Consider the following 72,089-nt stretch of genomic DNA (forward strand, 5'->3'; position numbering starts at 1 on the left):
TCACTTTCTGCAACCGATCTCAGAGGTCCTCATACTGCGCAGCCTGAAACATGGACCCACTTTTCTCTGCCCTGTATCAACAGTGACTCTGGATCTCAGGCCAAAAATCTTGCTCCAGATCACATTTTTCAACTCCACTAAGCTTTCAGTGTAAAGGGTTGTCCTTAGAGCCCTGGAAAGGTCACTGAGGTTTCAATCGGTGTAATCCTATATCTCCAGGGCACCATAGCATCCACCCACCTGTGGCTCCTCCAATGCTCAAGTCAGCCAGTCAATCTGGGTCTGCCCTGTTACCCGTTGGACAGGAGGTTAACTCATCTTCCCAAAGTCCCCAGAGAGACGATAACTACTTGTCCCTATTCCCTAGCAACCCAGCAGCCCCTTCCTTGTGTGCCAAAAGTAGAAAGCAGCAGATCTTGCTCTGCTGAGAGATCCCCAGGAGTCCAGAGACATTTAAGTTCAGCTGTGCTAGGAGACAAATGACAATCGTGCCTTTCTGCTTTTAGTTGTCACCACAGCCAGACATGGGGTCACCCTGAGAGACTAGAATCTACCAAAGATATGGCCAAAGGTGAAAGAGAAAACACGAACAAGTAAAAACAACGTTTAAATAGACGTTTCCAACAGTCAGCAGGTTGTGAAGACTTCTCAGGCCTCTGAAACCCTTTCCTTTTTCCTACGTCTATTTGTGCAATGAAACAAGTGTGAATCAAGTCAAGCCTCCTGGCTCCTAGGTAGGTACAGCCCAGTTCTTAGCTCCTAGAAGGATTCTGGGCTAAGGCTCCACTCTACTTGGACTGTACTATCAGGCCCCCAAAACGGGGGGAGCTGCCTGGGAAGGACTGATTTCCATTTCAAACTGCATTCTGGTACTTTGTACTCCAGCACCATTGGCCGATCAATATTTAATGCTTGGAGATTCTGACTCTGCGGGAGTCATGTCAGGGGACCTTGGGAGCCAATCTGCTTGAGCTTCTGAGTGATAATTATTCATGGGCTCCTGCCTCTTGCTCTTTCTCTCGCACGGTCCCACTCTGCAGACTCAGTGCCTTATTCAGTCTTCTCTCTCGCTCTCTGCGCTGCTGTAGTCGGACCCTCCGCCTTCGCCACCGCTCAGCATCTGCACATCCCTACAATGGCTAAAACAGCAATGGGTAAGGCATCGCGCCTCGTTCTTTCTCGGCTCCACCTGAAGCCCACCTCTTACCTTTTCTCTTAGAGCTTGGTAGGCATTCGGAGATATTTTCTAGAAGAAAAGACATTATTGGTAACATAGGAATCGGGAAGGATGGAGGCAGCTCCGGGGTATGAGGGAGGGCAAAGAGGGGATCTTTGAAAATCTAAAGCTAAGGATTTTTTTTTTTTTAAGGTGGAAGCAGGTAAGTTGCCGTCCCATGGGGAGCCAATTTATTGTTTCCATATTTAAAATTAAGGCTTAGCCATGGGGGGAGGGGGTTACCTTAACTATATGCCTCAAATGGGTTTAAGGGACATTTTGGAAAGTGCTTTGTAACGTCCTTTATTTCTTCTCTAGTTAAAGATTAAGAAAGTAGGAAAATAGGGAAGAGGAAAGAGGATGGGAGAAAGGAAAAAGAAAAATGTAAAGTCAAAGTGGTCCCATCTAGGCTGTTCGGAAGATGGGTGGAGACGAGGAGAGGCGGGTGAAGAACCGGGCAAATTTTATGGTATTGTCTGGTGGCAAAAACCGCTAGTCCTGGGGCGCGGTGTGGGGAGGCAAGGGCGCGGGGCGGGGTTGCAGGGAGACCTACACTCCTTTGTTTTAGGGAGAGGGAGGGGATGGAGAAAGGAAGTCGGGAGGGCACAGAGGGCGCGGGTGGGCAGCTGCAGGGGCGGGGAAGCGCGCGGTTAGGGAGGGACAGCGGTTTCGCAGGCGCTGGGGTGGGGTTTCTTTGTGTGAAGACGAGCCGTCCCGGGGTGGGGGGGCGGGTGGAAGGCACCTGCAGCGCGGGGCACACAATGCGGACTGCCCCACCCTGTGCGAGCCGCGCCGGCGCCCTCCCCCCACCGCCCCCCCACCCGGTGCAGCATCTCCCGCGTAAAGGGGGGCACGGGTGCGGAGCGCAGCGCGAAGCCTGGAGCCCGGCCCTGGGTAGACAGCGACGCCACGCCCCGCGCCTCGCGCTCCAGACTCCCAGCCTCGGCTTCCAAGTGAGACCTGACCATTACCCCCGCCTTCCCCACCCTGGCCTCATTGTTCTGTCTATAGAGAGAAGAGGAGAAAAGTGGGTTAAACATTTTTCTTTTCAAAACCACATCACCTAGGGTGATTAGACTTAAACGCGATAAATTCTTCCTTCACTCATTTGATCGGTGCGGGGAAAAGCTTTTGGAAGCTAGATATGAGTACACATAATAATTCAGATACAAAAGAGGTCAAGGTCTTTAACTGAGCCAAGTGATATAACAGTTTTGTAGGTCAAACAGTGCCAAATATCCGCAATTTTCATAGGCTCAGCCGGTATCAAGAGACAGATACCAAACGAGGTTCCGGATCCAAGGCCTCCAACCCCAACCCCTGGGTCTTGCGCCTCCAGGGCCCCTCGGCGGCCCCCGGGGACAGGCAGGGAGGGGCTGGAGCTCGGGCGGCGGCTGGAAGCACCCCTCCCCCGGAGCGGGATGCGTAGAAGGGAAAAGAGGCGAAAGAGGTTTGCTCTGGACCACTCCGCCCTGCCCCACCCTCCCAGGCGGAGCCGGGGAGACCTCCGGCTCAGATTCTTGGGCAAAGGGAAGGGGGCTGGGGAGGGGGGCCCTAGAGCGATCTGCAGTCCTAGTGCCCTCTTTTCCAGCCCCGCGGTCTAGAACAGACAGGACGCCCCTCGATGTGCCCAGACCCCGGACGTTGCTCAAATACGGGCTCGGAGCCGCTCCCAGCCCACCGAGTGGCTCTGCAGAGAGGCCGGCCCGAGCCCTGCCCGGCCACACAAAGGCGCGGCCCCACCCCTGCCGGCCGCCGGGCCGCAGAGGTGACCCCTTCCCAGGAGTGCGAGGGGCGCTTCTCTTGCCCTCCCACAGTCCTGGGAGCCTGGGATTGCTTCCCCCAGCCGAAGCACACGACTCACGCCCTGTTCAGGTGGAGACCCCTTGGGTGGTCTTGGTGCGAGAGACCCTCGCTCCTCGAGCGAGGGCTCGGCCCCACCCTTCCCAGCTGGGGCGCAGACCCGACAGCGGCTGGCCGGATGGGGGCGCACTTGGCGAGCAGGCGCGTGGATCGCAGCCAGCCCTGCAGAGCCCCGCGCCGCGCCCTGCGCGCCCCTCCCCGGAGCTGGGCGCTCGCCCCCCGCGGGTGCAACCCAGGAGACCGGTTTCTACGCAGTGTCCTGAACTACCCCAACTCCCCACAGTCGTGGTTCACCCTCAAGTCGGGAAAGTGTCTGAGAATGGGGGATGGGGGCGATCTGGCTCTGCGCTCTGCACCCCCACCGAGAGGTTTCTGCTGCAGGAGGACTTCTGCAAACTCATCACCATCATCAGTATTACTGCTGTTATTTCAAATTATTATTGTTTGATGACTCAGGTGCCATATTTGTTCAAACGGTTTGAATGATCGCATTTCAATGAGGATTAACCCTTGCTGCGCTAGCTTTTCTTCCTTCTATTCCCAACTCCCCTCTCCCAGAAAAGAATGCATTTCTTCTTTAATTATACTTTATAAAACAAGTATATGTTTGGTTGTTGTAGGGATTTTGTATGTTCATAAGTGAAGGTGCTTGCTAAGGGCAGGGCTTGTGTGCCAAAGATTGCTGGAATATTCTCCGCAGAGAATTGTTTGTGGCTGCAATATGCATATATATATATAATTGAAATATTATGATCTTAGCACTTGTATTCCATAGGCCATATCTATAAACATATCAACGTACTTTATGCACAAAATTTTAATTGTTTCTTTTTTATTTTCGAAACTCAATTTTGCACAGAAATGTGGGTCGTGAAACAGTAGCCATCGTTCCATTAATAAAAATTCCACCCCAAATATGATAAATGCAAGGGCCCTTTCTGCCATGAGTAAGCAAATCAGGAAAAGAAGTACAACCTCTGCATTATTAAAATAATGGATTTTGAAATCATTCCAGTTGCAACGCATAATCAATTAATCACCAGGGCGGATGCTTTCTCCTGATTCATTAAACAATTATTGTATTCAGCATGATTGTACTAGATGCGTATAATACTCTCTGTTATCGTCTCTAATGAAGTGGACACCGTCTAAATGGATATATAAATAACTAGAAGTCGAAAGAGGAGGATTTGGTCAAAATTTCAGGATAAGATGGAAAGAGAAATAGCAGTAGCTTATCATTTAATCTTATATGTATAGTTCATACCAGGTGAGTAAGCTGAGCCTACAGTAAGCATTACTGACCCAGTGTAGCCAAAGGCAAGTAACTGTTTTAATGATATAAATTAATACATTTGCTGGTGGTTGTCTTACCTGAAAGAAAATAATTTTTTCAGTGGTGATTAAGATTGGATGGTTTGTCATATTAAAATCTACAACTTTTAAATTAAAGTTAATTAAAATTAATCATGCCTTTGTGGTGTGACTTACAGATTTGTACTAAATTATTCTAAGGAGAAAAGGAGTGTTTTTATTGTCAGAGGAATTGTCTCTGCCCTTAATCATTAACATTTTTAGCCGAGTTGTATAGTTACATTCAAAATGCATTTGCTTACTTTCCTATTTTTTCATTATTAATGGATAGAACACGGAATAAGCATTTGACACATTGTGTCTTCCATCAAATAATTGGTTCTCAGTGGTGAAATGCTGCAAGAGGTTACATTTTCCTCAGATTCAAGAAATGTCCTCTCCCAGTGTCATAAAGCCGGTTCATGCAATGAAATAGTCTTCCTCCCTGTAATTTAGGATCAAAATAATTACTCAATTCTGTGATTATCTAGTTGTAGCTATCAAGCAGAATTTTTAAGCTAAATTTGTAAAATTAAAAATGAAATGGAAGATAAATCAATTGCATAATGAGGATTTTTGTCATTGATAAAGCCAAACCATTTTTAAGAAAATGCCTGATTTATCAATAACTCTGTTTTTTATTCCAGCCAACTATATATCCACCCCACCCCAGCCCCACTCCCACCAGCTCATTGCTCACATAGGCCACCAGCTCATTGCTCACATAGGCTGGAGGAAGCTGATCTCAGAGCCGAGGGCTACCTTTTTTGGGTGTGGTCACCCCAGGCTGCTGATATTTAACTCCAATTCACTCTAGTTTCCCCTGTGGTCTTAGACAAATACACATTATTCTGTTGTCACACAATCTGTGACCTTGTATAAAAAAAACGCAAGAAATTTTCGGAAAAAAAAAAATTTAATTAGCCAGCGACCCAGATGTTTCCAGAACCAAGGCTCTTTGCTGGTTCTTCGAACTGTGAAACCTTAGTGCCTGCATTAACTTTTCACACCACTAGAGGGCAATCATGTTCTCAAAAAAGTAGATTTGCCTTTTTAAGCAAATTTTACTTGCTTATTTAAGCCCTGTTTCAAATAAGCCCTGTTTCAAATACTTGCTATTTATTATAATAACTTCTTTTGCCTGAAGCATTCACTTGCTTATTGGATAAGTTAATGTCATGCTTAACCTAGTGAATGAAAAGGGTTTGTGCACTTTTTCAAGGAGACATGAAATGAGCCATCTTAACAATCTGAGAGTAGGTGTTCAGTTCAGGAAGTAGGTGTACCTCCTGGTTAATTCTCTGATGATTTTACTTTTCTGGTATCATTACATTGTTATTGTAATGTCATTTATATTATTTGGGGAGTGGATACATAGTAGACAGTGGTCAGTAGTAATATCAAGATTATATAGGTACAGAATGTTTCAACGTTTAAATAAATTAATTAAACAAAAACATTGTTTACTTATTCATTTATTTAAAATGTGCTCATTGTTGTGGACGCATCTGAATGCCACTCTCCACCTTCAGGGATCTTGCAAGTTAGTGGCTAAAGCAGACAGATACAATGTGATACTGAGAGGGCTCCCCCACCCCCCAATTGGCTGTTACTGTTTCCTACTTTTTCAGCTTTTTTCCATTTAAAGGATATCTCTTTTAAATTAAATCCAGTGTGATTTCAGCTCGAATATTTAAATCTAATGTTTTGTCAGCTTTCAATAATTATTGAGTATCCCCTTGTAGTAGTTTTATTAGTTTAGTAGAAAATTGATGTTAATTTTAATGAAATAAGAAGAAACAGATAAGCATAAGCCAATTTTTAGGATTATCGAAATTGGATTTTTTAAATGTTTGCATTGGTAGGGAATTCTTTTTCTCTTATATTTCATGTAACTATAATCCAACCGTAAAATATTTAATCAGTTCATATTACTATGTTCCCCAGATATAATATGCATGTGAATTACCCCCGACTTTCATTAAAATGCAAATTTTAATACTGTAGGTCTGGTTGAAGCCAGATATGCTGCATTCCTAACAAGTTCCCAGAAGATGCTGATTCTAACCACCAAATACATTGATTTAAGAAATATAAAACTGTAATATATACGTACCTTCCACAGTAAGCTCTGACATTATGTCTTAACATTTTCAAGGCTATGGCAATCTTTACAAAATATTTCACCTCCAATCTCATACACTTAGGGATTTTATTCCTCTGGGAGTTATGTGTTCTGTGCCATCCATTCTCTTTTAAATGGACTTTTAAAATATATTCGTATTGCAGGACTCAGCAGAAGACCTTCAGGAGAATGTGGAAATAAGAATTTGTGCATGTGTATGTGCCTGTGTGTGTATGAGAACAGAATGTAACCTGTGGTACAGCTGAGAAGGATCACAGTAATGCTCGTTCCTGTCATTCGCAAAACAACATGCAGAACAAAAAGTTCAATTCAGAACCTTTACTTGTGGAATGTTGTGCAAAAGTCTGTAACCCCATTTACCACATTGACTAATTCATTGCCAGTATTCCACACACTAAAGAAATTAACAAGGAGGATCTAGCAGCACTAAAATTTTCTCTCAATACATCCTGCATTTATCACTTACCAAATTATCTAAGAGCATTTCTTCCTGGATACCATATTAGCAAATTATTAATAATCTACTGAGTATGGATGGATATTTGAAAACAAATTATGTGTGTGTTATCTGCTTATGTAAACTAATAAGGGACTTCTGTTATTCAATGCAGACTTTCTAAAAAGGTGACCTAGAGGTAAAGAAATGTGCCGTCAAGGAATATCATCAAAGATATCCTATGTCAATCCTTCCATGCAGTGGGTTGCTGACCATCCAAACATTACCACATCTCTGGAAATGCTATCCTGATACTATGCATAGAAAAGATACTATGCATGAAATATCTCAAATTATAAATTTACTATTTCCCAAATAGGGCATTAAAAACATGGTCCCAAAATAGAGCTGACCAGAGACAGTACAATACACTGTTTTTCTCCATGAAATTAGAGTAAGCCTCAAGGTTATCCATTTTTTTGTTCCTCCTGTCCATTTCAGGGTCTCTCAAAAGCTAGGAAACTTTCCATTTTTGCAACTCCTAGTACATTTCAAAAGGAAGAAGACAGCATTATTAAAGTAATACATGTTTTTGAACATTTAATCCTAGCAGTCTTGATAGCTGGATGTGTACTTCATCAGGACATAACAAAAAAATCTAAACTAGTGGTCCTTGAAGACTGAGCCAAAAAAACTTGCTGATTGGTCCTTCAATCAATAGTTTTCCTATGATGCTGGTTGTTTTCAAGAGTCATTCTTCTGGCACAGAAGTAAATTTCAGAGTGTCTATAAGAAATTCCTTTATTGATTTCATCCTTACATAGCATATATAACATGCTAGACACTAAACACTTCACACATTTCATTATCCAGGCCTCCTCAACAGTCAGTACCATTATAGATGAGGAAACTGAGGCCCAGAGAAGAGGAATGGCTTTCCCAAGGTCACATAGTTCCTCAGACCCAGAATTTGAACCCACGTGTCCTGGCTCCAGAATCTTCATCTTTAATGGGTAACCTTACATGTCAGAGGTTTTCTCAGTGGAGTTTGAGCCAGTGATACTGCCATTTTGTTTAACAGGCCCAATGGGCTCATCCTTTCTGAGCACAGATGCACCTTGAAGATGAAACACCTTCAAATTAATGACTCACTATAATAGCTAACCTGGGGCTTATTACAGTAATTGCCATGATTCAGGCTTTTGGAGAAAGAGAGCTATGAGACCTTGGGGGCTGTAATACATGGCACCACCTGGCTTGCTGAAGGCTCAGCTGAGAGCACAGCAGGGACTTCTTATGTGGACACAATGATTTTCTTTCTGGAAAAAAAAAATCTTATCAGTATCATCCCAGTTGACATATTTCAAATGGACTCTCAGCTGTCTCCATAGGCCCTAGATGTATAATTTTAATATTTTGTTTTATAAAATATATCTAGGGCTAAAAGAGATACAGCAGTGGTACCCACATTGAGTATAACCGTTAGACATTACTTGAAGATTTCTCCATCACATTGTCTCAAAAGCAGGCAGGCAGGCAAGATTGATCTGTGAGAAGGTTCTGAATCACCTGTGAAACATTTTAAATTATCTTTTAATAAAGGAATCAGGTCCTGTCATTTGTCAAGGAGACATTTGCAGTAGTAAAATCTGTGTTTATATAGCCCATTTTTATTAGTGGTGATTAAAGATAACAATTTGTGTTCATTTGTTCTTGCAAAACACTTTTATGTGAATATAAAGGTTAATTAATGCATCTCAGCAATCATTTTGCTAGTCATCTGGAAATATAGCTTCTCGAGGAATTGTACTTAAGAAAAGAAGCCACATACTCTACCATAAAACCATAACCAAAATTTTAAGGTTTTTCTCATTTGTAATTTTGTTGACCTCCAGATTAAAATATTTAATACTTTGAAAAATTATAAGATTCCAAAAATTTGTTTTTGTGACCAAACATAGATAATTATAGTTCTTGTATAGTACATTAAATGTAATGCTTTCTGGAATTGATTTTTTAAATTATAAAGTGGTGGCTATAAGAACTCTTATTTAGCAGTTATTCTTCTGGAATAATTGTACTTTAGGTGTCTGATTGTTTATCATTCATTAGCACAAGTACTTAGTATAACAATAAATCCTCAGTGATATGAATCTGTCAATCTCTTGGTTATATGTCTATATCAGTATAAAAAGAAATTGATGACATTCATCTAGACATAGTTCCACAAATACTTGTACAAGAAAATATTTTGAAGTTTAGATTTTCCTTCTACTCCCTATCTTGGAAGATTTTTTTTTCGCCCTTTTAAAAGCAACCATAATGGAGCCAGTTTTGTTCCACTGAACAAAACTGATTACAGTAAGCCTAATAACAGTCTTTCAGTTTGGGCTTTCTAGTAAATAGAAGCCTAACTCACATGATAAAGTTCAATCTATAAAATGCTGTTTCAGAACTGAGACAAGAAGACGAGAATATCATATCAAGATGTTACTTCTTAACAGTTCTAGACTCTAACGGAGAGGAGCACCAATCATGTCAAGCAATTGGAGGGAGGCTATGCAGCCTGCTTTGGAACCCTGCTTCAGAACATTCAGACTTGTCTTTACTACTCCGTGCTTCTTTTCTTTCCTAACACACTAATGTCTATTGTTACTTAAGTCTTAGCTTTATCTGAGCAGTGTCAGTTAGCATCCTTCTCACTGTAGTTGTTCAAACACATGAAATATCACGAGTCGATTCTAGCCTTTTGATGTCCCGGTTACATGATCCAAGACTCCTGTCACTTTAAAAATCATCTGTTCATTCTACTTCTGACCTACTTTTTCCTTTTAGAATTAAAAAAGAAGCACATAAACATAGGAGATTGAAAATGTTCAAAAGAAGAATTAGCATGGGACCTTGTGGTTTTCAGAAAATATTCACAAGCTCCATCCTTTTTAACTTTCAAATACTCCCTATGAAATGATCATAGTATACATGTTACTCTGTTTAAAAATGCTCAAAAAACTTACTTAAGCAAGTTTACATATGGTAAGTTTTAGAGCTAGAGCCAGAACACATTGCATTATATATGTAATAGTATATATAACATATATATGGTATATATAATATATATTTTTATTATACATATTTATATGTGTAATAAAGATATGTATATGTCTTTATTAGACCTTTATATACATATTTCTTTATTAGAACACAGGTCTAGTAAAAATACACATCTTTATTAGACCTGTATATGACTTTATTGATATATGAAATCTACAAAACAAAATAGAAATTCATAGATAGGTGAGGGGGTGCAGGATTGGGCAAAATAGGTGAGAAACATTAAGTACAAGTTTTCAGTTATAAAAAATAAGCCACAAGGATATAATGTACAGCATAGGTAATATAGTCAATAATATTGTAATAACTTTGTGTTATACATGATGACAGATGGTAACTAAACTTATTGTGGGAATCATTTTATAATGTGTAAAAATATTGAATCAATAGGTTGTTTACCTGACATTAATATAATATTAAAGTGAATTATACTTTGATAAAAAGATGTAGATATCTAATATACATTGTATATCTTAATATTATATGATTAGGTAGAATTAGATTAGATATGATATCTATGATATATATCATAAATATTACACCTGTATTAGATATGTTATGATAATATATAATTAAGTAAGCTAATAAAGCTTAGCACTTTCTCCTGTCCAGTAATGAAATATGCACAAGTGAAGAAAGGCAGGCATTGAGTGGGTTTGCCTTCAGTCTAAAGTTATTAATGGTTAATGGCATTAATTAAAATAGATTCAAGCACCCATTCCATTCTGAAGCCTATGCAAGGTGTTGTGAAAATATAAATAATCATGGTCCGCACCCGTGGAGAATTTAGTTTTTTGAAGAAAACAGGACCCTGAACATACAAAAAAATAATAATAACCAGTAATAATAGCTTATAACTATAAATAGAAGTATCTGCCATTTTAACAATTTTACTATACCACCCTGCAGTATCATCACAAGACGGAACATGATACACTAAGACCATCGATTAGGAAGCACAGAGATGCACCCAAAGGCTGTTAAGGCAACTCTGGTAAATCAGAAGTGGATATGGGGGTTAGATGGACATAGTTTTAAGTCTTGCCCCATCTACTCACTATCTGATAATCCTTGAGTGAATTATCATCTCTATACTGCCATTTTCTCAATTATATCTCACAATATATCTCAGGGAAAAATAATACCACCGAAATTACATGGTTGTTGACAGAAAAAGGCAAATACTGTGTGGTATCACTTATATGTGGAGTCTAAAAAAAGTACAAATGATATTATTTTTGCATACATGCAAAACAGAAACAAACTCACAGACATAGAAGGCAAGTTCATGGTTACCAAAGGAGAAAGGGGAGAGCGGAGGGACAAATTAGGGGTTTGGGATGAACAGATACAGACTACTATGTATAAAATAGGTAAGCAACAAGGAATTACAGCCATTATCCTATAACCTGTAATGGAGTATAATATGAAAAAATACTAAATCCCTATACTGTACACCCGAAACTATTGCAGTGTTGGAAATCAACTATACTTTGATTTTTTAGAAAATCACATGGTTGTTGAGAGGATTAAGTAAACAATTCAATTTTAAGCATTTCATAATCCAAATCCATCACGGCCTTCCCTGGTGGCTCAGACAGTAGAGAATCTGCCTGCAATGCGAGAGACCTGGGTTCGATCCCCTAGAGAAGGGAACAGCTACCCACTCCATTATTCTTGCCTGGAGAATTCCATGGACAGGAGCCTGGCAGGCTACAGTCCATGGGGTTGCAAAGAATCGGACACGACTAAGTGACTTTCACTTCACAATCCAAATAGTAATCCCCTTCCCTGACACCTTCAATAGATGATGAAAACAGTAAACAAAAATATTAATTTAAACAACTAAATTTGTTTACTTTGTAAATTTTACATGTAATAACAAATCTACTAGAATTACTTGGAATTTAGAAAATGATCATTACTCAATAATTCCTTGTGGTAGAGGGAGAACTGATAACACTATTTAAGAAACAGCTGCCAATATCATATATCTCTAAGATAAATCCATTCCAGGAAATGCCAGAATCAAAAGTATTGAGTTGGCCAAAAAGTTCATTCAGGTTTTTCCATAAGATGTTAGAGAAAACCTGAGCAAACTTTTTGGCCAATCCAATACATTTCTTCTGAATTTATTTCTCATCTCATGTTTCCTTGTTGTATTTCATATCTCCTCCTCCCTCAAATAAATAAAACTAACCCTCTTGCCTACCTAGTAAGGCTCATCAACATAAAATATCATATTCAATAGAAATAAAAACTGATTCCAGAAGCATTAAAATGTAAAAGTCTTCACTGAATTTTCTTGGAGAGCAGTCTCTTGTTCTTAAAAAGGTTATTAACCTATCAGTTTGGGGGGAAATTATATCACATTCCACACTCAGAAACACACAGAGAGTCTCTTGTTCTTAAAATCTTATTAGCCCATCAGTTTTATCCAAATTTGACATCACTTGACTATTTCATAATCTCTCTTTCCTGTTTCTTCAATTTGCTCCCTACCTGGAACTCTCCTGCTCTCCTCCATTTTCAACACCCATCCTTCAGCTACATCTTTTCTTTCAGGAATAACTTCAGATATTTATTACCTGGACCATTTTAGCCTTCCTACTCTCCACCCATTAGTAAATAAGCACAACAGAAATAACTAAAGCCAAGCAGTAAAAACAGAATGCTCCTTAGATAACTCTGGTGGGGAAATGGATACAGAAATGTACAGTTTAGTATTGTTCTCCAAGTCATCCGTAAAAATAATACCTTTTCAATCAGTAGTGTTCCAAGTACTGATCAGTAAAACACTGTAAAATATTAATTGAATGTTACTATTTAAATAATTAAGATAAGTAAGATTAGCATTCATCTGACATCTGATGTTACCGAGACTTAAGGGAGCATAATTGACTACTGACTTAAAGGGGCATTATCACTATTTTGATTTGCCTCCAATCCATTAATTCATATAAATATATGGTACATAAACCTGAAATTATATTTATGACATAATTGCAGGCATATTAATAGAAACATGTTTATATTTACCAGTGTAGTGTAGTCCTTTTACAAATTAGATTCTGTTGATGACCAGCATCTACATATAAAAATGCTCCATATTGTTCACATTTATAGGCCATAAAATGCAGATGATAAAATATACTTTCTCATACTTTCTACTTTCTCATAAACAAGAAATAATGACAAAGGAGGAGCTTTATATGAAAGCATCAGTACAATTTAAACACTCACGAGGTCATAATATATTACACTGAGTAGAAAAGTTCAGCTGTAAAGAAAATGTAAAGAACATTCTCTCCCCTTAAAAAGTCAAACAAGGTTCCAAATGCCTAACCAAAACACAAAAGTACAGAGAAAAGACCTACATCTTTCCATTAACAAAACACTTGGTTTTAAAAAGAGCTTAGTAGTAGAACATACAAAAGAAAATGCAATTCAGTATCTAGGATGAACATTTTTTATAAGTTCAGCATTAACATTGAAGAAATATTGAATTAAGCTGCTTTGAAAGAATTGAATTCCATCTGCTGAAATTTTTCTTAAAATGAATTTTTTAAGCATACACAGTAGCAGTCTGTATTGGTTTTGAGTTTCAGGAAGCTATATTCCAACATATGCAAGAGAAGAGTCACAGAAAAATGTAACTTGGGAGAGAAGAATGAATTTTATGACCTGCTTGCAGAGCTGAAAAGAATAAACGCATACCCACTTTTGCTGCTGTGTGTGTTGGGGTTTCCCTGGTGGCTCAGGTGGTAAAGAATCTGCCTGCAATTCAAGAGGCGTGGATTCAATCCCTGGTTCATGTAGATCCCCTGAAGAAGGAAACGGCAGCACATTCCAGTATTCTTACCTGGAGAGTTCATGGACAGATGAGCCTGGCAGCCTACAATCCATAGGGTTGCAAAGAGTTGGACATGACTGAGTGACTAACGCACACACACACTTCATTGTCAGTAAAAGAATTGCAGAAAAATATATAAATTGGGAGACAGCAATGAATTTTATGGCTTGCTTACATAGCTGAAAAGAATAAATACCTACCCATTTTTGCTGCTACTGACAACAAATAGCCAACATTTTATCACTTTGATAAATTTTAGAAGTGAATACATGGAGTGAGGACCAGTCAGCGAAGTCAAATAAGGTTTCTCAGAACTGCTTCTGAAAGAGTTTGGTCTCCTAGAAACAAAGAGTAAACAGGCTTTGCAAATAAACTTCAAATCTAGCTCTCCTTGATCTTTCTTCCTGTGAACTCTACAGGTTTACCATCTAGCAATGCACTGGGCAATTAGCCACATACTGACTTGTAGCACCTTTTTGTGGTCATCATATTCCCTGTCATTTATTGTCCCCCTACTACGCATGAACCAGTGACATGTATACTCCTCTGTCCTTTTTCCTATTTCATTGTTATGTCAACTCTTAAACAGGTTTCATTATCCCCCCTTGACAAGGAAGGAAGGAAGAAGCCACAGGAAGTTCTGTAACTTTGTCGAAGTCACACACATTGTTCAGGGCAGAGGCAGGTTTCAGGTCTCAAGCTCTCTCTATTCACTCCAACTGCCTTGCCAAGAATGGTTGTTGACTTTGTGTGTTGCTACAGACATTATCTGTCTTATATGCAACTATACCAAGGGTTTCTTTTAGGCCGGAACCACATTTCATGTACCTCATCTCCCCTCATGGCTGGCAGTAATAATACTGTTGGCTAATGTGCATTGAGTATTTAGTGTGCTGAGTGTAGTGAAACTGTGCCAAATACCTTAAGATTATTACCATCCCCATTTCACAGGTGAGCAAGGGAGGGAGGGCAAGCCACCCACAGCTAGTAGGTGCTCGGGCTAGGATTTGAAATAAATCAGTCTGACCCCAGAACCTGCATGGGCAACAGTGACTACAGCCTCCCTTGGATAGAGCAGGGGCTCCATTTGTGTTCAGTAATTTGATGAGATAAGGATGAAACTAAGTCTCAGAATTATAAGAAGAAAAATGCCACAGCATTTCACTATAGCCACACTCTGCAGGACTTCGAAAGTCAAAAAACCAAGAACAAGTTAGAGAGGATTAATCTTTATAACAATATCTTATACTAGTTAGCACTTCAGTTTCACAAAACATCATTTAATTCGGTCTCTACAATGATATCGTATCCTACCCTCATTTTTTGGATTAACTCATATTTAGAAGGTTTAATAAATTTGTTAAAGTCGGATAGATCCTAAACTAGAGCGTAAGTCTTGAGTTCTTACTCATGTTTTTTCTATTATGCCAAGGTAATATTTACTCATCTTTAGTCAGTATCATGGGCTTCCCTGGTGGCTCAGCTGGTAAAGAGTCTGCCTGTAATGCAGGAGACCCAGGTTTAATCCCTGGGTTGGGAAGATTCCCTGGAGAAGGAAATGGCAACCCACTCCAGTATTCTTGCCTGGAAAATCCCATGGAGTGGATCCTGGCAGTCAGTTCTCCAGGCCAGAATACTGGAGTGGGTTGCCAGTCTCTTCTCCAGAGGATCTTCCCAACCCGAGGATCAAACCAGGGTCTCCTGCATTGCAGGCGGATTCTTTACCAGCTGAGAAAGCAGGTAAAGCCCAGAAAAGCAACAGAACCTATAAATGAATGCAGAGGAAACATTTACCTGCCTCTTTTTTTCTCCTTACATAGAGGGACGTGATTACCAGCTGTGAAGTTGACCTTATGAAAGACAGGGTGAGCTTAAATTTTGCCTGGAAACTGAGCAGTTATTGTTGTGTTACTAACTAGTACCATTTGAAACTATCGCCATAGTTCCAGCTATGGGATAAGAGCTAAGTGACAGAAGCAGGCCACTGCGAAGCACAGAAATTCCTGTCTGTAGCGCAAAAGGAAGTTAATAAATTTACTGGAGAGAATCAGTGAGCTCAGTCTGGGTCAAACATCTGGGCTCTTAACCCCCCCACTCTTCAGCTATCCTCTGTGGGGAAGCCAGCTGAGCCACAGAGAGATGGGGGGTGGGGGGTGGGGACAGGGGAACAGTGGGGTGGGGGGGCTGGTATCATTTGCAGCTGGTGACACCTCCTCCCTGCTCAGCCACCAAAAGATTAGAATTTATAGAACACTAACTGCCACATCCCTGGAGAAGGAAATGGCAACCTACTCCAGTATTCTTGCCTGGAAAGTCCCACGGAAAGAGGGGCCTGGCAGGCTACAGTCCACAGAGTCGCAAAGAGTCGGACACAACTGAGCAACTGAGCGCAACTGCCTCACACAACTCTGTATGCACACGTTAAATGAGACACCTTCTCTCACCCTCAGAACCTTAAATATGGTTGGGAAGAAATGATTAACAGCAAACACAACAGTAGAGGAATAAGGGCTAAGCTTTGTGAAACAAGCTAGGAATATGACTGTGGCTTTTTTTTTTTTACCTGCCCTTGCAAAGCCCCTTGCAATGGAAACCATCAAGTTTGAGTCCCTTCTGTGTTTTGGAAGTCACAACCATTAGAGACATTTCTGAATTTTCACCTTAACCTAGTATTCAGATCCTCTGTCCTGCTCTATATATTATTACTTGAACACTTCTTTGAACTTGTGAATAATATCCCAAACCACAAGCACACTTTTTTATGAATGTGTTTAGGCTGAACAAATCTAGGCAAAACAGAACATAAAGGAAAACCCATATTGTGCCTGTAAGTATTATGTATTACCAAGCTGTGATTTTAAAATAATATGAGCAATTTATTATGCCAAATTCTAATTCATATTTATCTATACAGGTCAAATACTAGATACCATTTTGCCTTCAGGTTTTTAATTAGGAATGTTTATGAGCAAGTCAAAGGCCACTTGCTACATAAAATAAGATGCATGTTAGTCTGATCTCACTCAACCAGTTATAATGATATGTAATCTTTCTCATATCTTATTAATGAGTATTAAGAACTCAAAAAGAACTCCAGATGGCATTCAAAACCTTACATTTTATGCATCACCTAGTCTGCCTAATTGTGAAAATAGATAAATATTTAAAGCCAAAAATAGATCTTCCATGTAGTATGGGGTAAAGTTGTTTGCTTGAATAGTTAGACAATTTGAAATTCAAACCATAAGTAGCTTTATTAATCACATTATATATAACATTTTATGTCTATCATGTAAATATTTATTATGAAATACAAAGTTTTGGTAAGAGGAAAATTTACAAAGCAAAAATATGAAGAGAAAGTTTTCCTTTTCTTTAAAAATGTAATGGCTTAATTTGTTTAAAAGAAGGTAGATAAAGGAAACAGTGCAGAAAACACAAAAGAATGACTCAGCACATAATGAGAAAACTAATCCATTTAAAGACAAAATTGCTAAATTTGTAGAATCATAAAATTCCAGAGCTTGGGAATACCAACTATCAATGAGAAGGGAAAAAAAAAGTCCAGAGACATTAAATAGCTTGTTCAAAGTCTTAACATAAAAATCTTAAGTTCTGAGATGCCTTCAAAATTCTGCTCTTCCTTCCAGTTCTGAGATGCTATGGCTAGTGATTCCAATTGCATTAAACAAAATGCAGACCTAATAATATTTATTTTGATGATCTTAGAGTAAGTTTTTGAGAAACAGTGCTCACCAATTCAAGTCAACCAGATTTCGTAGAAGCAGAAAAACAATGCATAACCAGAACATAATAATGTTTTGTTACATTATTTCCTCAGTAATAATATATTTTCTCAAAGTATGAACAAACTCTCCTGATCACTCAGTTATTTTTATTTGTATCTTATAGGTTAAATGGATTGTGAAATCCACCCTTAAGAGAACATACAGTTACTTTTTAAATATTTCTGGACTTTTTGTGACATATATTGCTTATTTCAAATAAATCAAAACCCAAATTTCAGTATCTTTAGCCTTTCTGTAGCCATTTGCTTTATTACAAAAAAAAAAAAAGGCAAAAGGATATTTTGTCATACAAAGAACAATAACTTAACAAAACTACATTTATCTTAGTACAAGCATATAAAACTTTTGTGCCACTGAAAGTGACAATTTCTTAGAAGAGCTTTTATTTCCAGAAGAAACAAAAAGATGTGAAAGAAAATTTGGAAAACTTCTCTTGGACCAAGTTGCCTTTTATATTTTAATCTTGTTTGTAACAGTCATCACCCAAAATTGACTGGGGAATTCAGAACCTTCTGACATTTTACTTACTTGCTTTTTATATTGCTTTTCATCCCTTGCAGAAAATTATACTTAAGTTCAAGTATATGATGGGAAGAATCTTATTTCAGAAAATGAGTCTTTACATGATAAAGCTTGAGAAAGCAGCATTTGATTTTCAAAACAGAAAGCAATTTCCATGGCATATTTAGGTTAACCTCGAAATTCCTTCCACACTGTCAGCTGCCTCGAAAATGGATGCTGAAGGTAATCCCCCAGTGAAAGCTACACCTTTAAGAGACTTCACATTCATTTCAAATGCTCTGGTACTTTCATCCATTCCCAGAGATATTCAAGAAGAGTATCACTCAATTAGTGTTTTTTAATATTGGTAGGAGTTCTAAATTTTGATAATGTCTATTTTCTGTTTTTCTTTAAATATATATTTGTTCGTTCTATTCTCTGTGACACAGAATGAGTGCAGGACATATTACTTAAGTGTGACTAACAAGGTCACAAGATTTGTTTTCATTCAGGGGGAGAAATTTACCTGACTGCTCAGTTTTTGTTCCCTACTCCAGTTACCTAGGCATTTAATACACAGTTTTTGAATGGATGACTAGATTACAACTCTGAGCAACATGCTTTGAAAATCCAGCTTTTAGAGCACCAGTGAGTAAATGTTACAGTCAGACTCTAGCACTCTCCTCAGGTTTTGAGGAACAAACAACATACCGGTTCCTATATGAGGCTTTTGTGGCCTTTTCCTGAAATATTGTCTATTAATCATTTATATACCATTCATTTCCTAAGAAAAACTTTAGAGAGACTGCTGTAAATACAGCATGTGTACTACCCAGATAGGAATTCTAGTCAATGGAAACTTATTAAGTATTATTTAACAATACCAGTAAGTTAAATACTTCTTTTATTCTCAGTTGCAGCTAGTAACTATTACAAGTAGTAAGGGTTTTTTAAGACCCATTCAGAACTAAAACAACAATATGGAACTCTTCAAATGCATAGAAACATTCCACCATTCCAAGGGAGTAGAGGTTTGCGTGAAAACTTCAAGAACTGTGCTTTCAACTTCTAGCAAATTTTCAGATCGGTAGAGGAATTAAATCAGGATATAACTAACAGGGGACTTCCCAGGTGGCTCATGGCAATCCACTCCAGTATTCTTGCCTGGAGAATCCCATGGAAAGGGGAGCCTAGCAGTCTATAGTCCATAGGGTCACAAAGAGTCAGACATGACTAAAGCGACCAAGCGCACACACACACACACGTAACTAATAGGAATTGTCCCACAAATTATTGCAGAATCCCTGCTTAGTCAGATTGTTTTCTTCTTAATGTTCTGTATAAATTAGCATATTCCATTATCTGAAGATAGGCAACCCCATCTTGTAATGACAGAGAGGACTCCCTTTGAATTCCTTGTATCTTCAGCATCTAAACCATTGATCAATTCAAGGAAAAAGTCAACTGGCCCATTAAGTGAGATAAAGTTATGTGAATCTTATAGATTTTTTTGTTTCTCACTTGTCATAAAAGTCTTGCGTTTTTTATTTCTGAAAGTTCTTGCTTGCGCTGAGAATATAATAGGAAATTCACCATATATGCAGTTTTATACTTCCTTTTTCAATCTTTGGACGGAATGATGCTAAAGCTGAAACTCCAGTACTTCGGCCACCTCATGCGAAGAGTTGACTCATTGGAAAAGACTCTGATGCTGGGAGGGATTGGGGGCAGGAGGAGAAGGGGACGACAGAGGATGAGATGGCTGGATGGCATCACTGACTCGATGGACATGAATCTGAGTGAACTCCGGGAGTTGGTGATGGACAGGGAGGCCTGGCGTGCTGCGATTCATGGGGTCGCAAAGAGTCGGACATGACTGAGCGACTGATCTGATCTTGCAATTCAGAAACATGAATCACAGTCAGACTGAATTCTAAAATCCATGGGAAGGGGAACCCAGGGCTTATTTTCTAGAGAAAGGCTACATATTACAAGAAAAAGAATAAAGAAACCAGTATCCTCCTCATTGATGACCACAACATTTTTGATTCTAGAATTTATATCATAGTCAGTCTGCATAGGAAGTATGAGTTTTGCTGAATTAAGAATGGGTACAAAGTATCTTTCTACTCTCAGTCAAAAGTTAAAAAGTAATAGGACAAGATTTAAATCAGTTGGGTGTCACATTTGGCCATTTTGGAGACACAATTCAAAAAACATCATGGCAGCCCCTGAAGGGCCCTTTCATAGTGTCTCAGATGGTATAGAATCTGCCTGTGATGCAGGAGACCCAGGTTTGATCCCTGGGTCAGGAAGATCCCCCGCTGAGGGGAATGGCAACCCACTCCAATATTCTTGCCTGGAGAATTCCATGGACAGTGGAGCCTGGTGGGTTACAGTCCATGGGGTTGCAAACAGTCAGACACAGCTGAGCAACTAACACTTTCCACTTCAGGAGACCACAGGGAAGAAGAGAAAAAAAGGGAGAAAAAAAGCCATTGCTCTATGAGAACTTCACTCAGCCAAATGAACAAACTCTGTTCTTCCACTCTGGTTTTCTCTCATTTTAGTCCCAACCAATTTAGCTATCATCCTAGGCTTGTGACTACTGCTGGAGACTTAAGAAAAATATACCCTTTGATTCATTTTGATATTTGGCAAAACTAATACAATTATGTAAAGTTTAAAATAAAATTTAAAAAAAAATGTTACTGTATAAAAAAACAAAAACAAAAAGAAAAATATACCCTTTGATACCTAGAATTAGGCTTGGTAATAAAATCTTGACTTGCAGACAAAATAAAGTGCTTCCATTACTCCTGTGTAAACCATAGTGTAGTTTGGTCTCCATGTAAGACTACAAGAATTTCTTTCATCGCGGGGAAAGATAAAAGAACAGCACTCTGCATGATTAAATTCTCATTAAACTCAACGGATGTTTGACTTGGAAGTAAGAGTAAGGTGAAGTTCCAAGTTGATATAATTTACTGCTTTTATTACAGTTTTGACCACAGGGACTGATTCGGGTCACCCAGTTTCTTTTCCTTGTTACAACTGCTTGACCAATTATCAATGGAATTGAAATTTAAGAGTCTCATATGCTTCTGCAAAATCCAATGATGGGTTGTACAGCTTTGACCTTCTTAAATGTCCCTTGATTTGATTTGATATCTATTCCTACAGAAAAAATATGCTGCTTTGGCTGATCAAAATATTAACCTTTCAAAATCTCCATGGCTATCATAGCTTAGGAGATCATAATTCTTATGGGGAGATGTGCATGGAATAAATACCAGCTGAATCCATATTTATACTAAGCCAATTAGCATTACATCATCATGGCAGAAATATCTAGAACATTACCTCATATCAAAGAGATCTTCTGGGATGTTAAAATAGATCATGAAAAATCTGAGATTTCTTTTTCATGTAAATGTTAAGTTCTCAATTACGTATTCATCAAGCAAAGTTTTTTTAGAGCCCAGATAGAAGCCAATATAGTATGCAAATGTTTTAAATAAAGTCATTTTCATGCATTTCATCCTTCAAGAGGAAAATCAGTGATGGGGCTCTTGAAAGTATTTCTAAATGGGATGATAGATTTGACTTTTAGAAAATAATCTGACCTGAAGCTCTAGGACCCCAAAACAATCAGACTACCAAACACAACACACACACACACAATATGGTCAAAATCAAGTTAAAGTGAGCAGCAGGAGCTTAATTTTATGACATGAATAAAGCATCAAAAAAGAGGTTATATGTAACCAATTCTCACCTATTTGAAGACTTAGAAAATAGGAGGGCTACAGAGGAAGACAGAGTTAAGAGATCGGTGGTAGAATGTGGGTTCGGTGTTCAATGATTGTGGGTATAAATCTTGAGTCTTTTTAGAACTGATTAGCCTAGGACCCTGTTTCTCCCCTTATGTCATTGAAACCGTGTCACCAGCACCCAAAGGACTACCAAGAATATCCACAACTGTCACCCCCATTGGCCAGATTCTAAAGATGCCCCTACCTGAAAATGCTAGGCCTTTTTTCCCCAAAGAAAGAGGTGCTTTTAATTTACTGTTTATATGTAACAAATTGGAAAACTTCAAATGTTGTCAATGAAATCTCTTAGAAACCAATGCAAATATACTTGCTGTGAACCCAGTGCTAGGGAACTATATCCTACCTTCCGTATATCATCTACCTTGGCCCTTTACTTTCTGCCTAGAGACCTTTCAAAAGAAGAAATTTAGATTGACTCCAAGTTGTGTATTTTAGGACTTGCAAAAAAAAAAAAAAACCTTTGCTGGACTAAGATGATCACAGGGAAAACATGAGAAAGGAAAGGAAGAAAGGAAGGTGCTAACAGACCCTGAGCATCCTTCACCAGAGCCCCTGAAACACAAGTCCATAGTCAGGTGGTCAGTGCCCTGGATGACTGTTCATACAGATGTTAAGAACACTGTTCTGTGGCGACACAGACAAGCAGCCCATTCAGCGATTATGAAGTATTTCCTCCCAAATGTATATAAATGATATTTCCAGAGCATTCCATAACTGTCATTCATATATTAATAGGAAGTCTAATACATATCACTTTATTTTACACTCAGCATTTGCCAAAACTGAAAAGTCAAATAAAATTTTTCTCAGAATGAGTAACCAAACGATATTTTTGTCCAAGCCAAATAACAAAGTGAGTATGAGAAGTCATATTGATGGCCACTCCCACACAAGCCAAGTGAAATACAAAACAACATTTTTTAAAAACTCATTTTTAATTATTTGGACCTTTCAAAAACAATGCGGTATATTGCCATGAATAATATACATTATTTTCTTGTTGAAACACAATATGTATAAAATTAAGATGTATTTGAAAGTTTAGGCAAAGGGTTGGAGTCTGATATGTATTTAGAAGAATGGGAAAAACAATTTTATACATATATAATATATATGTTATATGTTCCCAACCCAGGGACTGAACCCAGGTCTCCTGCACTGCAGGCAGATTCTTTACTACCTGCTTCCCTGGTGGCTCAGACAGTAAAGAATCTCCCTGCAATGCGTGAGACCCAGGTTCGATCCCTGGGTCAGGAAGATCCCCTGGAGAAGGAAATGGCAACCCATTCCAGTATTCTTGCCTGGGAAATCCCATGGACAGAAGAGTCAGCAGGCTACAGTCCATGGGGTCAGAAAGAGTCAGACATAACTGAAGCAACTTAGCATACACATTGCTATTATTCAGAGTTCATTGTAGCCACTTGGAAAAAATGGAAAAACTATGTGTTCATACACCATTAGGTTAAGTGGATATTGCTATAAAATCATTATACATCATGTGGGTTGAATTTTAAATCAATTTACTAGAGAAATACACTTACTTGAAAACATTAATAGTTAATAGCAAATGCAGCCAACAATGAAAACTATTATATGGAATTACCTACCTCTGCCCACATCCTTACAAGCATGTACACTCTGTTTGGTGTTGAGTGTAGTGAAAAGATTAATATATGCTGACTTCCAAAAACCAATGAAGGAAATGATTGTCAATTCAAAGGGTGAAATTTCAATAGTGAAATCTTAATAACATGTTTCTAATAGCCTTTGCCCTTGCTTGGGATTTGTTTTATTGGTAATAAAAAGTTTATCCAAATTATATATATTTCAGTACTTCAACCCATGGTCTGTTTTCTGCAAAGCCAGCTTATCTTACTGGACTCAGTTTTAGCAACACTTTGTCTGGAGAGCTTCCCTTGGCTACCCAGCCATGAGGCTCTCTCACTCTCTTCCCTCTACCCTTGACTCCAGATTTCTATCAATTCACCTTTAATAAAATCTCTTGCATCTTCTCTTTCCTTTTCCTCTGCATTATCATTTCCCAAAGTCACGCTGCCTTCTCTACTGAACTTTATTCAGTTGTTTCTTAACTTTATTCAGTGTGTCTCCTGGTGTCTTTCCTGAATAAAATGGCCAAATAGATCTAAGAAGAGCCTTTTATCAGGTAATTCCACTTTCAAAATGTTCAACGACTACCTATTGCTAGGATGACTTGTAACAGACAAATTTTCCAACCGTGAAAGAGGATGTCATTAATGGGCTTAAACCAGGGTGACACAGGCAAACCAGAACTTACAGAAAATCAACCCAGTGCCAACTCAGTGCTTCTCAAACTTTCTCATACAAATATTCCTAAGGGTGGGATCAAACTCTCAAGGTCAAATTTCTTTTAAATTTACACATTTAAAATTCTTAAAATACTAACATTGTAGTATATATTCATGTTTGTTTTAATATAAACATAATGTTTTAAGTCCCAACAATCCTTTTACATGAGCAAAAGTGCAAAACATCTTACCCAAAATCCTGGCATACAACTGACCTCAAAGAAGACTTACTATCACGGCACAACTTCTAACATCCCTCTGTGGCATAGTCTTTGAGAAGGCTGTGTACTGAAACACGGAGAACACCATTCACAAAGATTAAGTGAATGATACTCCCTGGAATGAGCTGAGTCATTCATCCTTAAGTGAATTCACTGTTCCACCCATAAAAGTTTTCCATATGGTCTCTTTAGAATACCATTTCCATGTCAACAATAATAAATTTGGGTTGGTCAAAAAGTCCATTTGGGAACTTGTTATGGAAAAACCCAAATAAGCTTTTTGGAACCCAATAAAATACAAGATAATCAGTTAAAGTTGAATATCAGAAAAGCATAGAATGGCTTTCGGTATGTCCCATGCAATATTTGGATTAAAGTTAACTAGATGTTGGTATTTTTATTTGCTTTACATCTGGCAACTCTAACTATAAAGTCATTCCTGACCACCCTCTCCACAAACCCAGGACTTGGAGGTTCTTCTGAATTTCTAGTACGATTCATCTGTACCTCTATTTGACACTTACCTTATTTTGCATGTGTTTCTGTCGCTTTTTAGCTTCCCTGGTGGCTCAGATGGTAAAGAATATACCTGCAGTGAAGGAGACCAGGGTTAGATCCCTGGGTTGGGAAGATCCTCTGGAAAAGGGCATGGCAACCCACTCCAGTATTCTTGCCTAGAGAATTCCATGGACAGAGGAGCCTGGTGGGCTACAGTCCATGGGGTCACAAAAAGTCAGATACAACTGAGCGACTAACATGGTTCAGTTTCACACTATCGCTTTTTACATCTGTATACTTCACTTCCCTGACTTGAAAGCTCCTTAAGAATGAGGACACATATATCATATCTCTTTGTAATTCCATAATGCCTCACAGAAACTGTTGACCATGGATAGTGACCATAAATACTTTTTAATTGAGAGACATTCAAAATCAATGAGCAAAATACCCAACAGTGATTCACAAAGCAACTGCTTTCTGTTCCATTCAGGACTATGCTGTAAATTAGTTTATAAATGAGTAAGATGCAACATTTGCCTTTAAAGAGCTTAGTTTAATAAACAAAAAGTACACATCAAAAACTAGTAATGAAGGAGTCTTGTTGTTCAGTTGCTAAGTCATCTCCGACTCTGTAACCCCATGGACTATAGCCCACCAGGTTCCTCTGTCCATGGGATTCTCCAGGCAAAGATACTGGAGTGGGTTGCCATTTCCTCCTTGACTGGATATCTCTGACCCGGGGATCAAACCCAGTGTCTTTTATGTCTCCTGCACTGGCAGGCAGGTTATTTACCACTAGCACCACCTGGAAAGCCCAGAGTTTGCTCTAATTATGTCCATTGAGTCAGAGATGCTATCTAACCATCTCATTCATTCTATACCATCCCATTCTCCTCCTGCCTCCAATCTTTCCCAGCGTCAGAGTCTTTTCCAATGAGTTGGTTCTTTGCATCAGGTGGCCAAAGTACTGGGGCTTCAGCTTCAGCATCAGTCCTTCCAGTGAAGGAGCAGTATATAATCAAGTAGAGCAATATAATAAAGATTAGGTATTACAGCCTACTAAGAACAAGAGGAAATGACAACCCACTCCAGTGTTCTTGCCTGGAAAATCCCATGGATGGAGGAGCCTGGTAGGCTGCAGTCCATGGGGTCGCGAAGAGTCGGACACGACTGAGCGACTTCACTTTCGCTTTTCACTTTCATGTGTTGGAGAAGGAAATGGCAACGCACTCCAGTGTTCTTGCCTGGAGAATCCCAGGGACGGGGGAGCCTGGTGGGCTGCCGTCTATGGGGTCGCACAGAATCGGACACGACTGAAGTGACTTAGCAGTAGCAGCAAGAACAATAGGAGATCAATGTGGATAGCAGCCCTAAGAGAGGGAAACAGTGAGGAGCGGGGATCTGAATGGAGATTCCGATCTTGGGAAGGATGTAGATGAGAGGAGAGGATTAGAAAGGGCAGTGCCACCTAGGGGAAAGTGTGGGTAGTGCAACAAGGGAGGAAGAGACCCATCTTCACAGGCTGCCTTTGCTACCTTGCAACTCAGCCGGTAAAGAACCTGCCTGCAGTGCAGGAGACCCGGGTTCGACCCCTGGGTTGGGAAGATCCCCTGGAGAAGGAAATGGCAACCCACTCCAGTATCCTTGCCTGGAAAATCTCATGGACAGAGGAGCCTGGTGGGCTGCAGTCCATGGGGTCGCAAAGAGTCGGGCACGACTGAGCAATTAACATTTAATTACTTACTTACTTTGCTACCTGGCAACAATCAGAATTTCCTTGGGCTGTGGTTTCAACTGGCTTTAAGGGGTTGCCTAGGATTCGGAGCAACTATAGGAGTGAAAATCTACGCCATATCTACTGCTGCTGCTGCTGCTAAGTCGCGTCAGTCGTCAGTCAGGCTCCTCTGTCCCTGGGATTCTCCAGGCAAGAACACTGGAGTGGGTTGCCATTTCCTTCTCCAATGCATGAAAGTGAAAAGTGAAAGTGAAGTCGCTCAGTCATGTCTGACTCTTAGCGACCTCATGGACTGTAGCCTACGAGGCTCCTCCATCCATGGGATTTCCCAGGCAAGAGTACTGGAATGGAGTACCATTGCCTTCTCCATATCTACTGCTGGACAGAGTCAATCATGCCATGTAGAGTCACAGGCCCTGATTTTTAAAAATAACCAAGTGCACTGTCATGTGCAAAGCAGGTAGCTAGTGGGAACCTACTATCTACAGCAGGGAGCTCAGTTCGGTGCTCTGTGATGATCTAGATGGGGTGGGAGGGAGGTCCAAAAGGGCCGGGATATCTGAACAGACATAGCTGACTCACTTAAATTCACAGCAGAAACTAACAACATTGTAAAGCTACTATACCCCAGTGAAAAAGAGGGATGCTATTAAAGAAATCACACACAAGAAAGAAATCATCCACAGATATCAACTGGGGTTGTCCCTAGAGTACCTTAGAGTAGGAAAAACAGCGTTTCTATCAATCAGTTATACATTACACATGGGCGCCGAACGTGCAGGTTCCTGACAACATATACACCCATATCAAGCACAATTAGAGCAGTGAGTGACCTTACTGAAAATTAGTGAGCTGCATTTCCAAGAAACTAAGGACTGATGGTGAAGAGTATTTTCTTTTGCAGAAAATCTTTTTCTTCTACACCTTTAATCTATTACCGCTATAAGAAGGAAAGTCTTTTTTTTTTAATTGAAGTATAGTTGACTTACAATATTGTGTTAGTTTCAGCTGTACAACAAAGTGATTCCGTTATATTTTTTTCAGATTACTTTCCATTATAGGTTATTACAAGATATTGAATATTGTTTCCTGTGCCATACGGTAAAGCCTTGTTGCTTATCTATTTTATGTGTAGTAGTTTGTACCTGTTAATTCCATACTTATCATTTATCCCTGCCCCCAATTCCTCTCCACTTTGGTAACTGTAAGTTTGTTTTCTGTCTATGAGTCTGTTTCTGTTTTGGATATAGATTCATTTGTATTATTTTTTAGGTTCCACATAAAAGTGATATCATGTAATATTTGTGTTTCTCTGTTTGACTGACTTCACTTAGTTTGATATTCTCTAGGTCTATCTATGTTGCTGCAAATGGCAATATATCATTCTCTTATATATATATAATATATTATGGGAATAGTATATAATACATAAATATAGTTGATGGGAACTCGGGTTGTTTCTATGCCTTGGCTATTTGTTGCTATGAACTTTGGGGTGCGTGTATCTTTCCAATTTAGAGTTTTCATCTTTTCTGAATATATGCCCAGGAGAGGGATTGCTGGATCATATGGTAGTTCATTTCCTAGATTTTTTAAAGAAACTCCATACTGTTTTCCATAGTGGCTGCACTTATCCCCACCAACAGTGTAGGAGGGTTCCCTTTCCTATGAGACAAAATATCTTTTATTTTGCTTTTGGATTGTCCTTCCCTAATAAGGTTGATATCTTTAACATGTGTTTCTAATATGTGTTTAATTTTGCAAAGCATTTCAGATACCATATGGCATCCTCTTACTAAAAACCTTACAAGCTACAAAGCCTTGCTGTTTGGTTTTAATCTGTTCATGGAATTATACACATTGAACCACAGAATGTTCTTATGTGATATTGTGATTCACACTGAACATCCATGTGAAGATTGGCTTGAACCTTTATAAGGGACATACTTTTATTAACTAAATAGTCACATAAGACAAAGACACATGGTTTCAGCCTTCTAAAATTCCAGAGGCAATCAATAAAATCTCAGAGAATAGGTATTAGCAGAACTGTTTTGGTGCAAGGCAAATTGTGTTGCTTATTATAAGGAAATTAAATAGGGAAGGAGATTCTTTTAGACAGAGGCTCAGGATGTGTTAGGTTGCACCGTATGCAATATGGCAATATTTGACCTTTGTATGCTGTTCACAGGGCTTCCCTGGTGGCTCAGATGGTAAAGAATCTGCCTACAATGCAGGAGATCCAAGTTCGATCCCTGGTTTGGGGAGATCCCCTGGAGAAGGGAATGGCTACCCACTCCAGTATTCTTGCCTAGACAATTTTACAAGTAGCTAGAAACCTCTTGGCAATCTTAAGACCTTGATTTACTACATTTTCTCAAGACCACAACTTTGTCACTAGCCATATATGGCATCAGCCTCTGTGGTCCATTTCCTTTGAAAATTGATGGTAAGGTGGGTGGACAGTTGACTAAATGATCTCTTAGAACCTTCCCAACTTAAATTTGTGTATCTCTAAAGCATCCAGATATTGAATCTATTTTCTACTGGCTAACTGCAGATGCACCTGGCAATAATCCCCAAACAATCTTCTGTGAGTTCTCACCTTCCCAAGGTACTCCTCTCCCATGGGTTGCATAACCATCAGAAGACCCTGCCAAGAGGCACTAGCTCCCTGTGAGGTTCAATATGTTAGGACCTCACCATCTGTTTATATGTTCTCATAAGTTAGTGAACAAAGTCTCTCTATGATTCTTCTTTCATTTTCCTTAATTTATTATTCTTGAGAATTAAGAATCAACAAAGGTTAGAGAATCCCACCTCCTTATCCCCATCTGTTGTCTCAGTGATGGCCAATAGTGATAAGAGGCCCCCACGGTCACCTAGGCAGGAGGCTTCTTGAGGGGAAAAGGGAAAAATGAAATGGGAGTTGGGGGGGTGGGGTGAAGGAGGAAGGAGGTCCGAATCCCTGCAGCTGCTTGGCATCCAAACTGAGCGTGCAGAGAGGAAGGGAGATCCTTATCAGATCTCTGGTCCAGGTTTGTTTGTGGAAAGAGGGAGATAAATGAAAGTGCACTTGGGCATGAAGAGAAGGCAGCAGCACTGCTCCCTGGAGGATGTATTTGCTTAATAATTGTCCTGATGAGTTCTCTGCCTCTTCCCAAATGAATATGTGGCCATTCAGATTTAACAAAGCACACCTCCTGAAACTGACTTATATACAACAGACCTGCGCACACATGTATAGAATGAACCTATCTCTGTCCATTTTGTCTGTTTCTGTTTCCTCCATATCTTTTCTGTCTCTCCCTCCTACCTTGCTGGATCTCAATTCCTTCTACCTTCCTGTTTTTCTTTAGCTCCCTTCCCCTCACTTCTTATCTAACCTGCAGTAATTTGCCTTTTATGTCCTCTGTAATAAGAAATATGCACCCCAGAGTTCTGTTTCCATCGAATTTGTGAGAGAGAGTCCCTACCAACATTCATTCTACAGGAGGCTATAACAATCATTCAGGTGAAATGAAGCATTCAGAGGAAATTCAGGAAATGAGAGATACTAATCTTGAGCTGTTTGTTTCAGCCTACAAGGAAAAAATGAAGGAACTGTCCATGCTGTCCCTGATCTGCTCTTGCTTCTACCCGGAACCTCGCAACATCAACATCTACACTTACGATGGTGAGTTGCCTACAAAATGCCCCTGCTGGCTAGACCAGCTTAAAAAGCTTGGATGTGGTTGTTTCTCTTTCACAGCTCCTCATATAATGAAATCAATATTTTGTAGATCTTACTATTGACTTGCCGGATCTAGCTAATGGGTCTTATTGATTGCTATTTGCTGAAAACAATATGAGTTTGATGCTAATAACAGCACATTAATGTCTCTTAAGAAAGATGGCTGAGCTGTTATTAGCCATCTTATCCAGCATATCAATATCCACAATATGTTCAAAGCTTCTCTTTGCAAATAACATAATACACTAAGCTATAATTAGAGATCACCGTTTGCAAGAAAATGCTTTATAGTTAGAAAACTCAGGAAAGAAAATCAGCCACCAACAGTTTATGCTTTAATATAGTCTTTATGAGAGTTTCTCAGGTGGCGCTAGCACCAATGCAGGAGACATAAAAGACGCGGGTTTGATTCCTGGGTTGAGAAGATCCCCTGGAGAAGGACATGGCAACTCACTCCAGTATTATTGCCTGGAGTATTATTGCTCCTCTGTCCATAGGACTGGACAGAGGAGCCTTGTAGTCTATAGTCCATGGCATTGCAAAGAGTCGGACACGACAGAAACAACTTAGTACACATGGTCTTTATAAAATCCCCATATTTTCTGTATGCATCTCAACAACCTAATGTTCCAATAATAAAACTGACTTATGACTGAAGTCCAGATAAAGAGGGTAAATGATTGGCATAGCTGTGAACCTTATTTTGCAGTGAAAACCTTTTGGTTTGATTTATCCTTGTTCATTCTGCTTAGTTTGATGACCATCCTGGTTCTGCCACTATCTGCCTGACCTTGGGCAGGTAACTCAGATTCTTTGAGCCTTATTTAACTCTAGTATCTTCCTACCAGCATTTTGGTGGAGTTTAAATGGTTTAACGCAAGTTTGTGGCATTTAAATGGTTTCATGTTTAGCACAGAGCCTGTCTTCTTGTAAGCATTGAGAATGGTAGCTGTCATTATCAACAATACCATCTTCACTTGACGTGATGTATATGTGCTCAATGCACTCATGTCCCACTCTTTGCGACCCCATGGACCATAGCCCGTCAGGCTCCTCTGTCCATGGGATTTCCCAGGCAAGAGTACTGGAGTGGGCTGCCATTTCTTTCTCCAGGGGATCGTCCTGACCCAGGGATCAAACCCACGTCCCTTGCATCTCCTGCATTAGTAGACAAATTCTTTACCACTAGCACCACCTGGGAAACCCATCTTCACTTATTTCTGTCCACTTATCTAAATGTTTGGTGCTGTTACATGTGTAGTAAAAATGAGGGATGTTTGGCTACCTGTTTGGCTCATGACAATTTTTTCTTTTCTGTGCGTGTAAGGAAATACATTATAGGTAAGGCAAAGGGATGTATGGCAGTTAACGGCTTCTATGCCTTTAAAACACTGCAGGACTCAAAGGAGTTTTTCTTCCAAACTGATTCTATCATGAATATGAATTAACTGTTTCACAAGGGAATGCCTTTCATGCACAAAAGTTTCAGTTTCCAACCAAAATTCTCATTAGCAGGCAGGCCCATGCTTACTTTGCGTAAGTCCATGCAGTCAGCAAATACACTGGACTGCTCTTCTGAGGCACTGATGTATCACCATGTGTTGTCACTGGGGCTTCAGTGATGACTGTGGCTCAGGAAAGCCAATGACAAGCATGGCTAAGCCCTCTTCCAGGCACTCATGGCCTTGGAGAGGAGAACTACAGCATGCAGATAGCCAGCGAGTGGAGACCAGTGCGGTTAAGACAGAGGTTATACACATTTACTGGTAGGATACAGAAGATAGTGATGGTGTCTGCCTTCTTAGGGATTGGAGAGGGGGAAATGAAAATCAGAAGCTGTATATAAGCTGAGTCTTAGAAGTCAGAAAGACAGTTCACCATGGCTCATGCACTATTTCCTTAAAGAATTGGTAGAGAATTTCAAATTCCCAAAGTCTTTAACCTTGCCTTGTGTTTCTGTACTGGACAATATTTATTGTAGACAACATTACAACAAGCATTTACTGTAGACCAACATTATAATAAGAATTAATAATAAGAAGAAGAATTGTTTACATTTATAAAGCCTGTGCTTTACATTTAGTATCCTTTAAAATCTTTTTGGAACTTGTTCACAATTGAATTTTTTTAACTGCTGTATTGAAGTAACATACAAAAGCCTGCACATATTTAATGTATGTAATTTGATTGATTTGGACAAGTATCCTTTATCTTTTAATTTCACCATGGTCTTGTGAGAAAGGTGCTTTTCATCTGCATCTTTTAGATGAGGAAAAGAAAATCTTCCCAGTATCACACGCCTAGTAAGAAGGGCTTACTAGTAGTAGTAGTAGTAGTAGAAGTAGTAGCAGTCGCTCAGTCATGTCTGACTCTTTGCGATTCCATGAACTGTAGCCTGCCAGGCTTCTCTGTCCATGGGATTCTCTAGGCAAGAGTACTGGAGAGGGTAGCCATTCCCTTCTCCAGAGGATCTTCCTGACCCAGGGATCGCTATATGGATGCAAATTCAGGCAGTTCTGATTTTGGAGTTTCTAATTCTATCCATTTAAAATCCCATCACTTTATCAAACAAGTGATTTTTGTTTGCTGCTGTTCTCTTGAAATCCTTTTCCATAAGTTTACATATTTTTTATAGAATTGTACTTAAGGTATAAGTACAAATTTGGATGCCTTCACAAAGATTTTGAATATTTTTATAATTGTGAAAAAACCCACATCATTTTTAATATACTTGTTGAACTGACTTTGTATGAGCACACTTCCCAGGTGGTACTTGTGGTAGAGACATGCCTGCCAATGCAGAAGATGCAGGAGATGCAGGTTCAATCCCTGGATTGCATAGATCCCCTGGAGAAGGAAATGGCAACCTACTCCAGTATTCTTGCCTGGAGAATCCCGTGGACAGAGGAGCCTGGTGGGCTACAGTCCATGGGGTCACAAAGAGACATGATTAGCAACTGAGCGTACACATATGATCTGTTAACATTCATAGATCTAAATAAGTTCAGTTCCTGTTCACCTGGCATCAGTCTAGACCACAACCTCAAAATACGCTAATCAGATTGCTGAAAGAATTTAATGGAAGCAAATAGTCACATCAAGAGAAGTGATATTTCTTCTTTGCTCTGCTCTAGTGAGAACTTGCCTGGAAACCTGGCCAGCTTGGTTACCACAATTTTCAAGGGACATTAATAAATTAGCAAGCCCTGTGAAGTTAGGGAGTGATGTAGCAGTAAGGATCTAAAAACAGTGTCATTTTGGGGCACTGCCAATGTTTTAACCTGGGGAAAAAATTGAAATGGAAGATTGTAACTATTTTAAAATACTTGAAAGATGGTGATGCACAACAGAGAGTAGCCTAAATTTGGGTGGGTTCAGAGGACAGAACAAGAAACAGGGGGCTGAAATGAGAGGGATGCAGTCTGAGGATGAAAATCAAAAACACTGTTGAGAGTTGTCTAATGAGCTTTTTAAAATCAGCATATTTCACTAAGCTGTAAGATGTGTAATTGCATTAATGTCCTAGCAGATGCTAGCTGTCACTCTATTTTATTTTATAAATTATATTTTTATATTTTGAATCATATTATGCATTTATTTTCAGGTTTTTTTCCATTGACTTATTATGCAATTATGCAGTTGTTGAATGTAAATATTGTTCAAAAGTACAGAGTGTACAAATTAGATAACCACCACAATGCTTCTTCCCCCCCGGCTCCTGTCTACAGCCGGGGAATGATGAAGCATTCCAAGTAGCAACAAAGTACAAGCAAAGGCATTACCGTGGGACTCTGCCTTACTGTCTTCATTAGACTGTAAGCACCTTGAAGACAGGGGCTCCCATGACAGTGTCCTCCCCAGGGCTGACGTTATGCTGCTTGATGACTCAGATCAACAGCCACACTGAAGGGCAAAACAGAAACCAGTAGGAAACCCTGCACATTAGCCTTGAATGGGTTGAATATCGTGTTGGCCAAAATGTTTGTTTGGCCAACCCAGTATTTCCAACCATTCAAGGCTAATATTGAATGTAATATTGGTTGTAACCCAGCTCCTGTGATTCCCAACCATAGGATTAGGTGTGAGAACAGGAGGACTTTGCTACTTTCCTCGTTAATTAGTTTCCAACTATGTTTCCAAATGTTTCCAACTAAGGTGATTTCCCAAAAAATAAATAAACCTTAATCTGAGCTACTTGATTTTCACATGAGGCTCCTGTTTATTCAAAAGGAAAATAAAGTTTAGTTTAAAACTGAGTCAGGCTAACTTTTTTCTGGGCATGCCTACCATGATTTAACTCCCTATGGACAGTGTTGAATTTCCGAACACTGTAAGTATTTATTCAGTTAAAATAGATCCTTAAATATACTAAAGAAAGAGGTCTTATATGTTCAAAACAAGGTAGAGCAAATGATCACATGTAGCATTTTATTCATCTTCATCAGAATAACAAGGCCACTTTTAACTGCCAGAGTGCAAATTATTTAAGTAAATGCGTGCCTGTGTTCTGTATGCTTAACCTTCTCAAATATTCATCTCTCAGATATGGAAGTGAAGCAAATCAACAAGCGTGCCTCTGGCCAGGCTTTTGAGCTGATCTTAAAACCACCATCTCCCATCTCAGAAGCTCCACGAACTTTAGCTTCTCCCAAGAAGAAAGACCTGTCCCTGGAGGAGATCCAGAAAAAACTGGAGGCTGCAGAGGAAAGAAGAAAGGTAACTTATTCATAGGTTTTTTTGTTTGTTTTTTAAATTATGAAAGCATAATAACACATTTACAGGAGACTTGGGAAATAGAGGGCTTCACTGGTGGCTCAGGCAGTTAAGAATCTCCCTGCAATGCAGGAGACCCAGGTTCAATCCCTGAGTCAAGTAAATCCCCTGGAGAAGGGCATGGCTGCCCACTCCAGTATTCTTGCCTGGGAAATCCCATGGACGGAAGAGCCTGGAGGTTTATAGGCTGTCAGATCACAAAGTATTGGACACGACTGAGTGGACTAACACTTATTTAACACTGGAAAATACAGAACAAAGTTACATATAGTACTGATATCTATTACAGTTACTTTTTAAGTAGATAAATTAAGATTTTATTTGGAGCTTCAATATCCATAAGGTTTTTTAATTCTGCTCTCCCTTCTTACCTTCTCTCTGTACCCCTCTCTCCCTTCCCTGCCCCCTCCTCTTTCACACACACACACACACACACACACACACACTTCTAGCAGAAGTTCCAAGAGACAATGATGCCTGAACCTGCAGCATTCCAACACATGTAGGTCTTCTAGACATAGATCCAGACTAGTTCAAGTAAAATCTGCTGCTTTGAGGGTAGTTAAAACCAAAGGTCTCAGACACTGAATTTTAATGCTTTAGTGCCCTTTCCCTATCTTGGGTCCCTTTTGATAAAAGCCTCCCTGCCTTAGCCTATCCTCACTGTCAGGAAAGCACAGCCTTAGATAAGGCGCCTCCAGGGGTTGCATGGGGCGAGGGGCCAAAGCGTTGAGTCCTCCCTCTCAGAGTCTGCATCGTGGACGGTTTTCCTCGGAACAAAAAAGCACCAGGTACCCCGCTGAGATGTTTCCTGCCCAGAAATGCTGTTCACCCCCGGGGCTTGCCCCTGTCCCCTAGGCTTCAGTGCCTGTCCTTGAAGTTAGTTCATCCAAGGTCAGTACCCTCTCTGGAATCTATGAGTATCTTCCTGTATTCATATCTAAGCCTTGATGGCATTTTTTTCTCTTTTTTCCATTGTTCTTTATTTGTATCCAAGAGCTTTTCTTACAGAACTAAATCTTTAATTTTCCACAGTCAGCTGAATAAAAAAAGCCAAGGGTATTAAAAGTGGAAGACATTCAGAAACCCCAAGGACTATGTACATAGAGACAGAAATTATGCTTGAATATGGGTGTACCAGTTTTGTGATTATGGAAGTCCATCCCATCAAGATGCTCTTGATTAATTCAAATAAAATTACTATGTTGTACTTTTCACTGACTTTATCATGGTACATTTTTAGAACCACATCACTAAAAATATGCTGCATGCATGATCTTATAACGTGACTGGAAATGGCATTTATAATAATTTTAAATTTCATTTAGATGCTTGTAAAAAGTCAGCCAATAAATTAAACACTTCTGTGTTGGATACCTACAAAGAAAATGAAGATAGCTCTTTTCCTAAAAACTGAATTCTTTAACAGGGAGTGCAGAGCAAACCCAAAAGTGTGTGTGTGTTTATGTGCTTGTATATACCTACATATACACACAATCACACAAATGCACACACTTACCTGTGCGTGTGTGCTAAGTCGCTTCAGTTGTATCCGACCCTTTGAGACTCTATGGACTGTAGTCCTCCAGGCCTTTCTGTCCATGGAGTTCTCCAGGCAGGAGTACTGGAGTGGGTTGCCATATATCATCAAATAACAAGACTTAAAGATCGTAAATCCTAGATTAAATTTTCTGAACCCAAAACTACTTTTTGTCTTAACCTTTATAGTTGGAAAGTCTTCCTATATTGTGTCAATCCTGATCACAATTTCAGTTTTTACTCGTGAAGTTCTCTTAACATCCAATGAGTATTTCTTTAAATATTATTTATCATATTTGGCCAATTGTTGTTGTTATACAGTTGGATTTCAAAAGGAGGAAACTAAGTGACTAACCCGAAATATATATATAAGAAGTTGTTTTAGAAAAATTTATCAGACTTTTTGCTGTCCTTTATAACTTTGTTCTCATAGTAAAACTGTATTAATGTAATTACTGTCCTTCGAGTCTGTTTCCAACAGATATTAACAACTAACTACAGTAGTAGAGAACATGTTACAGTCAAGGTAATTTAAAGTTCTCCAAAGCATTGGCATCTTACAGGTAATAGTTATAGGACATAGGTTGAAATATAGGGATGCTATGACTTGATTAGAATTCAAAGCCACTCACTAACCTGAATTTGAAAATTAGAGATGAAAATTCAACATCATGGTTTAAGGTGTTGCTGGCATATTTAATTAGAAGGAAAATATTAAAAGAACACAGAGATGACCAAAATTAACTGGATATTCTCATAAAATTCCCTGAGTTAACTAATTACTGATTATGGTAAAATTCATGTACCCTGAGGACAATAAATTATCAACACTTTTATGTTTGAACAATTGAATTGAACTAGAAATTGGCTGAGTGACTAAAAGACATCTACAAATGTAATCTTTCAATATTGTGACACCCAGGAAAAATGTTCTTTGGAGCCCTTTAAAAATCAGCATTCCTTCACATTTCTGCTCTTATTAAAATTTGCAAGGCAAAAAATTATTATATAGATTACATCCTGGTAGTGGAAATTAGAAGAAAATGTAACTAATTAACAGAAAGTGCCAACTTAAGAAATCATTAAGTGATTTTTTTTTCTATTGGGTTGTGCTGACTTAATTAGCACTCATTTGAAGAACTTCTAATTCTCTTCAAAGAGCCTTTAGCAAGTGCATATATCTCAGTAACTGAGGACAAGCATATAAGCAAAACACCAACTCAAAGCAGAAGAGACTATGGGACTAAAACCAGCTTGATCCAGGAGATTGATATTTCTTTTTACATTTTTCTTTTCTTTCTGCAACTAATTGGTTTCAATATCAAGGAATTTTTGTTTCAGTCAGTCCCAAATTATTTTTCTCACAAATCAGCAACTCCAGCAGAAAGAGAGCTTCTCTTTCCTAATAGTTCTAACAAAAGTTATAGAACTGAGTCTCAGTGACCTGTCCTGGATCACATGCCCAGCCCAGTAAGATGGTACTAAATAAAGGAGGACAGAGGGAAATGGTAGTTCTGGGGTGAAAAGTGCTCTTCATATGATGTGGTCAGAAAAGGCCTCTTGGATGTAAGAACATTGGAAAGAAACCATGAAGGGAGTGAGGGAGAACATTTGTAAAAAGGCAGGAAGGTAAGGAGTAAGCCACATGACTCTTCTCTGGGGGCAGAATTTGAAGTAAAGAGAATAGTAAGTGCAAAGGTCCTGAGGTAGCAATCTGCTAGGACTGTTCTGGAAATAACACAGAGGACAGAATGGCAGGGCAGAAGGAGCAGGGGGAGATGGTAGGATTGAGGTCAGAAAGTAGCATTTTTAAAGACCGACTTCAAATGAAAAAGGAGGTCATTAGAAAGATAAAAACCAGTTCATTCCCTGTGAATCACATCATCTTTACAGAGAAATGTCTACTTTAAAAACCTGAGTGACTAGAAAAATAGTTTCAGATAAATAGAGAAGACATGAAAGCATTCTAGAGTAAAGAATGGTTCCCAGAGATGAGAGTACAGAAAGTCTGTTTTCAGGGCAGTGGGAAGACATAGGAGTTTGAGCTAGTGGACTTGGGTAAGGAGTTGGAGAGGAGTGAGGTGAGATTGTAGAGGGCCTTGAATGCCAAGTTAGGTGTTCAAACTCCATTTTATCTGAGAAATGAGGAATCACTGAAAGCTTTCAAAAATACACAGATGTCCAACCTAGCTAGTGACCAACAACATTTGTTTTGCCCTAGTTCTTTCCTTTTCTACAAGCTGAAAGTTTGTAAAGATTCCGCCAGCCAAACAGGACATTTAAATAGGTATTAAACAGTTCCTTTTGTCATGGTTATGATCAAAGCAATCTATCAATTCAGTTCAATCACTCAGTCAGTCATGTCCAACTCTTTGCGCCCCCATGAACTGCAGCACGCCAGGCTTCCCTGTCTATCATCAGTTCCCAGAGCTTGCTCAAACTCATGTCCATTGAGTCGGTGATGCCATCCAACCATCTCATCCTCTGTTGTCCCCTTCTCCTCCTGCCTTCAATCTATAACTACCAATTAATATTACTGAATATCATAAAATAAGCATTAACTCACTACACTGACATAATTCTACCTCAAAGTAAATATAGACACAAAGGTGAAATATGATTTTTGATATGGCCTTTAAAACAAAAAGGCTATGAGACCTCTCCCCCTCCATTGGGCTTCCTTGGTGAGTCTTCTGCACTGCAGGCAGATTCTTTACTGTCTGAGCCACCAAGGCCCCTTACCCACTCCAATAATCTTGCCTGGAGAATCCCATGGACAAAGGAGCCTGGCAAGTTATAGTCTATGGGGTCACAAAGAGTTGGACACGACTGACCTATTAACATTGGTACTCATTGGTACTCCCCCTCCATTGGTACTCTTGAAAGATTTGCTCCTGGGACCTGAGTCAAGGGACCACATCTGGGAAGCCGTGACCTAGGCTGTGCTGCTGTAGACTGCTGGATTTAGAACTGGAGGGCTGCCTCTGGGGCATTCCCTGTGGGCTCAAATTCGCTTTGTGTTCAATGCTTTGGCAGTTTCCCCACCTCCCTACTCCATCTGTTGATATGGCAGCACTGACCATCTGGTCACTACATTGAACGCTCCTCCCATCAGGTTCCTCTGAACCAGAATTAATGCTCCATTGGTGAGCTGATAGAAGAGTATTATAAAAGGAAGAAGTCCTTTTCCTGATTTTTTCTTCCTTCTTTGATTATCTCTGAGAATCAGTATTCATCTCCATCAAACCACATTACCTCATGAAGTCAACATAAAGCTCATTATCTGAAGTTAAATATTCCATCCAGCAGCTTACCCACATGGATGCAATGATATGAACACTTCAGTCATCCATCTGTCCATCCATTTATTTATTTACACAGCAAACATTTATTTAGTAAGAGGCAACAGAGCTAAGTCAACCCTAGGTCCCAGTTGGCCCAGGACAACTCCAGCTTATTCCTGCTGTGTAGATATCAGTATTGTCTCAGTTGCATAAGGATCTCAGATTAGACAATAAATTATATGATTATTGTAAGCCAAGCATAGTGTTTAAGAATATCTTTTAAAACATCATGGTTAAGAACACATGGTTAAGAGAATGCCTTTGATCAAAGCCTGGTTTCACCACCTAATGGTTGTGTGACATTGGGCAGGTCACTAATCTCTCTCTGTTTTATTTTGTCCATCCGTAAAATGAGACTAACAGTAGGACCCACATCCTGGAGTCACTGTGTGATTTAGAAGAGTTACTCCATATAAAGGCATACCACAAGCACTGTGAAAGTGTGAGCTACTTTTGTGTAAAAACATACCTAGTTCCCAGCCTCACAGAGATGACAATCTAGTAAACTCATGATTTTATAAATTTTCTCATTAACACAGATATTGAAATGTTACATACATTTTGTGACTATTTTTAAACATTATAAAATACCAGTTATCAAACTATAAGAACAGTTTGATAAGTAACATATATAAATAGTTCAGCCTAACTAAAAGTAGCTGGAAAAAGATTGATATTATGAAAAAATGATGAAAATTTAAGGAATTGGATGACATTGATAAAATCTCATGACAACATAGATTAAATTACAAAGAATACTACTCACCCACTCCAGTAAGCTATAACTGGCACGCAGACGATATCGGCACGATCAACTCCAAAGTCACTGAACCTCTGAAAGAAAGTCGTGTTGCTTATTCTTAATAATATGGCCTCAAAGTGGATCATTTGTCACCAAATCTGATAGGCTTGCCTCTTCTGTCTGCAGGCATCTCACATTGCAGACAGCAATTCAAGCCGAATTCAGAAAAAGAGGGGGTGCTTTGTATAACAATGGACTGTGAGTCAAAGTGTTAGATTATTCACAATTCAACGCTCAGGAAGCATTCTGCTCCTTAGAGAACATAACATGTGCCCTACAGACTCTTCATGCATGTTATCCCCTCTGTGTAGAGTGCCCCCCCCCCCCACCTTCTGTGATTCTTTTCCTGGGAGTTAACCGCAGTGAGTGCATTACAGAGTCTGGCAAAGGGTTCATTCTAAAGGTCTTTGGATTTTAATCATTTTAAATTTCGTCTTATACATCTGATTCTTCTACACAAAGTGAATAGTAAACCCTCTATAAAACCCATATTTAACGAGGCTTTATTTGTGACTTTAGCTGGGTTAATACTGTTTTTTCACTGTTAATAGGAAAGCAAATAATGAGATACACATCCTCTAACCTACTACCACAAAAGTACTTAAGAACTAGGATATCTAATGTCTGATAAATGGTTCTAGAAGGCAAGGAATAGTAATATAGCCAAATGATGCAAGGGGACAGCAACATAACAAGTTAGAAATATGCTTACTTCAGAACATACAGAGATAGACACTAGCACTCTCTAAACTATAGTCTTAAATCTGCTCTGTGTACACAAAGTAAAATGAGTTTTATTATACCACTTAGCTCAAATTTATCTTCCATTTCATTTATATAGTAATTAAATGCTTATACTCAGTAATATAAGAAATGGTAATGAACCTCTTTGGAAAATTATATAGTTAAAGTGTTCCTAAATGTACAATAACTCTGCTCACTATCTCATTATTTTTCCCTTCACATACCTCTCTTGTAATTATTCCAGCGGTACCAAGTTCAGCGTGAGGAAGTTTATGCCTTGAATAGGCCGTTCATCATTAACGAGCCTCCACTATTACAATAGCAATGTGGAGACCATCCGTCCCTTCATCTCCCAGAACGTCATGCTGGATGTCTTAGTTCTGTAAATACTTTGCCTTGACATTTGCATTATACCAGCTGATCATTATCATGCCCTCAGTTTCTATTGCCAAATTTCTGTGACCTTCAACATTAGGTACGTGCTGTTCAGAAATGTTTCTCCAGAGTCAGATCTTTTTTCCTTAAGCAATTTATTTTTAACAACTTTCAACAAATCCCGCTTCTCCAGCTTCCCCATCAGGCAATCAAGATTCCTTTCTGCTAATGTGCTCAAGTGAGAAATAAAACAAGAATACCCACTCAACCAGGGCTTCCCAGGGGCACCAGTGGTAAAGAGCCCACCTGCCAATGCAGGAGACATGAGGCATGGGTTCGATCCCTGGGTTGGGAAGGTGGCTTGCCATTCCCCATGGAGGAGGGAATGGCAACCCATTCCAGTATTCTTGCATAGTGAATCCCAGAGGAGCCTGGTAGGCTATAGTCCATAGGGTTGCAAAGAGTCGGACTTGACTGAAGCGACCGAGCATGCACACACACACACTCAACGATGTAGCAAAATCTTCACTTCTACTGAAATTAAGGAAAGTGTTTCTTCCACTTTTGTGTACTCGATCCTCACACTCATTTCATGTCATGTTTTAGGGCAGTTCTCTGGACCAAATGCTTATTTGCTCCTTGATAGAAATATGAGAATCAGAACCAGCAAGGCTGTGACTGAGAGATTAAGCTATATTCATGAGAGAAGCAATTTATCCCCAGGAGTAAAGTTAGAGAAGTTATTCTGAATGTCGGGCTTTGTAAGAAGGAAGAATTATGACTTTCTGCAGCAATGCAGTTCCAGAAATCTTAGAAACTGAGCTTGAGGCCCTCAGGTCTGTTAGCTCCATGAAAGAATTTAAGAGTTGAGTATTTATGAGGAAGGATCAAAATGGGGAGGAAGACATTTTCTCAGTGAGGAATTCTCTCCATAATCATCTCATCCTATATTTGAAACGTATATAATTGTGAGGTCCTACGAATACCTCTGTGGAGGCACTGGTAGCTATAACAGGTGAGCGGCCCTGAAGGGTCGCCTGGCCCAGCTTGGCAGGCCTGCTTCATTTAGCAGCGGCCTCACATGAGAACACTCTATTCTGCCTTCTGTTTCTGTTTCACCCCATTAATTGAACTAAAGAAATGCACTTGACACCTAGGCTGGGTAATCACATTTAGCCCCAAGGACTGCAAAAGTACTAACGCTGTTAATTGAGGCATTTCAAACTGAGCCAAATGCCACACTCCTCTCAGGGCAATAAGCCTGCCTCCATTGCTGTTCATGGGCCCCATGGGAAAGTGTGTTCACACAGACCAAATGTGTCCCATTCCGGCAACAGAGTTGAAAAGGAATGTGTTGCTCTATTACCCTTTTAATGCCAAAGGCTTCCCTTCTCCATCCTCTTCCCCTGCTGTCTCCTGGCTGCTTTCGACTCTTTCATAAAAGAAAATTAAAAGTGCAACTATAAACCTCAACCTACAATGCAATTTCACAAAGTTCCAAATTTAAGCATCTGAAATTTAAAAATGATGCAATTGCCTCTTGAAAACTATTCAAACTAGAAATGACACAATTGCCTCTTGATAACTGTCTGTGGTAACTCTCTCCATGAGAAAGGGACACAAAAAAGTCCAGGTAGATCCTCTCTGAGCAGCACTGGAAGCTCTGATCTATGGGAGGAGGTGGAGGGGAAAGGGACTTACTAACTCACTGAGGAGAAGGTTCACGTATCTGCTGCCTTCAGCAGCCTTGGCTGATGGACTTTGTTGTCAGATCAGATCAGATCAGTCACTCAGTCATGTCCGACTCTTTGCGACCCCATGAATCGCAGCACACCAGGCCTCCCTGTCCATCACCAACTCACGGAGTTCACTGACACTTACATCCATCGAGTCAGTGATGCCATCCAGCCATCTCATCCTCTGTCGTCCCCTTCTCCTCCTGCCCCCAATCCCTCCCAGCATCAGAGTCTTCTCCAATGAGTCAACTCTTTGCATGAGGTGGCCAAACTACTGGAGTTTCAGCTTTAGCATCATTCCTTCCAAAGAAATCCCAGGGCTGATCTCCTTCAGAATGGACTGGTTGGATCTCCTTGCAGTCCAAGGGACTCTCAAGAGTCTTCTCCAACACCACAGTTCAAAAGCATCAGTTCTTCGGCACTCAGCCTTCTTCACAATCCAACTCTCACATCCATGCATGACCACAGGAAAAACCATAGCCTTGACTAGACGAACCTTTGTTGGCAAAGTAATGCTCCGCTTTTGAATATGCTATCTAGGTTGGTCATAACTTTCCTTCCAAGGAGTAAGCGTCTTTTAATTTCATGGCTGCAGTCACCATCTGCAGTGATTTTGGAGCCCAGAAAAATAAAGTCTGACACTGTTTCCACTGTTTCCCCATCTATTTCCCATGAAGTGATGGGACTGGATGCCATGATCTTCATTTTCTGAATGTTGAGCTTTAAGCCAACTTTTTCACTCTCCAGTTTCACTTTCATCAAGAGGCTTTTGAGTTCCTCTTCACTTTCTGCCATAAGGGTGGTGTCATCTGCATATCTGAGGTTATTGATATTTCTCCTGGCAATCTTGATTCCAGCTTGTGCTTCTTCCAGTCCAGCGTTTCTCATGATGTACTCTGCATAGAAGTTAAATAAACAGGGTGACAATATACAGCCTTGACGAACTCCTTTCCCTATTTAGAACCAGTCTGTTGTTCCATGTCCAGTTCTAACTGTTGCTTCCTGATCTGCATACGAATTTCTCAAGAGGCAGGTCAGGTGGTCTGGTATGCCCATCTCTTGAAGAATTTTCCACAGTTTATTGTAATCCACACAGTCAAAGGCTTTGGCATAGTCAATAAAGCAGAAATAGATGCTTTTCTGGAACTCTCTTGCTTTTTCCATGATCCAGTGGATGTTGGCAATTTGATCTCTGGTTCCTCTGCCTTTTCTAAAACCAGCTTGAACATCAGGAAGTTCACGTTTCACATATTGCTGAAACCTGGCTTGGAGAATTTTGAGCATTACTTTACGAGGGTGTGAGATGAGTGCAATTGTGCAGTAGTTTGAGCATTCTTTGGCATTGCCTTTCTTTGGGATTGGAATGAAAACTGACCTTTTCCAGTCCTGTGGCCACTGCTGAGTTTTCCAAATGTGCTAGCATATTGAGTGCAGCACTTTCACAGCATCATCTTTCAGGATTTGGAATAGCTCAACTGGAATTCCATCACCTCCACTAGCTTTGTTCGTAGTGATGCTTTCTAAGGCCCACTTGACTTCACATTCCAGGATGTCTGGCTCTAGGTCAGTGATCACACTGTCGTGATTATCAGTCATGAAGATCTTTTTTGTACAGTTCTTCTGTGTATTCTTGCCACCTCTTCTTAATATCTTGTGCTTCTGTTAGGTCCATACCATTTCTGTCCTTTATCGAGCCCATCTTTGCATGAAATGTTCCTTTGGTATCTCTGATTTTCTTGAAGAGATCCCTAGTCTTTCCCATTCTGTTGTTTTCCTCTATTTCTTTGCATTGATCGCTGAAGAAGGCTTTCTTATCTCTTCTTGCTATTCTTTGGAACTCTGCATTCAGATGTTTATATCTTTCCTTTTCTCCTTTGCTTTTCACTTCTCTTCTTTTCACAGCTATTTGTAAGGCCTCCCCAGACAGCCATTTTGCTTTCTTGCATTTCTTTTCCATGGGGATGGTCTTGATCCCTGTCTCCTGTACAATGTCACAAACCTCATTCCATAGTTCATCAGGCACTCTATCTATCAGATCTAGGCCCTTAAATCTATTTCTCACTTCCACTGTATAATCATAAGGGATTTGATTTAGGTCATACCTGAATGGTCTAGTGGTTTTCCCTACTTTCTTCAATTTAAGTCTGAATTTGACAATAAGGAGTTCACAATGGTCTGAGCCACAGTCAGCTCCTGGTCTTGTTTTTGCTGACTGTATAGAGCTTCTCCATCTTTGGCTGCAAAGAATATAATCAATCTGATTTCGGTGTTGACCATCTGGTGATGTCCATGTGTATATATATATATATATATATATATATATATATATATATGATGTCCATGATATCAGAGGAATACAATCTAAAACCACTGCTATAGTGGATTTTGAAAAGTTAAGCTTTGTTTTGCTTTATTTTGATTGATTTGGTTTTCTTTGATTTCCTGAAGCTGCCACATGGTTTTCTGCCCAATACAAGAGAAATGTAAGGCCCTAAACTTATCTCTAATTCTTGGATGCATTGCATCCAAGTTTTGTGATAACCCAGACTTCTTTCCCTCTACAAGGTTTTCTGGCTAAGGCTAAGTCACTTCAGTCGTGTCCGACTCTGTGCGACCCCATAGACAGCAGCCCACCAGGCTCCCCCGTCCCTGGGATTCTCAAGGCAAGAACACTGGAGTGGGTTGCCATTTCCTTGTCCAATGCATGAAAGTAAAAAGTGAAAGTGAAGTCGCTCAGTCGCGTCCAACTCTTAGCGACCCCATAGACTGCAGCCCACCAGGCTCCTCCATCCATGAATTTTCCAGGCAAGAGTACTGGAGTGGGATGCCATTGCCTTCTCTGAAGGTTTTCTGGACTGGAGGTTATATAGATTGAATGAACTTTCTGAAATGAAAAATCCAAGTCATTTCCTCTTACTTTTTTGTGGTACTTCCTCAACTGTGACAATTCCTATCAACACAGCCCCATTCAGTGTACTGCAGACAAAGGAGTTAGGGAAGGGCTGGCTGGCACCACGAGGACACCGGAGTCCACTAACTGGTGACAACTAAAGGGATTGGAACAAATATCCTGAACATGTGAGATAACCAAGATTCTACATTTGGGTTTAGTTGTAGCAGGAAGTTCAGTTGCCATCAGCTCCAGTCACAGTGTGTTTTGAGTTTTACTTTCAATAATAATGGCTTCCATTTGCTCAGCACTAACTTACTCGATATGAGACACTGTGCTGAATACTTTGCAAACATTGTTTCATTTGATGCTGGCAAAGAGTCCTATGAAACAGGTACTATCTTTACCAGTATGCAAAAAAATAATAATATAATATAATAATATAATAAATAAATAAAATAATATAATAATACAATAAAATAATAATCCCATGAAGACTTCTCTCAGAGAGAAACTTGAAACACACACACACGTTTAGCCAGTCTCCCTTGCCCCGTGTCGCAATTCTGTAATCCTGGTAGCAAGAGATAAGCAAAATCAATGCAGGATGTTTTACCAATAGTCCCACCTAGAGGCAGGAGGATGAATAAACTAGAAAATATTTTTTGTTTCTTCCAGAAGGATTCCAGAAGGGTTCCATTAGATCTTGAATTTCTATTAATATTTATCATTTTTCATATTAGATTTGTGCAAGCTGTAACACAGCAAAAATGAAATTGGGTCTACTGAAGATGTCAGGAAACTACTATGGGGTTAAACCAAAAAGTGGGGCTAGTCCCCAAAACTGTCTGTTTAATGTCCAGTGAGTCACTAGACATATTCCTGGTAAATGTCAAACACATCCGGAAAGACTCTTAAGGTTATATGATTTTACTATTCCTGTAGAATATTATTTGAAGAGAAGTTTCTTCCCCTCTCAGAATTCATATCTTTTATACATCAAAAGCTCTCCAGTAAGGTCCCACAAGCACTCCCATCAACTGAAATGTCTATTAATGTTTTTAATGGTAATCAATACTTAGCCCATGGAATATTTTTTGATCTACCATTGTTTAGATATTCACATTTACAATTACTCCTATGAAGGTTCACCTCAGAGGACCAACTGATCCCAAGGAATTATCCCAGAATTATGAATGTGTAATAATTTAGTCTTAAACCTGGATAGTTCAGTCTTGGGTAAGGCTTCTCTTAGCTGCTTGATTGTGGAGGAAAAGATGAATGTGGAAAGATATTAATGTATCCAGGGCAACCAACACAGGACTGAAACACAGGCTTGACACCAAAGCCCATGCCAGTGTGTTTTTCAGAAAGTAGTCTGAACTGCCTGCATTACAATCACAGGGGATGCTTATCAAAAATATAGATTCCTGGGTCTCACCAAGGAACCACAGAGTTAGAATCTTGAGGTGGATACTAGGCCTCTGCATATTTACCAAGCACCCTGTGATGATTAACATACAGAACCATTCAGCTTCCTGATGCTGCAGGAGAATTACAGTGCACAGAATGTGGGGGCTGTGTGGGAATGGGGTACACAGGGCTCTGATGATTCTTCTGTAATCCCTGAGCAATCTCAGGGTTTCAAAGATGACCCACGTGGCTTTGGCATGTTCAAGACGGGTCCATAAAAGGACTTTCTGTTGTCTGTGGCCACATGGCCATGAAGTTTGCAGTATTCACAAGTCTCCAAAGACAGTTTGGTGCAAGGGAAGAAAGGGTGGAGGTAGGCATGGAATAAAACAAGAAAGTGAATTTGACAATTTTACCGGGGAAAGCTGAAAGGCTCGTTGCAGGGCGGAGCCTACAGCTGATCAAAACAATGAGGCAGGGAAAAGACGGGAACTCGCCCCAGTCCTCACCTAGTTTCCGCAGGCTTCCAGGTATGTTGTCATCCACTGATTGGTTACAGCTTTCCCAGTTACATAGACGCTTAGCAGCAACTCATTAAAACAAAAACAAGAACTCTTTCAGCAGGGTTAAATTCCTTCTTTAAAAGTCTCTTCAAAAGACTCACAGCTGAAAATTCAGCTCACCACTCTTCCCAACTCACTGATTCTATAGAAAACTCAAAGGTGTGAAGATGAGAAGGAAATTGACAATAATGCTCAAGGCTAGAAGCACTATTCATTTGAAAAGAATGCTTTTTTGAATCAGTGGTTGTTCGGCCAGGTTTGTGTCTGGGTGATTCTGAGATGGCTGTGTCTCTCTTCCCCAGTCTCAGGAGGCTCAGGTGCTGAAACAACTGGCGGAGAAGCGGGAACACGAGCGAGAGGTCCTCCAGAAGGCTTTGGAGGAGAACAACAACTTCAGCAAGATGGCAGAGGAGAAGCTGATCCTGAAGATGGAACAAATCAAGGAGAACCGTGAGGCGAATCTAGCTGCTATTATTGAACGTCTGCAGGAAAAGGTAATCGTAACATAGAACCGAGCAGATGCACATTCATATGCAACACACAGCGAGTAAATTCTCAAATACCAGGCATCAGAGACTTAAACTCTGCTACAGGTGCGGAAGGCACCTAACCCCATGGGCAGTGTCTCCCACTCTGCAATGTGGTTGAGGAATATAAGTGTGACTTACAGCTGGAATTCTCTCAGGTTTTCCAGTACTGAATAGACTGAGGGAGGCTGATTCCTGCTTTTCAAATGTGTATGAGGCTTCAGTACAAATCTTAGAAACTCACCTACTGGAAAAATATTAAAATTGGAAATGTTAACTATTTTATATAAACAATAATACATATCAATAATATAATGAATATTTTTTAAAATAATATTATTATAAAACAATAATACAAAATAATATATTTAATATTTGGTATAATGTTTAATTAATATATAATATTAAATATGTAACTTATTGTCAAAATATATTTGGACATGTTTCCATAGGTTTGGAAAAATATATTTGTCAAAAGAGGACAGAATATTTATGAACAGTGGAAAGCCCTTGTAGGAAAATCTACATGGAAAACTGGGCTTTCTTTGTGGCTCAGTCAGTAAAGAATCTTCCTGCAATGTGGAGACCTGGTTCAATCCCTGGGTTGGGAAGATCCCCTGAGGAAGGGAAAGGCTACCCACTCCAGTATTCTGGCCTGGAGAATTCCATGAAATGTATAGTCCATGGGGTCGCAAAGAGTCAGACACGACTGAGCAACTTTCAAACAAAAAAACATGGAAAACTAGTAGAGGAAGTTCATTACCTCCAGATCTGGCACCCTGGTATTTTTCTTCTCATCAGTCTGAATATACGATGGCCATTCCCATCAGTCAGGATGAGCAGTACTGGAGATCCTCTGGAAATTATTCTCTCAGAACTATAATATCTTTTATTCAGGATAATTATGAGTCAACCTTCATCTCTCATCATAGGCCCTAAAAAAATAAAATAAAACGGCGTTGCTAGGAATGGGGCATGCTGATCTTATCCAGGATTGGCAATTAGACCTCTAATCTCAAGTACAAGATTTATATCACTCCACGGCAATCCAGGAGCATTACTGTTTTTTTTTTAATTACACACACTCGAACACACAGCACATCCTTCTTGATTTCAATTGTAAAAGAGGTCATAAAATTTGCATATTTAACTAGTATTTCCAGAAGTGTTGGTTTTTAATGGGCAATTTGTTTTTCTCTGCATATTTATCTTCACCCACCCACACCCTTCCGCCAGCTCCTTTTTCTGTCTTACCACTGTCACCCAGAATCAGGCTCCTCCATCCAGACGAACATACATTCATACGTATATGCATGAATACATACAGTTTGTCCTATAAATATTGAGCCCAAGGAATTATTAGTATTCTTCACATCAAGCTGCAGAATCTCCATGGGTGGGACTCAAGCAACCCTATTTTTTTTTAAACTCTCCAGATGATTCCAGTATGCAGCCAAGTCTGAAAACTAGTGGTTTGTAGTCTGTTCTGATATAAATCTCAGCTGACAGCATTCTATCTTGTGCTGAATTATGCAGCTCACATCATATGTAAGGCCACATTTTCCCTTATTCCATGGCTAGTGACACTTGCCGAGATCTGTTATCTTTTTAGTAAAGTGGAGATACTCCTTACAGAATACCAACTTCACTTCCATTTGATGTATTTTAAATACACTGTTTTTTGTTTGCATATGGTATATGTGTTTGTATATACTAAAACTACTTTCCTTTTTCCTAACATAAGAAAAAGTAAATTTTTTATTATGGCCAATATCTAGCCTTTTGTCTGAATGAAATTACTACAGTGAAGTTAGAACTTAAAAAAAAGGGTCAATAATAATACTGAAAGTGTATGAAACTGCCAATATAACATAAGCTCTTCTGTAGTCTCCCACAAAAGATGATCATTACTGAAATGGTACTTAGTAAGTTGTCATGAGGTGACCACACTAAGTGCCTTTTATACATTTTAATTGCCCACCATTTTGACAGTCTTCCCTGGCCCTACCAATTAGCCAAGAGATGTGATAAAATTCCACATGAGGTTTTGCAACAATCTGCCTACCACCCAGCCCTCAGCCCCCCTCGTCCTTAGTGAACTGAACTGAGTATTTGAACAGAGCCTGTCCCTCAGTGGTGGCTACAATGGTGTCCTCCATGTCATTCGCTCATGAATTCCCACAAACCTCTCAGAGTCCCAGGCATGTTAGCTCAAAGCCTTTATGCTCGTGTTCAGTTACTCAGTCATGTCCAGCTCTTTGCAGCTCCATGGACTGTAGCCCACCAGGTTCCTCTGTCCATGGAATTTTCCAGGCAAGAATACTGGAATGGGTTTCCATTTCCTTCTCCAGGTGATCTTCCTGAGCCAGGGATCCAACTCACGTCTCTTGCATCTCCTGCATTAGCAGGAGGATTCTTTACCAAGAGGGAAGCCTCTCAAAGCCTTTAGCTGAAAGCCTAAAACAAAAACAATTCCAGTTGCACTTTAGAACTTCCTGATGAGCTCTTTTAAATGAGACCTTCTGATGTAATCATCTGGGGCAGAACCCAGAGATCAGCATTATTTTCAAAGCTTACCAGGAGACACTGGTTGGACACGAACAACTCAATGGACATGAGCAAACTCCAGGAGATAGTGAAAGACAGGGAAGCCTGGCATGCTGCAAAGAGTCAGACATGACTTGGCGTCTGAACAACAAACAGCAACAAAGTAGACACTTGTATTTAGCCCGAGTTAAACTCTGAGTTAAAGACTTCTTAAATGTTTTATTTTCTTGTTATAAGTTATCTCGAAATATTTTCATCTTTGTTCCATGAAAGTGTTCTTTCTTCAAAGAATAATGTTACACTCTTTTTTACATATATGACTATTTGTTTATTGAATAAATGAGCAACTATAAAAATATAAAAGCACCAACATGTAAGTAATATGTAGGGAAATCCTGTGTCTATATGGTTCACCACTGAAAACGCAGCACCTAGAATGTTGCTTGACACAGAGGAAGAACTCCACAAATATTTTTGAATACATACATACACATCAATGCATACATACACAATTTAGCTCATGGTCCTTCTTTTCTCTCTGTTCTTTTCCGAGGATTCCTCCTGCCCCCCACAATTTCTACTATCTCCTGTATGAGAACTTACCCTCATGATTATTAATCATTAGCTTAAGAATTATTAATGATAATAAATGTAGTTGTAATGATGCTACGTTTACCAAACATATATTATGACACATATTAGCTTTGTGCTCAGTACAGTTTTGAATGTTACTCTTTCTAAAATTTCCATTTCTCTTTCCTTAGCACTACATTCTTAACGCTCCCACTTATACAGACAAGAATCAAGTGACAAGGGTGTGGACAAAAAGATACCTGAGCCACAAAGACCTACAGTAGGCCGATGTGTTTTTGTCACTCGAATTGATATAAACAGTCACGCCCAGGACACAATAATGTACCTGGGCATTATGACAAACACTGAGGTGAAATTGAAAATGTTTTTATTCTTTGAATTTCTATTTCTCAAAAAGAGGGGGATGGGGAACACCATGCAGAAAGGATAAGAGACTCTTTCTCCCTCACCCAACACTTCTTTCTTCCCCTCATGCACTAGACTATATCCCTCAGAAAGCCCACCGTTTGACACATTAGGCACCATGAGTAGTAGCAGCTTTGTTGTCAAACCCAACCAGGAACTGGAGTGAATAGTTAATCATGAAAAATCAGTTAAGGCAGATCTAATCATTTAAGGCATATATTCATTAAGACTTCCCCCGATGGCTCAGTGGTAAAGAATCTGCCTGTAATGCAGGAGATGTGGGTTCAATCCATGGGTCTGGAAAATCCCCTGGAAAGGAAATAGCAACCCACTCCAGAATTCTTGCCTGGGAAATCCCATGGACAGAGGAGCCTGGAAGGCTACAGTCCATGGGGTTGCAAGAGTCGGACACAATTTAGCAACTAAACAACACAACATAGATGATAGCTAGATTTAGGAGACTGGATAAAGAACATGGAGGGAATGGGGACTACTAACTCACCTAGCAGGTCATTTAAGAAGATTTCTACTGAATCTTGATGAATTCTTCTCTTAATCCAACTTGTAAGACATCTTGGTTTCAAAATTTTACTGAATCATTCACTAGCCAATGCCAAGACCTCCCAGCCTGAAACTTTGTAACAAATACTGAAGGAGTTTTAGGTGTTTAGGAGTGAAAGAGAAAAAAAGAAAAGAAAACAGACTTCCTTGACAACTACTATAACTTATTCAACCACAAAGTATAGAAATGAGCCTGTTTCGATGTAACTGATACTTTCACCTCTAACAATGGATGAAAAGTCAAGTGAAAGCATAATAGTTACTATCTTAGTGATAATGGTGTTACTAATATGACTTAGTTTAAAAAGATACAAAGATTTTAAGAGAGTAAGATTCTGTGGTTCTTTATCTCAGAAGTAATTTTGATAACATATAACTAGGTAGAGATTTCAACCATTATCAATTTCCATTTATTGTAACCTTTCATCCTTCTCATCTGATATTTGGGTTTGGGGGGCGTTTTTTGTCATTCTGAGTCATGAGTGACATCTATGTAACTATTTCCTACGCAATATGTCTTATAAATGAATCATGAAAGGAAAAAGAGGATCAAAGCTAACCTTCATTGATTTCTCATTGTAAGCCAGGTATTTGGCACATACTATGGAATTTAATTCCAGAAGGAAATATTGTAATCATCCCCATTTCACATCTAAGGAACCCGGTCCTTAGAGAAATCAAGCCATTTGGTCAAGATCACAAAGCTAAGGACTTTGGAGTCTGAACAAGTCTCTCTGACTCCAGACGTTTATGCTAAGTTAAAAATGTAACTTGTGCCAACTCTTCACAGTAAGCAGACTGGATTGAATTTGGCAATAAGGTGTCCATGATCTGAGCCACAGTCAACTCCTGGTCTTGTTTTTGCTGACTGTATAGAGCTTCTCCATCTTTGGCTACAAAGAATATAATCAATCTGATTTTGGTATTGAACATCTGGTGTTGTTCATGTGTAGAGTTATCTCTTGTGCTGTTGGAAGGGGGTGTTTGCTACGACCAGTGCATTCTCTCGGCAAAACTCTGTTGGCCTTTGCCCTGCTTCATTCAGTACTCCAAGAGCAAATTTGCCTGTTACTCGAGGTATCTCTTGACTTCCTACTTTTGCATTCCAGTGCCCTATGATGAAAAGGACATCTTTTGGGGATGTTAGTTCTAGAAGGTCTTGTAGACAATTACCAACATTTTGCTGATTGGAAAAACAGACTGTGCTGAAAATGACAAGCCCACTGCATATCTCCATTTGATTCTCCCACATTTTTATATGGAACTGCATTACAATTTTAAGTGTATTTGATGATTTGAATATAAAATTTTCAAATAACAGATTTACTAAAATACCTGAAAATAAACAATATTCTCCCTAGGAGCACAGCCTTTAAATTTCCTGTTTTTCTTTTTTCTTCAGTTCACAGATTATATTTGTTCTCTCCTATGGCAAAATCTATTTCTTTACAACTAATTTTTTAAGTTGAGTAATAAGTGTGCTCCAAAGTAGCCTAATAATACTAATTATAATCTTTCCTGTTATATTGTAAATTTGGGTTTATATGAATCTTTAGACTTGAGGCTGGTTTTTTTTTCCTAGCATAGTGATGGTCTGAGCTTTTTCTCAATTTTTGTCAGAACCGAGCTCTTACTAATTAGTTTCTTCCTGCATGAGAAAAAGATTTTACAGCATCTTTTTCCTCATCAGAGCAGAACAAAAAGAAGGAAGAGTCAGCTGCCTCCATGCTAATTCCCCCGTGACATTTCCAAACAGGACATGATTTCTCTATACATGCTTTTTTCCCCTTCTCTTCATGGCTTTTGAGTGCAGACAAAAAGCTCATTTAAACCAATTACATAAAATTGCTTTTAAACTCTTTCTCTAGAATCAACTTGCTGCTTACTGTAATTCTGTATTTTTGAAGGAAATGTATGGCTATATATATGCCTTTTTCTCCAAGGACCTACATTTGAAATGACACATTTTTTTCCACACAACTATAAAATTTTCTCTGCTCACTCACACTAAAACTACATAGCAGTGGTTGAGGGGTGGGGTTGGCTGCAGAGCCAGGCTCTCTGAGTTTAAGTCTCAGCTCTGCTACTTGTTGGTTATGTGATCTTGGGCAAATGGCTTGTCTTTTTGTGCCTCAATTTTTTCATCTGTAAAATGGGAACCATAATAGAGTCTCCATCACAGGATTGTTGTGATGATCAAGGGAATTAATACAGGTAAAATCTGTACTTATGCAGAACTGGTACATGTTAAGTGACAAGTAAATGCTTAGTATTATAAAGAACCTATAAGCAAAGACTTCTTGAGATCAATAGAGCTTAATGATAAAATTTACTTTATGGCTGGTCAAGGTCATTGCCTCTAAAGGAATTTGTAGGGCTACAAGAAATTTCTGGAGCTACAGGGGGGAAATAGCAATATAAATAATATTCTAAATAGAAAATACATAATAATAATAATCATTTTCTATTTTAATTTAATAAACATTTAGACCCTATAATAGGCAAGGGACTAAATTAAAACTGAAAATACTAATATCATTATCAACATTCATTTTTCTATTTAGAATATTAGTTATACCTACCAACACTTATTTAGCCCCTATAATGGACAAGGGGCTTCCCCGTGGCTCAGTGGTAAAGTGGCTCACTGGCTCCTGCCAATGCAGGAGATGTGGGTTCAATCCCTGTTTCCAGAAGATTCCCTGGAGAAGGAAATGGCAATGCACTCCAGTATTCTTGCCTGGAAAATCTCATGGACAGAGGAGCCTGGTAGGATACAGTCCACAGGGTCCCAAAAGAGTCAGACATAACTTAGAAAATAGACAATAATAGGCAAAACCATGTGCTTAGAAGAACGATGTACTAAAAATAGCATTCCACATTGCCTATCAACTCCTTCCTCAGAAAGTTTAGTTCCCAAGTCAAGTTTAGCACCTCAGTTTCTCATGTAAACAAACATTCATTGATCATATACATACGCAAAACACTCTTTGGGGCCCTGCAGATGGAACAAAAGTGAAAAAATACAGCCCTGGCCCTCAGGGAATTTCTAAATAAGCACCTGTCAAAGACAGCAGATGAAACAGGAGCAGCAATGCCCAAAGTACAGGTTAGAATAAAATGGCTGCCCCGTGAAAGAGATTTATGCACATTTACAAATGGAAAGTGAGACAGTTTTCAGTCTAATGAAAATCTTCATGAAGAAAGAGACAACCACTACAGGGATTTAAAGAGTCTTCTGACAGATGGCGATGAGAGACTAGGAATCACAACAATTGAATATCTCATGACAATTCCATTAAACCAAGAAATCAAGTAGGTGTAGGAAAAGAGTAGAGGGTGAGGTTGGAGAGGTCATTTGGACGACTCAAGTTTTGAAAGACTTTGATTAAGGAGTTAAGAATTTAGGAAGCATACATAGGGTCTTCTTCCTACATCTCATCCTCCCAAAGTGTCCATTGGCAGTTACAAATCCCTTAAAGTGTTAGAGAAAAGGAAAAAGACCATCAAAAATCATAGAGAAAACAGTGTGCTATTTTATTGCTATTCTGATAATTTATACAGTAGTCCTAATAGTCAAAATTCTCTTAACTATATGATCTATATGATCGTTTTGTCATCATTTTAATCAAATACAGGGACAAATTTTTTAAAAGACAGACGAGACTGTATGGTATTTCATTGCTGTTCGCTAGATTCAGACAGTAGTCCTGAGAGTTAAAATTCTCTCAAAAAAGAAAAAAAATGAAAAAGAAAATTGTCTTAATCATGTGATCTTTTGGTCACTATTTTAATCAAATACAGGGATAGTTTTTTTTTTTATAGACACTATTAGTTTTCCATGGTCTTCTGTGACATGACGCTTATTGGATGCCATGTTTTACTTTCTTGTGAAATGAGAAAGTTGTCTCCTAAAGGAAATGGCAACCCACTCCAGTGTTCTTGCCTGGAGAATCCCAGGGACGGTGAAGCCTGATGGGCTGCCGTCTATGGGGTCGCACAGAGTCGGACACGACTGAAGCGACTTAGCAGCAGCAGCAAAGGCAGACACTAAATGCGAAGGAGGTGGGGGTGGGGGAGGAGGAGCTACTTTCTGTCAAGCGCGTAGTATGTAAATTACTGGGAGGGGCGGGCTCTCCTGCTTCTCTGTGGACGAGACGCGTGATGTCTACTCTCTGGTGTTTTTCAGGAGAGGCATGCGGCGGAGGTGCGCAGGAACAAGGAGCTGCAGGTCGAACTGTCTGGCTGAAGCGACAGAGGGTATGGCACGCCCCACCATTAGTAAACCCCCCTGCCTATATTATAATGGATCATGCGATATCAGTATGGGAAATGTATGACATGGTTTAAAAAAGAACTCATTATAAAAAACAAAAAACAGAATCAAAAATAAAAAAAAAAATCAATGCGGTCTCTTTGCAGAATGTTTTGCTTGATGTTTAAAAAATACCTTGGATCTTATTTTGTAAATACTTACATTTTTGTTAAAAAATACAAGTATTGCATTATGCAAGTTATTTCATAATCGTACATGCCCTGTAACAGGCTTTCGATGTTGTGTCTTTCCACTCAAATGAATTTGCTAGGTCTGTTCTTTTGGAAGCTCCCCACGTCTGACTCCATTCCCTGCCCTTTACATTCCAACAGAAAAATGAGGTCAGTAGACAGTCTTTGGTGCTAGAAACCCACCATTGCCTAATGACCTAGACAGCTTGGTAATCTTTGGACTTGACTGAGGCCATACTTCGATCACCGGTATTATAACTCCACACAAACCACCACATTTGTTCGCTCATAATCTACTAACTGCCTAGAAACTACAAAACCAGGCTAAGTAACACCACTACTCATAGCATTTACTTCTGCTTCTACTGGATTATGTGCTACAAATGTGCTTTGGCTTTAGAAAGGGATGGATGAAAAAGACAGATCTGAGATCAATCTGGGTAGAAGCAAAAAGCTGAACCTTTTAAAGTGCTGAACACAGATCCCAACCCAAATGGTTCAAGCAGCCGTGAAATTGCTTTTCATGAAGTGGGCTTAATTCTCTAGTTTAAGTTCTTTTGATGGAATGAATTAATGTGTCAGGTGGCTTATTTGTGGATGCCATGGTTGATGATGTTCATTTTAAGCTCTTACCTATAGTACAAGTACATGATGCTACTGAATATTTTTCCACTTGGAAACTGTGAGCTGGTTGTTGCATTCAAACACACACGCAAACACAATCAAAAACACTGCGGATTTTCACTTAAGCTGGTCTTTCTTCCCCAGTGTGAGGCAATCCTGCCAATTAAAAAAAAAAAATTATTCCATCTGTGAGGGCTGATGCAGTCAAGGGGGCTAGGCAGGGCATTTGTGCCAACTAAGAGAATCACCAAATACCCACCGTGAGTACCTATCGCAGTTTTGAAGTCGTTTCTCCCCCAACTCCCAACTCCTGAAGGTTGCTGCCTGCATATTTACTCTTCATTAGTGCTATTTTCCTGTATGTCATTGTGAGCAAGCTGTGATTAATAAAGAATTGGAGTTCTGTGAACTAATACAGGTTTGGTCTGTTCTCTTGCCCTTCTGTGTGTCTGACCCTGGAGTTCAGATTTTACTAGTGTGGTTGTTGGATTAGACGATCTCAGAAACAGACAATAATTAGAGTTTGAAGGAAACCAGGGCCCCTGCTGATTCACTTCCCTTCTAGAGCAGCAGGAAGCGTCACTTTTCTCTCTCCCTCTGACAGCCCAACACAGCGGGAGAAGTCTTCAATCTGTTCCCCTTGAAAACAGTCAAGATTGAAGGAGACACCACAGTTTCAGACCAGTAAGTCTACAGAAGAGACCCCCTCTCAAAGCACTTGGAAGGTTCCTGGCACAGCCTCACATTCTCCCACGCGGCCACTGGACACCTTCCGCAGCCTGTTAAAATGCGATTTACCCGCCACACTGCTGAATTTTGCACTGCCAATAAACACACTGCACACATGGACACAGCGGGGGGCCTGTCAGTGACCCAGATGGATCCTGCAGGACCAAAGGAACCACATCCAGTTCTAGCAGAAAATCATAAATAATTGAAACCACACAGACTTATGAATAAGCAAACTGGGCTATCATCCATAGGCGTGCTAACAAGCCAAGTTTAAGGTGGAGGCCACCTGGTCCCTATCTTGAATATCCTTTATTTGTGGGAATCTAATACTGCAAACATCGAAGCACATCCTTAAAAACATGAATTCCATGATCTTCCTTTGGGAAATCAATCAGAGCTTCTGATGAGCAGAAAATAAGCTATTTTTTCACAGTGATACTTTTTCTTTATTTATCTACTATTTTTTTAAATTAAAATCCAGTTTGATCTACAATAGTATGTTAGTTTCAGGTGTACTACATAAGACTTGACATTTGCATACATTATAAAATGATCACCACAGAAAGTCTAGTAACCATCTGTCCCCATACAAAGTTATTACAGTATTATTGATTGTTTTCTTTGTGCTATTTGTTAAATCCTTGTGGTTTATTTTTTGTGTGTGTGATAGCTTTAATAGCACAAAATGTTTGTTGCTACAAGTTATACATGGATTGTAACTGGAGGTTTCTATCTGTTAATCCTCTTTACCTATTTTACACACCCCCAACTTCCTCCCCTCCAGCAACCACTCATTTGTTCTCTGTATCTATGAGTTCTCACAGTAATTTTTATTTCAGTTTGGAAAACATTACTTGAAGGGCTTCCACTGGGGCAGAGCCTATGATTAAGCCCTGGGAATATGAAAACAAATCACTGTGAGAAGCTCATAGTCACATAGCTTGTTTTAGTCCAGAAGTGCTCAGTCCTCAAAATATATTGAGGGAAAGCATAATCCCATCAGTTCTCTGAAACTTTCTGAAATATTAGAAACGATCAACAAACTCCTGGTGTTACTCTGTGGTGCCTAAATTGGAGCTGCCAACCAGCCTGCTGCCTAGTCTCAAAGATGAAGAAACTAAGGCCCTGAGAGGGATAAGTGATTTTGCTCCAGGTCCCAACACCCACTTCTCACAATCTCCTTACTAGTAAGTAGCTCATCAGCAGACCATCCTCAAATCTCACCATGGCGGAGCAGACAGGTTATTTCTGTGTACTTCCCTAGACCAGTGGTCCTTATTTGAGCTTCATTTATGCTTCAGAGTCCTATCTGGAGGGTTTGTTGAAAAAAAAAAAAAAGTGAGCTTCTGATTCCCGGAATCTGTATAAGCCTGGGGATGTGCACTCTCTCATGGTCCCAGGTGACACTAATGCTACCTGTCTGCACACCCACTTGAGAAGCCCAAGACAATGAAATGGACTTGGTAGTGGAGATTCTTGGTGGCAGCCACACCGAGAGCATCTGTTTCGGTCAGGGTATGTTCCATTGGGGAGTGAGGTGGCCATGAAATGAAACATTCGATCCCATTCAAAAAAGTGGGAGTGGAACATAACAGAATCCAAGAAGAAGAAAAAATGAACAATTACACTTAAAAAATAATAAAATGAGAAAGAAAACACCTAGGGGCTGGAGTAGGGTTAAGAGATGAGTGTGTTCAGGGAACCAATGGTCTTGTGTCTTTCATAGGACATATGGTTTCAGTAGAGTTCCCTGGTGGCTCAGACAGTAAAGAATATGCCTGTAATGCAGGAGACACAGGTTCGATCCCTGGATCGGGAAGATCCCCTGGAGGAGGGCATGGCAATCCACTCTATCTTGCTTGGAGAATTCCCATGGACAGAGGAGCCTGGAAGGCTACAGTCCATGAGGTCACTAAGAGTTGGACATGACTGAGCGACTCACACACGCTGAAACACCTGAAGATGCCCCTGTCCCTTTAAGAGATGAACTAGGAGCTCTTTGTAGAGATGGTGCCATTTTGTGAAATATGCAGTTTATTTGCCTGGTTACACTTGCAGATTTTTTTTTCATGGAGTCTTGATTTCCTCAGGACTACATTTAAATTGTGTATATGACTTTGAAATGTTCTTTAAAGAAAACTCACATAATCCCATTGATTTGAAGGTTCACCCTCCTTGCATCTCTTCTAGTCTCAATAATGTGTGAAACAGTAGAGGACTGATAAATGTGATTCTCCTCCTTGGATCAGGCATCAGACTTCACAACATTTCAGAGAAGGCAAAGGTAAAAGTGTACTGATCACCATACTCCACCCCTGCCACCACTCTTCCCACTGAAGGAGAGAATGAGAAGGGGGAGACGTGACACCCTTGACTTTAGCAATTAAAGGATCATTCTCAGAATAAGATGAAACAATCATCCTTGATTTCTAATCAGGCAATTTGCTGAAAACCACTAAGGCAAACATGGATCCTAAAGCAAAACTAACAACCCCAAGCTCCCCCAGATTATCTCAGATCATCTTCGATTTCTCACTGTCCCCACCACACACCTCCAAATGATCATAATGTAGCACTGACTGACCTCCAGGTTGCCCCTCTTTCCTTGCTCTTTGACTTCCATGGCCACTGCCCTAACCTGGATACTATTAGACTCTTAAAGCAACCAACTAATAAGTCTCTTTTGCTCCAGTCTATAGCCTCCTCTACACTCTGATCAAATCTCTCCCATAATCCACTACGTCCTCCCCTTTATCACCAGGATAAAATCTGTACTTCTGTAAGTGTTATTAAAGTGTTCTCAGCATTCCTTTCTTTTCTCAAGAACATTACTCTCCTAAGACACCAAATTATTCATCCTGGCACCAAATTATTCACCAATGACATGCAATTTCTGGCCTCCATGCATAGACTGTACTCTGTCTAGAATCATCTTCCCTACAACATCAGTCTGCAGAGGCTAGATTGAGCTGTGATTTTTAAAAAATCCTTCAAATCTCAGTGAAATAAAACCACAAAAATTCATTTCCTACTCCAGCTGTACAAGTTCAACGTGGGTCATGGTGGATGCTTCTCTGCTGTATTCCTCACTCTGGGGCCAAAGACCTGTGGCGTGACCCATATCTGGAATGTTACCTAAGCATGTCAACTCACACTGGTTCTCTCAAAGCTTCCACCCAGAAGTAGAACAAGTTATTGATCAAAGTAAGTGATGGCGTGGCGTGTTGTGTGCTCAGTCGTGTCTGACTCTGCGAACCCGTGGACTGTAACCCACCAGGCTCCTCTGTTCGTAGAATTTTCCTGGCAAGAAATACTGAAATGGGCTGCCATTTCCTTCTCCGGGGATCTTCCCAACCCAGGGATCAAGCCCTCATCTCTTGTGTCTCCTACATTGGCAGGTAGACTCTTTACCACTGGCTCTACCAAGTAAGTGACACAACCACATTTAATGCCAAATGAGCAGAAAAGTGTCATTCCATCATAAACTCAGAAGGAAAGCCAGCATCAATGACTATCACCCTACTGGTCACCAAGTAACAGGTTCACTCTCTTCCCCTCATGTAAACACATTCACTCTGTCCCTAAGATGTAAAATCCCTAAGTCACATTTGGCCATGACATCAAGCTCAATGTCCATTGTGATGCACAGTACCCTCTCCAACAGATGTGGACATGAGTTCTCTTGTCCAGAGACAAATAAATTAAAAAGAGAGCTTATCTTCCCTAACACAGTCAATATACAATGGTGAAATGGGGACAGATAATCAACAATAAACAAGCTTGTTCAAAGGGGAAGCAATAGGGAACACGTGGCATTCACTGATGATAGAAATTCTAGTGTGCTATTGACCAGTCATTGAGAGGCCCCTCTGTCCTTGAGAATAGGGAACACTCCTTGCTTCTATCTTGCTCCCAGAGAGGAGCTTCCCAGTCCATGGCTCTGCTCTGTGACCTAAGCAGATCTTCCTGTTCCTTCATTCTCCTTAGGGCATTGGAGGAAACACCCTCCGTGGAATCTGAGCAGCTCTTAGCCAGCCTGCTGCCCACCAAAACTGTAGATCCAAGAGTCATTACACTTTTACTGATCATATCCCCTGGCAAGAAACAGATAGCATACTATAAAGGGTAAATGACATATATTTAGTGAAGATTCTCTTTTTATGAGGATGTGGACAGATTAAAAGAAATCAGCAAAGGGTGGTAAAGGACATTGGGTGTACCATCAGAGAGAAGCCATTTCCATCCGAGGACTACAGACCCTAGAGACAGTTGTAGCTATAGAAGAAGCCTGTCTGATTAGGGCCTTTGACCTTGAAGAGAAGAATTCAGCCTCTAACAAATGCAGCCCAGCAAGGAAGGATCCGTAGAATAGATATCCTGGCTTCTTTCCTCCCTAACTCTTCAAACTATAGCCAAAGACTTGCAGTGGTCAAATCCAATGAGAAACCAGAGGGCAAGGGAGCCCAGGAGATGCATTACATAAAAGTCAGCCTCTGGAGCTGAGCAGAGTACAGAAAGACGGAAAGAGAATCAGGAGGGGTGAGCAGAGGCCATGGCCACCTGCAGTCCAGACCACAGTCAGAATCAGAGAATAGTGCGATGACAACTGGGATACCTTCTATTTGTTCGTCATTAGTGCTGTTCACTAAATATTTCTGGCTTCTTTCCTTCTGGGATTGATTCTACTTCCCTGACACTCCTAGTGAGGTGTGGTGTGTGACTTTCTCTGCTCAGTGTTATATGTGCTGGAGTATCTTGTGCCTTTTCCAGGTAGAAACCTTAAAAGTAAATTCACAATTCACCATGCCTGGTTTCCCCCTCCTACGGTGACCTGGAAGAAGATAAAGCAGAGCACAGCTCCCATCTGTGACAGACACATATCAGGAATGGGATGAGCTCTTTTTATTTTATGACCCTTTAACTTTGAGATTACCTGTTATTCACTAATAAATATTAATTAATTGAAATTCTTTTCACAATCACATAACTCATCTCCTAGTCAGCCACATCATCCCTGGTCCAGAATTGAATGTTTCAACCACTTTCAAGTCACTCATATATTTTCAATTCATTTGAATCCTAAATGTCAAAGAAACAAATTAAAGCTGTGATATTGGGAAGCAAACCTGACCTAACCAACTGGACTATTTATCTCAAATACTGAAAGGCAAATTGAATTTCTTCATTGGTTTATTCTGAGCTGTAGTCACCTGCATTGTTTTAAAAGATAACAAAGTGAAAGTTCAAAACCTCGTATGATACACAACATTGTAAAGCAATTATTCTCCAATAAAAAAATCCTTGTATGAATTCTGGCATGCAAAAAGCTTCACATGCATGCTTATACCAACTACCTCTAAAAGTTATACTTTCCTAACCCACATGGAACAACAGACTTTGTTGTTGTACTTTCCCAAATTGGGAAAGGAGTACGTCAAGACTGTATGTTGTCACCCTACTTATTTAACATATATGCAGAGTACATCATGAGAAACGCTGGGCTGGAAGAAGCACAAGCTGGAATCAAGATTCCTGGGAGAAATATCAATAACCTCAGATATGCAGATGACACCACCCTTATGGCAGAAAGTGAAGAGGAACTAAAAAGCCTCTTGATGAAAGTGAAAGAGGAGAGTGAAAAAGTTGGCTTAAAACTCAATATTCAGAAAACTAAGATCATGGCATCTGGTCCCATTATTTCATGGCAAATAGATGGGGAAACAGGGGAAACAGTGACAGACTTTATTTGGGGGAGCTCCAAAATCATTGCAGATGGTGACTGCAGCCATGAAATCAAAAGATGCTTGCTCTTTAGAAGAAAAGTTATGACCAACCTAGACAGTTTATTAAAAAGCAGAGACATTACTTTGCCAACAAAGGTCCATTTAGTCAAAGCTGTGATTTTTCCAGTAGTCATGTGTGGATGTGAGACTTGGACTATAAAGAAAGCTGAGCACCAAAGAATTAACGCTTTTAAGGTGGTGTTGGAGAAGACTCTTGAGAGTCCCTTGGACTGCAAGGAGATTCAACCAGTCAATCCTAAAGGAAATCAGTCCAGAATATTCATTGGAAGGACTGATGCTGAAGCTGAAACTTCAATACTTTGGCCACTTGATGTGAAGAACTGACTCATTTGAAAAGACCCTGATGCTGGGCAAGATCGAAAGCAAGAGGAGAAGGGGACGACTGAGGATGAGATGGTTGGATGGCATCACCAATGCAATGGACATGAGTTTGAGTAAAACTCCAGGAGTTGGTGATGGACAGGGAGGCCTGGTGTACTGCACTCCATGGGGTCGAAAAGAGTCGAACACAACTGAGCAACGGAAGTGAACTGAACTGAACCCGCATAGTTCCATGACTGAGGCTTCAGCCGACCCTTTTGTATGTGAAAGGATGGAGTAAGTTTTACTAACCTACTATAAGCTTGGAATATTGTGTAGGATTCCATTTCAAGCAATGGGGACATCAAGAAAGTCTTTTCAAACCTGCTTGCACTACATATGTTACCTCATATTTATTGTATCTAATGCCAATTAAATAAATGTATCCATTCAGTTCTGTAGGCTAGAAGACAGACACTGAGGGAGATTACATGTTATATGCAAAAGCACACACACTCATTGAACTCATTCCCTCTCCCTCTTTTTTTGAGTCACATTCAACTCTTCTCTAGAGAAGGCAATGGCAACCCACTCCAGTACTCTTGCCTGGAAAATCCCATGGACGGAGGAGCCTGGTAGGCTGCAGTCCATGGGGCCACTAAGAGTTGGACATGACTGAGTGACTTCAGTTTCACTTTTCACTTTCATGCATTGAAGAAGGAAATGGCAGCCCACTCCAGTGTTCTTGCCTGGAGAATCCCAGGGACAGGGAGGCCTGGTGGGCTGCCGTCTATGGGGTCACACAGAGTCGGACACGACTGAGGTGACTTAGCAGCAGCAGCAGCAGCAACTCTTCTCTCTCCTCATTTTCCACCATCCAGCAGGACCATCTTGTACAGAAGGGCAAGGATGTGATGGATATTCTAGAGATCAAACCTTAAGGCAACAGGACCTCTCTACTAACTTTCAGGTCTCTGAAGAAAAAATCCCCAGTGCTAATCTTCTATCTTATTCCCATCCTGTTGTTTTATTTTTTCCCTACCCACCTTAGTCAAGCTTCCAGAGCCTGTTTCTCTTTCTACACCTCCCATGCACCATTTAACCAACCCACCTCCCTTCTGCTCTCACCTCTCCAGTGAAACTGCTTTTACCATTACCTATGCCCCCCTCACTGCTAAACCAGACAGAAACTCCCAATCTGGCCAAATCTTACTTCCTTCCTTACCTACAGATCCTGCTTAAACCCTTTATACCCTTATAGGCTGGTAAGCCACCTCCCCTATGTCCTTCCCAAGTAGCCTGTGCAAAATAGTGTAGTGGTCAAGGGCATGGGATCCAGGGATTAAGGTTCCTAGCTCTCTCACCCTGGGCAAGTTGCTTAACTTCTTTAGTTCAAATGTCCTCACCGGCAAGCTGGAGATGACACAATAGTCAGCACCTACGCTTGGTTGAATCACTGTTCTCAGCTCTTCACTCTCATCTTGTAACTGCAGGAACTCTCACTGAAGGAGGCAGAGGACGTCCCCCACCCACTGGTGTTGGGCTTGACCATGCATCAGACCTTGACCAGTGCGGTACTAATGGACTTGCCATGAGTGAGGGCTTTAATATGTCCTGGAGGAACTGCTATAAAACGGAGAGCACGGGGATACATGAGCAGACCTGAATCCAGTCAGAAGCCTGGAGCCAAGTCCAGATGACCAATAGTCTAAAGCAGAAAAAAAAAAAAAAAACGCAAGAGAAGTAAATATTTATGGTCACAAGCCACTGAGGTTTGAAATGTTTTGTAACACAGCTTTATTATGAGATGATTAACATGGTGTCTGAGAAGACTGCTGACAAGATTAAATGAACCAATGTAAAGGATCTTTACAGAGTACCTAGTGCTTACTAAATATTTTTCAATTTTTAATTATTAACATATGTCCCATTATATTATAATTTCTATTTGCTTAGCTGTTTCTCTCATTTAACCATAAGTTCCTCCAAGGAGGAGAATCTCTGTCTATTTTATTGCTGAATCCCTAGTATTTAGCAAGGATTCGATACACATACTCACAAACACACACTCACACTTTTGGTATGTTAATGAATGAATGAACAAATGAATCATTCAAATGAGGAAAATATTTACCACAATGCTTGGCATATGTCAGCACTTAATATGAGTTATCTTCTTTCCTTCCTCCATGATCTAACAGTTTCTTCTTGATTTCAAATTATTTGAGCATGAAATTAATCTTTGCTGCTGCTGCTGCTAAGTCACTTCAGTCGTGTCCGACTCTGTGCAACCCCCTAGACAGCAGCCCACCAGGCTCTGCCATCCCTGGGGTTCTCCAGGCAAGAACACTGGAGTGGGTTGCCATTTCCTTCTCCAATGCATGAAAGTGAAAAGTGAAAGTGAAGTCGCTCAGTCATGTCCGACTCTTTGTGACCCCATGGACTGCAGCCCACCAGGCTCCTCCATCCATGGGATTTTCCAGGCAAGAGTACTGGAGTGGGTGGCCATCTTATACAGAAGACCATTTTAGATGATCAGAAAATTAAACCTCTGCAGACAAGGGAAAACTTTTTAACACCAGGTGGCGCTAGTGATAAAGAACCCGCCTGCCAATGCAGGAGACATAAGAGACTTGGGTTTGATCCCTGGGTCTGGAAGATCCCTGGGAGGAGGGCATGGCAACCCACTCCAGTATTCTTGCCTGGAGAATCCCCATAGACAGAGGAACCTGGTGGACTGTAGTCCATAGGGTCGCAAAGAGTCGGACTCGACTGAAGGGACTTAGCACGCACATAGAGGAAAAACAATAAAATTACTCACAGACAACTCCTTGATAGGAGTTTAATGGTAACACTTTGAGCAACTGGCACCAATGAAACCAACACTGGTCCCAACAGATCACACCACGTAGGCTGTTGATTCTGTTTGCTCATCATGCCACTTCAGTCAGCAGCTCATCCAGGGCTCTGAAGCCTGAAGCTATCATTTGTTCCTGAGGAAATGGAGTCTAACTGAACTAAGCTCTCTTCCAAAATGGGAAAGTCCAGCACCGGCACAGTTCTCAGGGTTTGGTAACAAAAAGAAAAAGAAAAAAAAAACCCTGGCATTTCTGTGCTGAATACTGTACAAGCATTTTCTCTTTTAAGCCTTAAATTCCCCATGTAAACAATGTCTTTCCCAGTGGAAAGTCCCAGTGGAAACAATGTCTTTCCCTCTCTCCCCTGAGGATTCTGCTTCCCCTGTAGGCTTCTGAAGGACTGCGCTCTTATTTTCCACTTTCAGATCATTCTCACTCCTCCCTAAACACCCACACTTGCACCTCATGTACATGCGTACTAAGTCACTTCAGTCGTGTGCGACTCTCTGCGACCCCATGGACTGTGGCCTGCCAGACTCCTTTGTCCATGGAATTCTCCAGGCAAGAATATTGGAGAAGGTTTCCATGCCCTCCACCCAGGGATCAAACCTTGGTCTCTTATGTCTCCTGCACTGCCAGGAGGGTTCTTTACCGCTAGCGCCACCTGGGAAGCCCCCTTGCATCTCACGTCACCAGACTATTCAACCTCTTATCTTCATTGCTAGGGTTCACTACTAACCCCCCAGGGGTGTTTCCCTCATTTCCTGGATCACTGTTGCTCTCTTCAACTCTACTTCTGTGTTAATGGTAATATCCTTCCAGATGAAGTTCCCACATTCTGCTGAGTTCCTTGACCTCCCCTCCTCTAGTGATCTTGCTCCTCAGTCATTCAGTCTACAGGTTATTTCCTAGACCTCATCAATAATCATATTATTATCAGTTATTATCAATAATAATATTCCCCCCATTATTTCCATTCTACCAACCTACTCTTTGATCACCACCTCCTGTCTTTCCAGTCTAATCCCTTTGGTACCTGAACTCCTATCTTTCACTCACTCTGAGACTTCAGCTCCTTGATAGAACCGTTCCATGTTCCTTACTTTCCTCAGTCATCCCTTCCCTCCTTACCAGCTTATTTTTCATGGACAACTGCAATCTCTACCTTACACCTCCCTACAACTCCGTCCCTTAATATGTTGTTCTCAGCTGGCCAGACTCACATGCCAGCTAAATTAATTCTATCTAGTCCATGCTTGGACCAACGCAGATGAACACAGCTGTAGATACCACAGAGCTACTCTCACTGGTCTTTCTTTAAATTCATGAACATGAACCCCAAGTGAGCCCTTAATTTTCCCCAGAAATCACACTTTATTTCTCCTGCTTTATTCTCTTTTTTTAATTGGAATATAATTGCTTTACAGTGTTGTGTTAGTTTCTGGCTTACAACAAACTGGATCAACTATATATATCTCGGCTTTCCAGGTAGCCCTCAGTTCAGTTAGTTGCTCAGTTGTGTCCGACTTTTTGCAACCCCATGAATTGCAGTACACCAGGCCTCCCTGTCCATCACCAACTCCCAGAGTTCACTCAGACTCACGTCCATCGAGTCAGTGATGCCATCCAGCTGTCTGATCCTCTGTCGTCCCCTTCTCCTCCTGCCCCCAATCCCTCCCAGCATCAGAGTCTTTTCCAATGAGTCAACTCTTCGCATGAGGTGGCCAAAGTACTGGAGTTTCAGCTTTAGCATCATTCCTTCCAAAGAAATCCCAGGGCTGATCTCCTTCAGAATGGACTGGTTGGATCTCCTTGCAGTCCAAGGGACTCTCAAGAGCCTTTTCCAACACCACAGTTCAAAAGCATCAATTCTTCAGCGCTCAGCTTTCTTCACAGTCCAACTCTCACATTCTTACATAACCACTGGAAAAACCATAGCCTTGACTAGATGGACCTTTGTTGACAAAGTAATGTCTCTGCTTTTGAATATGCTATCTAGGTTGGTCATAACTTTCCTTCCAAGGAGTAAGCGTCTTTTAATTTCATGGCTGCAATCACCATCTGCAGTGATTTTGGAGCCCCCAAAAATAAAGTCTGACACTGTTTCCACTGTTTCCCCATCTATTTCCCATGAAGTGATGGGACCAGATGCCATGATCTTCGTTTAGTGGTAAAGAATCTGCCTGCCAATACAGGAGACACAGGAAAGTCAGGTTCAGTCCCTGGGTTGGGAAGATCCCCTGGAAAAGGACATGGCAACCCACTCTAGTATTCTTGCCTGGAGAATTCCATGGACAGAGGGGCCTGCCAGCCTGCAGTTTTTGGGGTCACAAAGAGTCAGACATGACTTGAAGCTACTTCTCATGCACACACGAGGATATATATATATATATATATATCCCCTCCCTCTTGGACCTCCCTCCTACCCATCCCCCCACCATCCCACCCATCTAGGTCAACACAGAGCACCAAGATGAGCAACCTGTGCTATACACCAAGTTCCTACTAGCTATCTGTTTTAAGCACAGTAGTTTACTATTCTTATACTCTCTCAAACCACCTGAAAATTTAAATACCTCCTCTTACCTGTCCTCACACTTAGCTTATGAGTCTCCTTCATCGAGCAGATGAAATAATTGTACGATCATTTCCACACACTCCCACTAACACCTTGCTCCACCTTCCACACTTCCGCTCGGCCATCCTGTCTGTTACTACAGGTGGGCTGTTCAAAGGCAGCCCTTCCATCTGTGCCCTAGATCCCACCTCTTCTCACCAGCTCAGAGAGATCGCTCCAGGTATTCTTTCCTCTCCCTTCTAGTTCATCATGTTTTTCTTTCTACAGCTTCAATATTCAAACGGCCTATTATTTCTCCCACTATAAAACAGTTTTTATTGATTTTTCCCACTAGCTATTGACATTTCCCTCTTGCAGCAAAATTCCTAAGGGTCCCCTCACTACCCTGTGTCTCCTCTTCTCTCATGAACCCTCTCCAATAAGGCTTTTACCTCCATTCTACTACATGTACGCTGTTCTGGTCAGGTTATCAGTGATTTCCAGGTGCCAGATACAAATCGGTAAATACTCAACCCTCATCTTATCTGACCTATTATTTGACATAACTCTCTCCTCCATGACATCTTTCTTCACTTGGCACTCACTACCCTAAGTTATTTTGGCTTTCCTTTCATCTCAGTGTTGCTGTTTCTCCATCTCCTTTGCAGAATCCTCTGCTTCTGCCCAACCTCTAGGTGTTGGAGCCCCTCAGGGATCAGTCCCTGGACCGATCTACTCTCACTCTTACTCCCTTGGTGTTCTGTACCAGTCTCAAAACCTACAACCTATAGCAAGGAGCTTAACCCCTCTCCCTCTGTTTATTCAGGTAAATTTGGGGAATGATAATAGTACCAACCTCATAAAGGTATCAGTTCAGTTCAGTCACTCAGCTGTGTCTGACTCTTTGCCACCCCATGAACCAAAAAAAGCACACCAGGCCTCTCTGTCCATCACCAACTCCCATAGTCCACCCAAATCCATGTGCATCGAGTCGGTGATGCCATCCAACCATCTCATCCTCTGTCATCCCCTTCTCCTCCTGCCCTCAGTCTTTCCCAACATCAGGGTCTTTTCCAATGAGTCAATTCTTCACATCAGGTGGCCAAAGTGTTGGAGTTTCAGCTTCAACATCAGTCCTTCCAATGAACACCCAGGACTGATCTCCTTTAGGATGGACTGGTTGGATCTCCTTGCAGTCTAAGGGACTCCCAAGAGTCTTCTCCAACACCACAGTTCAAAAGCATCAATTCTTCA

The 72,089-nt window shown here is 40.3% G+C and overlaps 1 protein-coding gene and 1 long non-coding RNA gene across 2 annotated transcripts; one reads left to right on the forward strand and one right to left on the reverse strand.

Annotated features, from left to right (window-relative positions):
- The first annotated feature begins 771 nt into the window (after positions 1-771).
- On the forward strand, positions 772-58,997 carry STMN2 (stathmin 2). The gene is made up of 5 exons (XM_027561242.1): positions 772-1,154; positions 30,489-30,584; positions 35,185-35,357; positions 49,123-49,314; positions 57,644-58,997. Exons 1-5 carry the CDS (start codon positions 1,136-1,138, stop codon positions 57,701-57,703), a joined length of 540 nt encoding a protein of 179 aa, XP_027417043.1. The 5' UTR covers positions 772-1,135; the 3' UTR covers positions 57,704-58,997.
- Positions 35,044-42,234, reverse strand: LOC113904289. Its single transcript, XR_003514476.1, has 3 exons — positions 42,068-42,234; positions 41,064-41,131; positions 35,044-35,337 (listed from the first exon to the last, which is right to left on the reverse strand). It is a non-coding gene; the product is annotated as an uncharacterized LOC113904289 (long non-coding RNA).
- Positions 58,998-72,089: the final 13,092 nt, after the last annotated feature.

Source organism: Bos indicus x Bos taurus, chromosome 14 (assembly GCF_003369695.1).
Source record: "Bos indicus x Bos taurus breed Angus x Brahman F1 hybrid chromosome 14, Bos_hybrid_MaternalHap_v2.0, whole genome shotgun sequence".
Lineage (NCBI taxonomy): Eukaryota > Metazoa > Chordata > Mammalia > Artiodactyla > Bovidae > Bos > Bos indicus x Bos taurus.

Bases quoted from the DNA above. Each gene is read 5' to 3' on its own strand.
- STMN2 (XM_027561242.1), top strand. The intron at 30,585-35,184 runs GTGAGTTGCCTA...TTCATCTCTCAG, and splicing joins CAACATCTACACTTACGATG to ATATGGAAGTGAAGCAAATC. The intron at 35,358-49,122 runs GTAACTTATTCA...TCTCTTCCCCAG, and splicing joins CTGCAGAGGAAAGAAGAAAG to TCTCAGGAGGCTCAGGTGCT.